Here is a 72,089-nt window from a genome sequence, read left to right as displayed (position 1 = left end):
GCCATTACATAATGGTAAAGGGATCAATTCAACAGGAAGAGCTAACTCTCCTAAATATATATGCACCCAATACAGGAGCACCCAGATTCATAAAGCAAGTCCTTAGAGACCTACAAAGAGACTTAGACTCCCATACAATAATAATGGGAGATTTCAACACTCCACTGTCAACATTAGACAGATCAACGAGACAGAAAGTTAACAAGGATATCCAGGAATTGAACTCATCTCTGCACCAAGCGGACCTAATAGACATCTATAGAACTCTCCACCCCAAATCAACAGAATATACATTCTTCTCAGCACCACATCGCACTTATTCCAAAATTGACCACATAATTGGAAGTAAAGCACTCCTCAGCAAATGTACAAGAACAGAAATTATAACAAACTGTCTCTCAGACCACAGTGCAATCAAACTAGAACTCAGGACTAAGAAACTCAATCAAAACCGCTCAACTACATGGAAACTGAATAACCTGCTCCTGAATGACTACTGGGTACATAACGAAATGAAAGCAGAAATAAAGATGTTCTTTGAAACCAATGAGAACAAAGATACAACATACCAGAATCTCTGGGACACATTTAAAGCAGTGTGTAGAGGGAAATTTATAGCACTAAATGCCCACAAGAGAAAGCAGGAAAGATCTAAAATTGACACTTTAACATCACAATTAAAAGAACTAGAGAGGCAAGAGCAAACACATTCAAAAGCTAGCAGAAGGCAAGAAATACTAAGATCAGAGCAGAACTGAAGGAGATAGAGTCACAAAAAACCCTCCAAAAAATCAATGAATCCAGGAGTTGGTTTTTTGAAAAGATCAACAAAATTGACAGACCGCTAGCAAGACTAATAAAGAAGAAAAGAGAGAGGAATCAAATAGACGCAATAAAAAATGATAAAGGGGATATCACCACCGACCCCACAGAAATACAAACAACCATCAGAGAATACTATAAATGCCTCTACGCAAATCGACTAGAAAATCTAGAAGAAATGGATAATTTCCTGGACACTTACACTCTCCCAAGACTGAACCAGGAAGAAGTTGAATCCCTGAATAGACCAATAACAGGCTCTGAAATTGAGGCAACAATTAATAGCCTACCCACGAAAAAAAGTCCAGGACCAGATGGATTCACAGCTGAATTCTACCAGAGGTACAAGGAGGAGCTGGTACCATTCCTTCTGAAACTATTCCAATCAATAGAAAAAGAGGGAATCCTCCCTAACTCTTTTTATGAGGCCAACATCATCCTGATACCAAAGCCTGGCAGAGATACAACAAAAAAAGAGAATTTTAGACCAATATCCCTGATGAACATCGATGCAAAAATTCTCAATAAAATACTGGCAAACCGGATTCAGCAGCACATCAAAAAGCTTATCCACCATGATCAAGTGGGCTTCATCCCTGGGATGCAAGGCTGGTTCAACATTCGCAAATCAATAAACGTAATCCAGCATATAAACAGAACCAAAGACAAGAACCACATGATTATCTCAATAGATGCAGAAAAGGCTTTTGACAAAATTCAACAGCCCTTTATGCTAAAAACGCTCAATAAATTCGGTATTGATGGAACGTACCTCAAAATAATAAGAGCTATTTATGACAAACCCACAGCTAATATCATACTGAATGGGCAAAAACTGGAAAAATTCCCTTTGAAAACTGGCACAAGACAGGGATGCCCTCTCTCACCACTCCTATTCAACATAGTGTTGGAAGTTCTGGCTAGGGCAATCAGGCAAGAGAAAGAAATCAAGGGTATCCAGTTAGGAAAAGAAGAAGTCAAATTGTCCCTGTTTGCAGATGACATGATTGTATATTTAGAAAAACCCATCGTCTCAGCCCAAAATCTCCTTAAGCTGATAAGCAACTTCAGCAAAGTCTCAGGATACAAAATTAATGTGCAAAAATCACAAGCATTCTTATACACCAGTAACAGACAAGCAGAGAGCCAAGTCAGGAATGAACTTCCATTCACAATTGCTTCAAAGAGAATAAAATACCTAGGAATCCAGCTTACAAGGGATGTAAAGGACCTCTTCAAGGAGAACTAAACCACTGCTCAGTGAAATCAAAGAGGACACAAACAAATGGAAGAACATACCATGCTCATGGATAGGAAGAATCAATCGTGAAAATGGCCATACTGCCCAAGGTTATTTATAGATTCAATGCCATCCCCATCAAGCTACCAATGAGTTTCTTCACAGAAGAATTGAAAAAAACTGCTTCAAAGTTCATATGGAACCAAAAAAGAGCCCGCATTGCCAAGACAATCCTAGGTCAAAAGGACAAAGCTGGAGGCGTCACGCTACCTGACTTCAAACTATACTACAAGGCTACAGTAACCAAAACAGCATGGTACTGGTACCACAACAGAGAAATAGACCAGTGGAACAGAACAGAGTCCTCAGAAATAATACCACACATCTACAGCCATCTGATCTTTGACAAACCTGACAAAAACAAGAAATGGGGAAAGGATTCCCTATTTAATAAATGGTGCTGGGAAAATTGGCTAGCCATAAGTAGAAAGCTGAAACTGGATCCTTTCCTTACCCCTTATACGAAAATTAATTCAAGATGGATTAGAGACTTAAATGTTAGACCTAATACCATAAAAACCCTAGAAGAAAATCTAGGTAGTACCATTCAGGACATAGGCATGGGCAAGGACTTCATGTCTAAAACACCAAAAGCAACGGCAGCAAAAGCCAAAATTGACAAATGGGATCTCATTAAACTAAAGAGCTTTTGCACAGCAAAAGAAACTACCATCAGAGTGAACAGGCAACCTACAGAATGGGAGAAAATTTTTGCAACCTACTCATCTGACAAAGGGCTAATATCCAGAATCTACAAAGAACTCAAACAAATATACAAGAAAAAAACAAACAACCCCATCAAAAAGTGGGGAAAGGATATGAACAGACATTTCTCAAAAGAAGACATCCATACAGCCAACAGACACATGAAAAAATGCTCGTCATCACTCGCCATCAGAGAAATGCAAATCAAAACCACAATGAGATACCATCTCACACCACTTAGAATGGCAATCATTAAGAAGTCAGGAAACAATAGATGTTGGAGAGGATGTGGAGAAATAGGAACACTTTTACACTGTTGTGGGATTGTAAACTAGTTCAACCACTATGGAAAACAGTATGGCGATTCCTCAAGGATCTAGAACTAGATGTACCATATGACCCAGCCATCCCACTACTGGGTATATACCCAAAGGATTATAAATTACTCTACTACAAAGACACATGCACACGTATGTTTATTGCGGCACTATTCACAATAGCAAAGACTTGGAATCAACCCAAATGTCCATCTGTGACAGACTGGATTAAGAAAATGTGGCACATATACACCATGGAATACTATGCAGCCATCAAAAAGGATGAGTTTGCGTCCTTTGTAGGGACATGGATGCAGCTGGAAACCATCATTCTTAGCAAACTATCACAAGAAGAGAAAACCAAACACCGCATGTTCTCACTCATAGGTGGGAACTGAACAATGAGATCACTTGGACTCGGGAAGGGGAACATCACACACTGGGGCCTATCATGGGGAGGGGGGAGGAGGGAGGGATTGCATTGGGGAGTTATACATGATATAAACGTTATGCACATGTACCCTAGAACTTAAAGTATAATAAAAAATAAAAATAAAAATAAAAAAATAAAAAAAAAAAAAAACAGTAAAAAAAAAAAAAAAAAAAAAAAAAAGAAGCAAGATGCAAAAGAATAAGTGAAGAATTTTCCATTTATAAATTTCAAACATAGGCAAAACCAAAATATATTATTTTATGGGTACACACACAGGTGATAGAAATCTAAAGAAAAGGAAGAAATCATTTTCACAAAGTCAAGATCGTGGTTACCTATAGAGCAGAGCTACCCAATGTGAAAATAATGTGAACTACAGAAGTAAGTTGTAAGTTTAATTTTAAGTTTTCTAGTAGCCACACTAAATGAAGTAAAAAGAAATAGTTGAAATTAAATACATTTTTTTTAACCTAAGCTATTCAAAATATCATCACTTAAACATATAATTAATATTAAAAAGTGGCCAGGTGTGAAGGCTCACAGCATTTTAATCCCAGCATTTTAGGAGGCAGAGACGAATGGATCACTTGAGCTCAGGAGTTCAAGACCAGCCTTGGCAACATGGTGAAACCTCATTTCTAAAAAATACAAAAATTAGCCAGACATGGTAGCATGCGCCTGTAGTCCCAGCTACTGCGGAGGCCGAGGTGGAAGACTGAGATGGAAAGATAGCTTGAACTTGGGAGGCAGAGGTTGCAGTGAGCCAAGATTGCACAACTGCACTCCAGCCTGGGTGACAGAGCCAGACTCTGTCTCAAAAAAATAAATTAATTAAATTAAATTAAATACAAGGTTTTTTTTACATTCTCTCTTTTTTTTTTCACACTTGAAAAAAAAGTCTTGAAAATCCAGGGTAAATTTTACACTTACAGAACATCTCAATTCAGACTAACCAAAATTCAAGTGCTAAGTAGTCACATGTGGCTAATGCCTACCATATTAGACAGCCCAGAGTTCTAGCAGATATGAGACTCAGGAAAGGGAGTTACTTCAAAAGGGAAAATCATAATTGGGAAGGATACGTGCAGACCTCTGGGCAACTGGCATTGTTATCTTTCTTGGCCTATGTGTTGGTTACGTGATTATTCACTTCTAACGTGAGATTCACTTCATAGCTATTCATTAAACCATACTTTAGAATCTAATAAACTTATTTAAATGTGTTTTACCTCACACAAAAAAAGTTTTTAAAATACCAAATGTTCCTTTCTGTAGGAGAATCAATAAAACAAAAAAATACATATTTTCTTGTACATTTATCATTATAAACTTGAGGAAGGTGTAACTTCTAGATCAAATAATACAAACATTAAAACATTTAGTAATACTAAATTACCTTCCAAATGCTTGTACTAGTTCTCATTCCCACCAGTAACAATGAATAAGAACTCTCATTTCTCTCCATTTGTACTAACCCTGGGTTTGATCAGTTTTAGGACATGTTTGACAATTAAGTGTAAGAAGATATTTGGAGAGTAAGGATCATTCAATGAGTATTTCAAGAAATTACAAAATGGTTCATTTATTACCTATTGCCTGTTAGAAATGGATGCTCAGTGCTGCAAAGAAGAACCAGTACTCAAGCAAAAAGTTTTCTCAACAAGGCAATTTACTTCTGCAGAAGGGTGCTGCCTGCATCTGAGGCAATCACAAGAGCACACTGAACAAAAGAGGGAAGGGGTTTTTAACCCTAACACAGTTCCTGTTTCTGTATCCTTCCCCTATTGGCTGTAGTTGGACCGCACAATCTAAGCTGACCTGATTGGCTACTGCTGTAAATTGAATAGGGCTAATTAGGAGGGAAGGGAGAGGCTGTCCAGTTACCAATTAGGCAGGAAGGCACATCTGGGCGGGAAGGCATGTCTGGGTGTGGCAAAGGCAGGAGAGGTTGTTTACAGAACAAGAAAGAACAAGGAGCTTGAAGAGGAACTTACTGTTCCTGACAGCCCTTTAACATATATAGACATTAATAATCAGGTGGTTGGTCCTTCTTACGCCTCTGAAATAGATGGGGCACCTGCATTCTTGGGCTGCCATTGCTCTGCACCAGCAACTTCACCCTGCAGGTAGACAGTATGTGAACAGCCTTCCCTTGAAAATGCCTACCTGTACCCTCATACTGACTAAGCATTTTAGCCTGCAATCCCTCACCTCAGAGCTGTTCGCACTGCCAAATCTTAGTTCAAGCAGTAGTCAAATGCGAAGACCTCAAAGCTAAAGGTGACCCTGATACCACCGAAAGTAAGTCTTTCCATGTGGGCACTAGTCCAAACCTGTCTTCTCTAACATATCATTGTAGTTCTGTTCCCTTTTATCTGACATTTTAAAGTGTTTAAAATATATGTTTGGGATGCCACTAATAAAACTGCCTTTAGAAATGGATTATCACCCACACAAGAAAAAATGGATTTCATTACTCTATTATTACAAAATATTCCTTCATTTGTTAAATTTTCTCTCTCTCTCTCTTTCCCCTGTCTTCCCTTCTTTCTTTCTTCCCTCTTTCATTTCCTAACATTGCTTAACTTCGTTTTGACCCCTTCCTCTTTTCTCTTCAACTTGAGCCCACAGCTTGAGTATCCAGAGCCTCCACAACCAAGATGCCCAGGACCTTTAGAAGGTGGGCCACAGAGGAGCAAGGGATGCTGGAGACATATTGAGACCTTAACTATAGTCGGACTTGCCCAAAGCACTAGCAAGCAGATATGTAGAAGTAAGCTTACATGTTTAATGCTGTTTGCTGGCAGAAGCAAAAACATGGGTATAAGCAACTTGGCACCCTAGGTGAAATCATCAAAAATTAAGTCAGGCCTGCTTGTACTGTTCTCTAAATTAAGAAAAGGAGGCTGATACTGTAGAACTACATGCCTCACAGTGTAATCAACCTGTGAGGGATTCCCAGGCCCCATCATAGATCTCCTGAATCAGAACCACCAAGGATGATCATTTTGTTTGGGAACCACTTACCAGGAGGAAGCATGGAGTTTTCCAGCCTAACAGCTATACACATAAATCTGCACCCACCTCATCACTTAGTATATGACCTTTGGAAAGTCTCAGTAAGCCTTGCTTTCTTTATCTGTAAAGAAAGATGACACCTACCACACAGGGCTACATTCTGTGTGTAAACCACTTGCACATAATAGTTCTCAGCAAAATGTAGTTATTACAATATTAATATGATGATTTTAACCAAGTGTAATAGGTACCATCCAATTTTTCAGAAATTTACTTTACAATAAGCTCATATTATTTTAAAATGAAGAAAAATAAAGCTACTTATATTTTTGTTATGGAATGACAGCAAATAATAAATTATGCACTAGATGCCAAAAATAAGATGTAATTTTGTTTTTGTTTTTGTTTTTTGAGACAGGGTCTGGCTCTGTTACCCAGGCTGGAGTGCAGTGGCACGATCTCAGCTCACTGTAGCCTCTGCCTCCTGGGCTCAAACCATCCTCCCACCTCAGCCTGGTTAATTTGGGGGATTATTTTGTTTGTTTTTTTGGTAGAGATGGGTTTTCACCATTTTGCTCAGGTTGGTCTCAACTGCTCGCCTCAGCCTGCCAAAATTCTGTAGCTAGAGTACTAGCATTTTCTTGTATGCTCCAAACACCGCAGCACAGCACAAAGAGACGTCTACACATGCAATGGGTTTCATTGCAGGAGAGGACCCCAAGCTTAAAGAAATCTAATCTTTTTATACTAAACAGTAAGTATGCCTGCCATTTGTTTCAGAGGTAGACATTATGTCCATCTTTTAAGTCTCTAAGCAAACCTGCTCCTTGTTCTGGAAGGAGACACTATCTGTCTTCTAAGGCTGTTCCCTATACAAGCATCCTTGAGGAGACTGTATGGAACAAAAACAATCAGTGCCACTGTTCACAAGACATGCAGAAATGCAAAAGACCCAGAGAGAATTTCCTCCCAACAACAGCCATAAGACTGTATAGTTTCTATACGGTGGTGGCTCCTGGAAAATTTTCCCATATTATACCACTCCATCAACCACTCTAATTAATTTAACAGAGGCTGTGACCAAATCCATTTGTCTCACACAGCATTTAATTAAGGCTCTTATCAACAGCACTTTGTACAGCAAGATGAGGCCATTGTGCAGTATTAACCTCAACCATGGCCAGCGGGGTCCTGGTCTCAATCAGCTTAACAAATCCCGCACACCATCATGGTTTACTTACTTTCTCTTTGTTTCTGTATTGACCTTTTCACTTGGCCTGAGGCATTAATCCTGGCACAGCAAGACAGAGCAGAGATTGCAGATACTTCACCTGAGAAGAAAGTCTGGGGCAATTATTTCATTCATAACAACCCTAGCTAGTGAGCTGAGGCTGACCTGCTTTTCCTTTCAGCATCCAGGCATGTCATTGAAAACTTCAGCAAAATTTTTACCACTTCACTTTTCTAGTTGGATGACTACTGTTATAGGGATAACTGCCAGCAGGGATACATGAATAACGAATCTGTTTGATTCTTTTTTTTTTTTTTGAGACCAAGTCTTGCTCTGTCACCCAGGCTGAAGTGCAGTGGAACAATCTCGGCACAATGAAACCTCTGCTTCCCAGGTTGAAGCGATTCTCCTGTCTCAGCCTCCTGAGTAGTTGGGATTACAGGCGCACGCCATCAAGCCAGCTGGTTTTTGTATTTTCAGTAGAGACGGTGTTTCACCATGTTGACCAGTCTGGTCTTGAACTCCTGACTTCAAGTGATCTGCCCACCTCGGCCTCCCAAAGTGCTGAGATTACAGGCATGAGCCACCACGCCCAGCCTATGAATCTGTTATCTTACTGCAGAGATCTCTCCATTACCTAAGAAAAGCCTCATTTTGAAGAGATCTCTGTAGTCATCTGAGGGCTACATGATCTGTCAGTGGTGCTTCCTTAAACACTTAAAGGGATCTTATGATTACCCCTAAGGGTGTTTTTAGGGGAGACAAAATAACTCCTGGATTCCACACAGGAAATAAAGACCTGAGGGCACACAGGATGCCCCTGGAAAGAAAGTGTTGTTGGCCTCTCTAAGTGGGACATACATCATTCAGAGGGCATAGTTTGACAGTTCCTCCAGCTTGGCCTCCTGGCAAGCTGGTAAGCCTTAGGGTTCCTGGTTCAGTTTGAATAATGGAGGCTAGTCCCTGTTTTTTCTGAAATTGCCTGAGGGCTGTCAGTCAAACTGCCCTATTTATCTATGCCATCAGACAGATGTTGCTCATTCACCCCACAGAATGACTAAGCCATAGCTATGGGAGGGAGGTGAGGAAGACATCCAGTGGTGTTAACCAATGTCTTGCATGGGAGATGTAGAAAATGGGGAAATCCTCTGCTTTATCGGATAGATTCTCGCTAAGGTGAAGGGGAATGACAATCAAAATCACAGTCAGCACCATCGTGGGGGATGGCAGATTCAGCAGTTTCACCATTTAAAGTTTTTGCTACAGTTTGGGAGAGCTGTATCTGGGCATTTTTCTTCCTGAGGAAACACCCAGGGGTGGCTCTCAAGGACATTATTAGACATCCTTCTTCCCCTTCCTGGCATCTAAGGTATTCTCCCCTCATGTATTGGAGTTGCTCTCTCTCCATCACTATAAAATCAGCTTGCCCTATTCCAATAATTATCATTCACCTTTTTCCAATCATCTCTACTCATACCCAGACCTTTCATCCAAAAAAGTCAGGTGAAAAAGGGATAAGGCAATTTTATAAAACGTACAGAGACTCATGCCACCTACTTTGGCCTGCATGAGCCACTGGGGTGACTCATGAAGAAAATGTACTCAACCAAGTGGTGATTAGCCTCATGATACAGAGTCGCAGCAACTCAACTACAGAATCTAGGGGACTGAGCCAGAATTAAGTTGAAATCCCTAGGCCCCCTTCTGGCTGGGCTACCAACGCACTGGCCTGGGACTGCCGATAGTGAACAGAAAAACAGCACAGTCAGGGAGTGTTGGATACAATGAGTTCTAAATTTCTCTTTAAAGAATCATTATATCAGTATGTTCAGTTCTTTGTCCTCTCTTTTAAAGTTTAACTTCCTCGTAGTTTCAGTAAAAAACCCTTTACACCAGTTTTAATCAGTAGTTCACATCTGTTCCCCTGGTCACCTGCTCTGTCCTGACTCATCCCAGTCACCTGCTTTGACCTGAATCACCCCTGGTCACCTGCTCTGACCTAAGTCACCTTTAGTTACCTGTCCCTAACTGTCCTTCCCACCAAACTACTCACCCCGCCACTCTGGCACATACCTCTGCTCTCTTTAAAATAGCCAATCAGAATTAGCTTAGACTGTGCAGTGCAACCCTAGCCAATAGGGGAATGAGAGAGCAGTAGGGGCTACCTGCATCAAGAATAAGAACCCCTTCCCCTCTCTTGTTCAGATGTCCTCTCACCATTAGTCCATTGGTGAGTCGCACCCTTCTATAGAAGTAAACATTGCCTTGCTGGGAAAATTAAATTTATGTTCAAGTGCTATTTCTCTGCAGCACCAAGGAACAAGCATTTTGTTTCTAACAGGGAGGAATCCAAATTTTAAAATAGCAATAGGTCATCCTGATCATTAAACAGGAAGTGGCTGAGACATTATCTCTTTCTGAGCATAGCCACATTCAGTGACCAAACTGCCTAATTAAGCTACATGGCCCAGAAGGAGAAGAGAGAGCTAGAGTAAAATTCTATTTGTATTGATTTTTGAAGAAGCCATTCCAGTATTCAATATCAGATGCCTGTGAATGGTAGGGTGTATGGAATGTCCATCAAATACCTGGACTATCAGCCCTTTGTTGAGTAGCTTTTGTGATTGAAAAACAACAACAACAAAAACCCGCTCCATTGTCAAGCTGCAAAGGCCCAGAAGGCCAAACACATGACACAGATTAGTTTCAAGGGCTGCAATATTATAGGTGGAATCTGCTGATCAGGTTAAAACAGCAATATTGTGTTGAAAGGCAGGTGAAAAGCACATTTCACATGGTGGCAGACAAGACAGGAGAGATTGTGCAGTGAAACTCCGCCCTGTATAATCATCACTGAAAAACATCAACAGCATTGCAGCACAATGGGTAGCCCTGAGAAGAGATCAGAAGTCTAATGTAGTCAATCTGCCAAGAACAAGGTGTGAGGAGATGGAGGTGATGGCTCATGTTATGTGACCTCCCTCACTGCAACACTTTCACAAGTCTGCCTTTCAGGTAGCTTATGCATCAGAAACAGGATCTTTTTCTTTATTTTATGCCAAACCTACAGTGGTAGATAGGTCACCATGTCCAGTACAATGATGGATCTAGTCAGAAATGGGAGCAATCTGGACAGTGCAGTCTTGATCAGCAACTTGATACCAGAGAACTGGCCCTTACTCTAGACATCTACATGAGTAACCCAACAGCTTAACTGTGATTTATTACCACATTTTGCAGCCCCACAGAGGGTGGCTTTAATCTACCAATCCGTAGTTTTCCAAGTGACAGACTAAACTCCTAGGCCTTTGGCTATAGCCCAGAGGTCAGTAAAAATGTAACAAGCTTTACCAAAAGGAACACTGGCCAGAGATATGAGATAGCCTTGAGTTCTGCAAAGGGAATGGAGCAACCCCACCCATGTTTGGTTCTGCAGAGCTGGCACTGAGGCTGAACAGTGGCAGCAACTCAATGAGTGCCATCAGTTTGAAGCTTAACCAAGTCTAGGGATTTGGTGCCCTGCATCCCAGCCACTCTAGCCATGGCTAAAAGGGACAAACACAGAGCTCGGGCCATGGCTTCAGAGGGTGCAAGCCCAAGCCTCAGCAGCTTCCACATGGTATTGAGCCTGTGAGTGCACAGAAGCCAAGAATTAGGGTTTAGGAACCTCCGCCTAGATTTCAGAGGATGTATGGAAACTCCTGGATGCCCGGGCAGGTTTGCTTCTGGGTCGGGGCCCTCATGGAGAATCTCTGCTAGGGCAGTGCAGAAGGGAAATGTGGGGTCGGAGCCCACATACAGAGTCCCTACTAGGGCCCTACCTAGTGGAACTGTGAGAAAAGGGCCACCATCCTTCAGACCCCAAAATGGTAGATCCACCAACGGCTTGCACCATGTGCCTGGAAAAGTTGCAGACACTCAGTGATAGCCCATGAAAGTAATCAGGGGGGAGGCTGTACCCTGCAAAGTCACAGGAATGCAGCTGCCCAAGATCATGGGAGTACCCACCTCTAGCATCAGCGTGACCTGGATGTGAGAGGTGGAGTCAAAGGAGACCATTTTGGAGCTTTAAGATTTGACTGCCCTGCTGGATTTCAGACTTGCATGGGGCCTGTAGCCCCTTTGTTTTGGCCAATTTCTCCCATTTGAAATGACTATATTTACTCAATGTCTGTACCTCCATTTTATCTAGGAAGTAACTAACTTGCTTTTGATTTTACAGGCTCATAGGCAGAAGGAACTTGCCTTGCCTCAGATGAGACTTTGGACTGTGGACTTTTGAGTTAATGCTGAAATGAGTTAAAACTTTGGGGGACTGTTGGGAAGGCACGACTGGTTTTGAAATGTGAGGACATGAGATTTGGGAGGGGCCAGCAGCAGAATGATACGGTTTGGTTCTGTCCGCATCAAAATCTCATCTTGAATTCCTACATGTAGCAGAAGGGACCCAGTGGGACGTAACTGAATCACAGGGGCAGGTCTTTCCTGTGCTGTTCTCATGATAGTGAATAAGTCTCATGAGATCTGATGATTATATGAGGGGGAGTTTCGCTGCACAAGCTTTCTTCTCTTGTCTGCCGCCATGTGAAACGTGCCTTTCACCTTCTGCCATGATTACGAGGCCTCCCCAGCCATGTGTAAGTCCAATTAAATCTCTCTTTTTTTGTAAATTTCCCAGCCTCAGGTATGTCCTTATCCGCAGCAAGAAAACAGACTAATACAACACCTCTTCCCAATCAGGAGAATCACCTCTGGCACTTATAAGCATTCAAATTACAATCATGTAAAACATTAATACCAATTATACATTCATCAGTGGAAGCTACAACAGTACACTAAACAGACCCAAAGGGCCACATGCAACAGGGTCACTTAATTTCTCTTCACTGCAAAAATTGCCCAAATCCCATCAGTTGAATTAAGGTGCCCCTTCTTCCCAAGCAGCTGCGAAGACTAGTGCCTTGAGTAGTTATATGCAACAGCACACAGTTTGAATTTTTTTCCTCCACAGTACCCCAGCATATTCAAGCAGTGCATAAGTGCATACTGGATCTTTTTTTGTTTTCTTTTTCTTTTTTTTTTTTTTGAGACAGGGTCTTGCTTTGTCACCCAGGCTGGAGTGCAGCAGTGCAAAGACTGCTCACTGCAACCTCAACCTCCTGGCTCAAGCAATCCTCCCACCTTAGCCTCCCAAGTAGCAGGGACTACATGTTTGCACCACCACGCTTGGCTAATTTTTGTATTTTTTGTAGAGATGTGATTTCATCACATTGTTCAGACTGGTTTCTCACTCTGAACTCAAGTGATCCGCCAACCTCTGCCTCCCTAAGTGTGGGGATTATAGGCATGAGCTATTGCGCCTGGCCAGGTCTCACTCTTAATTATCTTTCTCCTTAATAAAGCTGAAGTTAGGGTAGGAGGCAAAGGAAGGATCAAAGGTACAGAAGAAGAGCAGCTTTTTTTGAGAAAATTGAGGCATTGCATTCAATTTCAAGTGGCCCTCACTCATGGCTCATCTGAATGAGCTTCTGAGGTTTTGGACCATCCAAGCTTAGCTTAGTAGCCATAGCCATCATTGCACCTAGTCCAAGACCATGGCACCTGTTGTCCCATTGTCATAAGATCCCTTTTTCTATCTGCCCAGAGGAGAGTAACAACTGAGGCACCATTTAGGCAGCTGTTTTCATTCTACTTCTCACTGTACAGCCCCTAACTATTAATTAACAAGTAGGATATTGGGGAATCCTTATTCTCTTAACTCACCCAATACTTGGGCAAATGTATTTACCTCTTGATCCAAGTTGTCTCATCTTCAAACCTAGTTTGTGGGTCCATTCTCCCTCCTCTTCCAGAAGACCACATCTGCCAACATCCCATCCTCATCACCTAAACTGTCAAAAACTATGAAGAGTCTGAAATTCTACTCTACTTGGGACAGAGCAAGATGGCCGAATAGGAACAGCTCCAGTCTTCAACTCCCAGCGCGAGCGACACAGAAGACTGGTGATTTCTGCATTTTCAACTGAGGTACTGGGGTCATCTCACTAGGGAGTGCCGGACAATCGGTGCTGGTCAGTTGCTGCAGCCCGACCAGCGAGAGCTGAAGCAGGGCGAGGCATCGCCTCACCTGGGAAGCGCAAGGGGGAAGGGAATCCCTTTTCCTAGCCAGGGGAACTGAGACACACAACACCTGGAAAATCGGGTAACTCCCACCCCAATACTGCGCTTTAAGCAAACCAGCACACCAGGAGAATATATCCCACACCTGGCCGGGAGGGTCCCACGCCCACGGAGCCTCCCTCATTGCTAACACAGCAGCCTGCGATCTAACCGCAAGGCAGCAGCGAGGCTGGGGGAGGGGCGCCCGCCATTGCTGAGGCTTAAGTAGGTAAACAAAGCTGCTGGGAAGCTCGAACTGGGTGGAGCTCACAGCAGCTCAAGGAAACCTGCCTGTCTCTGTAGACTCCACCTCTGGGGACAGGGCACAGTTAACAAAAACAACAACAAAAGCGGTAGAAACCTATGCAGATGCAAATGACTCTGTCTGACAGCTTTGGAGAGAGCAGTGAATCTCCCAACACGGAGGTTGAGATCTGAGAAGGGACAAACTGCCTGCTCAAGTGGGTCCCTGACCCCTGAGTAGCCTAACTGGGAGACATCCCCCACTAGGGGCAGTCTGACACCCCATACCTCACAGAGTGGAGTACACCCCTGAGAGGAAGCTTCCAAAGTAAGAATCAGACAGGTACACTCGCTGTTCAGCAATATTCTATCTTCTGCAACCTCTGCTGCTGATACCCAGGCAAACAGGGTCTGGAGTGGACCTCAAGCAATCTCCAACAGACCTACAGCTGAGGGTCCTGACTGTTAGAAGGAAAACTATCAAACAGGAAGGAAACCTATACCAAAACCCCATCAGTATGTCACCATCATCAAAGACCAGAGGCAGATAAAACCACAAAGATGGGGAAAAAGCAGGGCAGAAAAGCTGGAAATTCAAAAAATAAGAGCGCATCTCCCCCTGCAAAGGAGCACAGCCCATCGCCAGCAACGGATCAAAGCTGGTCAGAGAATGACTTTGACGAGATGAGAGAAGAAGGCTTCAGTCCATCAAACTTCTCAGAGCTAAAGGAGGAATTACTTACCCAGCTCAAAGAAACTAAAAATCTTGAAAAAAGAGTGGAAGAATTGACAGCTAGACTAATTAATGCAGAGAAGGTCATAAACGAAATGACAGAGATGAAAACCATGACACGAGAAATACGTGACAAATGCACAAGCTTCAGTAACCGACTCGATCAACTGGAAGAAAGAGTATCAGCGATTGAGGATCAAATGAATGAAATGAAGCAAGAAGAGAAACCAAAAGAAAAAAGAAGAAAAAGAAATGAACAAAGCCTGCAAGAAATATGGGATTATGTAAAAAGACCAAATCTACGTCTGATTGGGGTGACTGAAAGTGAGGGGGAAAATGGAACCAAGTTGGAAAACACTCTTCAGGATATCATCCAGGAGAACTTCCCCAACCTAGTAGGGCAGGCCAACATTCACATTCAGGAAATACAGAGAACGCCACAAAGATACTCCTTGAGAAGAGCAACTCCAAGACACATAATTGCCAGATTCACCAAAGTTGAAATGAAGGAAAGAATCTTAAGGGCAGCCAGAGAGAAAGGTCAGATTACCCACAAAGGGAAGCCCATCAGACTAACAGCAGATCTCTCGGCAGAAACTCTACGAGCCAGAAGAGAGTGGGGGCCAATATTCAACATTCTTAAAGAAAAGAATTTTAAACCCAGAATTTCATATCCAGCCAAACTAAGTTTCATCAGTGAAGGAGAAATAAAATCCTTTACAGATAAGCAAATGCTTAGAGATTTTGTCACCACCAGGCTGCCTTACAAGAGACCCTGAAGGAAGCCCTAAACATGGAAAGGAACAACCGGTACCAGCCATTGCAAAAACATGCCAAAATGTAAAGACCATCGAGGCTAGGAAGAAACTGCATCAACTAACGAGCAAAATAACCAGTTAATATCATAATGGCTGGATCAAGGTCACACATAATAATATTAACCTTAAATGTAAATGGACTAAATGCTCCAATTAAAAGACACAGACTGGCAAACTGGATAAAGAGTCAAGACCCATCAGTCTGCTGTATTCAGGAGACCCATCTCACATGCAGAGACATACATAGGCTCAAAATAAAGGGATGGAGGAAGATCTACCAAGCAAATGGAGAACAAGAAAAAGCAGGGGTTGCAATACTAGTCTCTGATAAAACAGACTTTAAACCATCAAAGATCAAAAGAGACAAAGAAGGCCATTACATAATGGTAAAGGGATCAATGCAACAGGAAGAGCTAACTCTCCTAAATATATATGCACCCAATACAAGAGCACCCAGATTCATAAAGCAAGTCCTTAGAGACTTACAAAGAGACTCAGACTCCCATACAATAATAATGGGAGACTTCAACACTCCACTGTCAATATTAGACAGATCAACGAGACAGAAAGTTAACAAGGATATCCAGGAATTGAACTCATCTCTGCACCAAGCGGACCTAATAGACATCTATAGAACTCTCCACCCCAAACCAACAGAATATACATTCTTCTCAGCACCACATCGCACTTATTCCAAAATTGACCACATAATTGGAAGTAAAGCACTCTTCAGCAAATGTACAAGAACAGAAATTATAACAAACTGTCTCTCAGACCACAGTGCAATCAAACTAGAACTCAGGACTAAGAAACTGAATCAAAACCGCTCAATTACATGGAAACTGAACAACCTGCTCCTGAATGACTACTGGGTACATAACGAAATGAAGGCAGAAATCAAGATGTTCTTTGAAACCAATGAGAACAAAGACACAACATACCAGAATCTCTGGGACACATTTAAAGCAGTGTGTAGAGGGAAATTTATAGCACTAAATGCCCACAAGAGAAAGCTGGAAAGATCTAAAATTGACACTCTAACATCACAATTAAAAGAACTAGAGAGGTAAGAGCAAACACATTCAAAAGCTAGCAGAAGGCAAGAAATAACTAAGATCAGAGCAGAACTGAAGGAGATAGAGACACAAAAAACCCTCCAAAAAATCAATGAATCCAGGAGTTGGTTTTTTGAAAAGATCAACAAAATTGACAGACCGTTAGCAAGACTAATAAAGAAGAAAAGAGAGAGGAATCAAATAGACGCAATAAAAAATGATAAAGGGGATATCACCACCGACCCCACAGAAATACAAACTACCATCAGAGAATACTATAAACACCTCTACGCAAATCAACTAGAAAATCTAGAAGAAATGGATAATTTCCTGGACACTTACACTCTCCCAAGACTAAACCAGGAAGAAGTTGAATCCCTGAATAGACCAATAGCAGGCTCTGAAATTGAGGCAATAATTAATAGCCTACAAACCAAAAAAAGTCCAGGACCAGATGGATTCACAGCTGAACTGTACCAGAGGTACAAGGAGGAGCTGGTACCATTCCTTCTGAAACTATTCCAATCAATAGAAAAAGAGGGAATCCTCCCTAACTCATTTTATGAGGCCAACATCATCCTGATACCAAAGCCTGGCAGAGACACAACAAAAAAAAGAGAATTTTAGACCAATATCCCTGATGAACATCGATGCAAAAATCCTCAATAAAATACTGGCAAACCGGATTCAGCAGCACATCAAAAAGTTTATCCACCATGATCAAGTGGGCTTCATCCCTGGGATGCAAGACTGGCTCAACATTCGCAAATCAATAAACGTAATCCAGCATAGAAACAGAACCAAAGACAAGAACCACATGATTATCTCAATAGATGCAGAAAAGGCTTTTGACAAAATTCAACAGCCCTTCATGCTAAAAATGCTCAAGAAATTCGGTATTGAGGGAACGTACCTCAAAATAATAAGAGCTATTTATGACAAACCCACAGCTAATATCATACTGAATGGGCAAAAACTGGAAAAATTCCCTTTGAAAACTGGCACAAGACAGGGATGCCCTCTCTCACCACTCCTATTCAACATAGTGTTGGAAGTTCTGGCTAGGGCAATCAGGCAAGAGAAAGAAATCAAGGGTATTCAGTTAGGAAAAGAAGAAGTCAAATTGTCCCTGTTTGCAGATGACATGATTGTATATTTAGAAAACCCCATTGTCTCAGCCCAAAATCTCCTTAAGCTGATAAACAACTTCAGCAAAGTCTCAGGATACAAAATTAATGTGCAAAAATCACAAGCATTCTTATACACCAGTAACAGACAGAGAGCCAAATCAGAAATGAACTTCCATTCACAATTGCTTCAAAGAGAATAAAATACCTAGGAATCCAACTTACAAGGGATGTCAAGGACCTCTTCAAGGAGAACTACAAACCACTGCTCAGTGAAATCAAAGAGGACACTAACAAATGGAAGAACATACCATGCTCATGGATAGGAAGAATCAATATCGTGAAAATGGCCATACTGCCCAAGGTTATTTATAGATTCAATGCCATCCCCATCAAGCTACCAATGAGTTTCTTCACAGAATTGGAAAAAACTGCTTTAAAGTTCATATGGAACCAAAAAAGAGCCCGCATTGCCAAGACAATCCTAAGTCATAAGAACAAAGCGGGAGGCATCACGCTACCTGACTTCAAACTATACTACAAGGCTACAGTAACCAAAACAGCATGGTACTGGTACCAAAACAGAGATATAGACCAATGGAACAGAACAGAGTCCTCAGAAATAATACCACACATCTACAGCCATCTGATCTTTGACAAACCTGAGAGAAACAAGAAATGGGGGAAGGATTCCCTATTTAATAAATGGTGCTGGGAAAATTGGCTAGCCATATGTAGAAAGCTGAAACTGGATCCTTTCCTTACTCCTTATACGAAAATTAATTCAAGATGGATTAGAGACTTAAATGTTAGACCTACTACCATAAAAACCCTAGAAGAAAACCTAGGTAGTACCATTCAGGACATAGGCATGGGCAAGGACTTCATGTCTAAAACACCAAAAGCAACGGCAGCAAAAGCCAAAATTGACAAATGGGATCTAATTAAACTAAAGAGCTTCTGCACAGCAAAAGAAACTACCATCAGAGTGAACAGGCAACCTACAGAATGGGAGAAAATTTTTGCAATCTACTCATCTGACAAAGGGCTAATATCTAGAATCTACAAAGAACTCAAACAAATATACAAGAAAAAAACAAACAACCCCATCAAAAAGTGGTCAAAGGACATGAACAGACATTTCTCAAAAGAAGACATTCATACAGCCAACAGACACATGAAAAAATGCTCATCATCACTCGCCATCAGAGAAATGCAAATCAAAACCACAATGAGATACCATCTCACACCAGTTAGAATGGCAATCATTAAAAAGTCAGGAAACAACAGGTGCTGGAGAGGATGTGGAGAAATAGGAACACTTTTACACTGTTGGTGGGATTGTAAACTAGTTCAACCATTATGGAAAACAGTATGGCGATTCCTCAAGGATCTAGAACTAGATGTACCATATGACCCAGCCATCCCACTACTGGGTATATACCCAAAGGATTATAAATCATGCTGCTCTAAAGACACATGCACACGTATGTTTATTGCAGCACTATTCACAATAGCAAAGACTTGGAATCAACCCAAATGTCCATCTGTCACAGACTGGATTAAGAAAATGTGGCACATATACACCATGGAATACTATGCAGCCATTACAAAGGATGAGTTTGCGTCCTTTATAGGGACATGGATGCAGCTGGAAACCATCATTCTTAGCAAACTATCACAAGACAGAAAACCAAACACCACATGTTCTCACTCATAGGTGGGAACTGAACAATGAGATCACTTGGACTCGGGAAGGGGAACATCACACACCGGGGCCTATCATGGGGAGGGGGGAGGGGGGAGGGATTGCATTGGGAGTTATACCTGATATAAATGATGAATTGATGGGTGCTGACGAGTTGATGGGTGCAGCACACCAACATGGCACAAGTATACATATGTAACAAACCTGCACGTTATGCACATGTACCCTAGAACTTAAAGTATTAAGAAAAAAAAAAAATTCAAAACAGAAAAAAAAAAAAAAAAGAAATTCTACTCTACTTGCAAGCTAGTCTGACAGTTTTGTAGATGCTAGCAGAAGACATGAGATTCACGGTTAGAGACAAAGAACTTTATTACTCACAGAAATAGTCAAAATATCAACATTTTCTTGTTCTGGTTCCCAAACCCCAGTTCCCACAGGGCAATGCAAAGACCAGGTGATATCGGTTGCATTACAGGAAAGAAACCCTGAGTATAGGGAACCTAAAGCTTTTATAATGCCCTTTGGTCCAGAAAGAGACACCCTTTATCTTCCAAGGCTCTAAATATACCTGCCCTTCATTTTGGAGGGAGATACTATCTCTATCTTCTCTATCATATAAACATCCTTGAAAAATAATGCAGTCAGTACATCTGCTTATAAGATCTACAGAAACACTAGTGGTCCATGGAGAATTATCTAATCAGCCATACGTCCTTTTATTGCACATCACTTTGTTGTGCTTCACAGACATGGCGTTTTTTACAAGATGAAGGTTTGTAGCAACTCTTCCAATCGACCCTGCAAGTCTATGGCACCATTTTTCCAGCCTCGAGTGCTCACTGCATATCTCTGTGTCACATTTTGGTAATTCCTGCAACATTTCAAACTTTTTCACTATTATTATATCCTTTATGGTGATCTGTGATGCTACTATTTTGGGGTGCAACAAGCCATCCCTATATAACAGGTGAACTTAATTGATAAATGTTGTGTATGTTCTGCCTGCTCCACTGACCAGCAGTTCTTCTGTCTCTCTCCCTCTCCTCAGGCCTCCTCATTCCCTGAGACATAACGCTATTGAAATTAGACTAATTAATAATCCTACAATGGCCTCTAAATGTTCACGTGAAAATAAGAGTCACCCATCTATTTATCATTTTTTGAGATGGGGTCTCACTGTCGCCCAGGGAGGAGTGCAGTGGTGCGATCATAGCTGATTGAGCCTCGACCTCCCAGGCTCAGGCGATCCTCCCACCTCAGCCTCCCAACTTGCTGTCACTACAGGCACACACCACCATGCCTGGTTAATTTTTTTTTTAAGTTTTTGTAGAGATGGGGTCATGCTATGTTGCCCAGGCTGGTCTCTAACTCCTAGGCTCAAGCAATCCTCCCGCCTCAGTCTCCCAAAGTGCTGCGATTACAGACACGAGCCACTATGCCTTGCCACATTTCTCACTGTAAATCAAAAGCTAGAAATATTCCAGGCTGCTGAAAGATAGGGAAAAATAATAATAAATTGTTTTAAAGCTAGAAATGCTAATCCTGTGAACACACCAATGGTAAGAAAGTATTACAGACTTATTGCTGAAAATAAAGTTTTAATGGTCTCAATAAAACATCAAACCAGCCACAATATTCCCTTAAGCTAAAGCCTAATCCAGAGCAAGGTCCTAATTCTCTTCAATTCTATGAAGGCTGAGAGAGTTGAGGTAGCTGCAGAAGAAAAGTTTGAAGCTAGTATAAGTTGGTTCACGAGATTTAAGGAAAGAAGCCATCTTCGTAAGATAAAAGTGCAAGGTGAAGCAGCAAATACTGATTTAGAAGATGTGGCAAAAAATGCAGCTATGGCTAATATCATTGATGAAGATGGCTATACTAAATAAGATTTTCACTGTAGATAAAACAGCCTTATATTGGAAGACACCCTCTAGAATTTACATAGCTAGGGAGGAGAAGTCAATGCCTGGCTTCAAAACTCCAAAGGCTGACTCTTATTAGGGGTTAGTGCAGCTGGTAACTTTAAGTTGAAACTAATGTTTATTTACCATTCCAAAAATCCTACGGCCCTTAAGAATTATGCTAAATCAGGCCAGGTGTGATGGCTCACGCCTGTAATCCCAGCATTTTGGGAGGCCGAGGTGGGCGGCCCATGAGATCAAGAGATTGAGACCATCCTGGTCAACATGGTGAAACCCCGTCTCTACTAAAAATACAAAAATAAGCTAGGTGCAGTGGTGCGCACCTGTAGTCCCAGTTAGTCAAGAGGCTGAGGCAGAAGAATCACTTGAACCTGGGAGGCAGAGGTTGCAGTGAAATGAGATTGCACCACTGCACTCCAGCCTGGCGACAAATTCTGGCTCGGAAAAAAAAAAAAAAGACATGCTAAATCTTCTCTGCCTGTGCTCTACTAATGGAACAACAAAGACTGGTGACAGCACATCTGTTTACAACATGGTTTACTAAATATTTTAAGCCCACTGTTGAGACCTACTACTATTTTGAAGATTCTCTTCAAAATATTACTGCTCATTAATACTGCATCTAGTCACCCAAGAGCTCTGAAGGAGATGTACAAGGAGATTAATATCATTTCCATGCCTGCCAACATAACATCCATTCTGTGGCCCATGGATCAAGGATTTACTTTGACCTTGAGGTCTTTATTATTTAAGAAATACATTTTGTAAGGCTATAGCTGCCATAGGTAGTGATTACTCTGATGGACCTAGGCAGTCAACTGAAAATCTTCCAGAAATGATTCACCATTCTAGATGCCATTAAGAAGATTTATGATTCATGGGAGGAGGTCAAAATATCAACAGTAACAGGAGTTGGAAAGAAGTTGATTCCAACTTTCATGAATGACTTGGAGGGGTTCAAAACTTCAGTGAGGGAGTGAACTGTAGTTGCTAAAAATAGCAAGAGAACTATAAATGGAGCCTGACAATGTGACTGAATTACTGCAATCTCACGATAAAACTTGAACAGACAAGATTTTGCCTTTTATGGATGAGCAAGGAAAGTGGTTTCTTGAGATGGCATATACTCCTGCTGAAGATGCTATGAACATTGTTGAAATCACAACGAAGGATTTAGAATATTTTATAAACTTAGTTGATAAAGCAACAGCAGGGTTTGAAAGGATTGATTCCAATTTTGGAGGAAGTTCCATTGTAGGTAAAAGGCTATCAAATAGCATTACATGCTACAGATAAATCTTTCATGAATAAAGAGTCGATCAATGCAGCAAACTTTATTGTTGTCTTATTTTTAAAAATTGCCATAGCCACCCCAATCTTCCGCAACCCTGACCCAGATCAGTCATTGGGTCCAAATAATCATTGGCTTTTTTTAGCAATAGACAATTTTTTAATTAAGATAGGTACATATGGGTTTTGTTTTTGTTTTTGTTTTTGCCATAATGCTATTGCACACTTAATAGACTACAGGATGGTGTAAATGTAACTTTTATATGCAGGGGAAAACCAAAAAACTTCATGTGACTCACTTTATTGAGATATTCACTTTATTGCAGTGGTCTGAAACTGAACCACAATAACTACAAGGTATGCTTGTAAATACCTTATTTTAAACAAAAAGTGAAAATGATTTCCCTGTTTTTTATTTACTAACAAATAGACCAGACATTTGCATCAGACAGTGAGCATAAACTTCCCTGATCACTTCTCAAGAGACGTGCTCCCATTTCTCTTTTGACTCTCCTCAAGATTTCCTGTAGGACTAAATTTTGTCTCCCATATGTCTCACAGGTCAGTGTTCATAATAACCATCAGTTTATACAACAGCAATTTAATGAATTTCAGCAGAGTGAGGACAAATTGCAGGTTTCTGAGTAGAGGGCCAGGATAGGTCACCTGGATACCCATTGAAACTAATGATTCTCAACTTTTCCTGCCTTCAACTCACCAGAGGAATATTAGACATCCACTTGTTAGTGGTTCTCTATGGGGGATAGTAGAGGAAAGCCAAATTTGGGCATTAATAGAACAAATCTTAAATTAAATCCTCATATTTTTCTTGAGATAGTATGACTATAGCTCAGATATAACCATATCCAAGTTTTAACTACTTCAAACCAAGTAATTACATATTATTCTATTTCTAATTGTGGTATCAATTGACTCTAAAAATATTAAACATGTATATATTACTTGAGACCTCTAGACTATAAAATACTTCAAAAGTCTAGTCCTTAAAATGTTGGGCAAAAAATACCTCAATTTTGGCCGGGCACAGTGGCTCACGCCTGTAATCCCAGCACTTTGGGAGGCCAAGGCAGGTGGATCAGGAGGTCAGGAGTTCAAGACCATCCTGGCCAACATAGTGAAACCCCATCTCTACTAAAGATACAAAAAGTTAGCCAGGCATGGTGGTGCGTGCCTGTAGTCCCAGTTACTCAGGAGGCTGAGGCAGGAGAATCACTTGAACCCAGGAGGCAGAGGTTGCAGTGAGCCAAGATCATGCTATTGCACTCCAGCTTGGGCGACAGGGCGAGACTCCGTTTCAAAAAAAAAAACACACACACACACACATAATGCCTAATTTTTTTTAATTAGCAACATTTTTATGTTGCAAGACATATAGGATAAAACATACTTACTGCTTATCTGGTCCTCCACAGAAAACAATTCAGAAATATAAATACTAGATCAATATTTAACCATCAAGGAAAAGATATACTGCTACATCAGCTGATTTTTTTCTCTTTGAATTTAATGTATTTACATCAAAAACTTAGGTAGTCATTTTACATTTAAGGAATAAAAACCTTAAAAAAAACAATACAAAGAGTGAAAAGATTTTAACCAAGTTTATATTTCTTTTTGCTATAAGTTTTAACAACAATTCGTCTCATCATAACTTAATGCAATGTGCAAATGCAGCACCCATTACAATCATTAAACTAAATTTAAGGAAGTACACTGTTAATAGTGACCCTCAGAAGAAATGGATTTCTCTTCTATTAAAAACTCTATGGTATATAAGCACTACATAATAATGCTACTTAACCACCTTTGTCTCAAGAATTATCACCAAAGTTTTCTGGAAATAAGTCCACATAAGAATAAAATATTTAAAAGGTGAAACGTTCCTTATTTTAACTTTAGCAAGATCTTTTCTTTTTCATTAAGAAACAATTTAATAATTTTAAAGCAAAAGCTGTTAGAGTCTAGATAGCTAAAACTGTACTCCTGAGTTCAAGCTTACAGATAAATCTTTTGTAAGTAGTTCTCAATAAAATATCTTCCCTCCCCATACCCCTACCCGAAATCTTATATTGTTCTTACAAAACTTTGGTAAAGAGTAGAAATATATCCAGGCAGATGTATATGCCATACAATAGCAAGAACAGTAAAGCCCAACTAATGATTTTGAGTTTTAAAAATAGAAGGCAATTAAAATGTACTCAAAGTTACATTAAGAAAAGCTTTCACGGGGGTAATATTGAAACAGTCACAAAGGTTAAGAAAATACTGATATCAAAGTACAAATGACTACAATGTTAAAATAGACAAAAACTGCTATACAAGAACCTCTTTGAAAATTAAAAATAAAGAACACAACACATGAGTCAGGATGATTTTCCTGTTCTACTCATGAATTTTAGTCTTTATAAGGTTGGTTATGTTGACATCTAGAAGAGTTTCTTATCACAACTGATGGTCTCATTCCAACTTCGTAGGGTGTGTCTTCCCCAAGGAACCTCTGATCCTGCCGCATCTTGGTCATTGTACAATTTCAAAGTAGTGCAATATCGCCATGATGTGCTGGGGCATGAAGACGTATCCTGTGTATAGTGCCATCCCCACAACGGAAACCAGCATTGAATCTGAGTTGTAGTTAAGGAAACTTATTATTATTAATTTATTCAAAACTAAATCCCCACATGTTTTCAACAACTCTTTTATGATGAAGTACCCATTCACTTAGTGCTTTCTCATGTATATCAAGCACTGATAAAAAAAAAAAAAAAAAACAAGAACGATAATGCTAGCTACTAACAACCATGCCTGGCACCATTCTAAGTTGGTTTTTGTTTTGTTTTGTTTTTAGCTCATTCTATCTTTACTATCACCATATAAGGTAGGTACTGTTATTCTCCCTGTATAGTCGAAAACATCAGATTGCTTAAAATGTTTTTTTTTGTTTTCTTTTTTTTTTGTTTTTTTTTTCTTTTTGGAGATAGAGTTTTGCTCTTGTTGCCCAGGCTGGAGTGCAATGGCATGATCTCGGCTCACTGCAACCTCTGCCTCCTGGGTTCAAGCGATTCTCCTGTCTTAGCCTCCTGAGTAATTGGGACTATAGGCACCTGCCACGACGCCCAGCCAAGTTTTGTATTTTTAGTAGAGACAGGGTTTCATCATGTTGGCCAGGGTGGTCTCAAACTCCTGACCTCAGGTGATCCACCCGTCTCGGTCTCCCAAAGTGCTGGGATTATAGGCGTAAGCCACTGCACCCAGCAGGACTGCTTAAAATGAAGCACAGGATGTGACACTGTTCTACCTAAGAAATAAATATACAGGAATAAAATTCTATTTAATGACTGTAAAAGGTCTACCAACTTAACTAATAAGAATGTATGATCAAAGAATTTTAGAATTAGTTAGACTAGAATGTGGCTAAAAGTATTTTTAGAGTCACACAAAGCTAAAATCAATCATACACTAGCTTAGGGATATATAAAATGACAGCAACAGCTACTATCAAATGTTTATTTATTATTATCACTATTAAACATCATTATCACTATTGCTACTATTTGCAACAACTTCAAATAAAAGTCATCTTGATAACCTAAACAATAACCTTTCTGTGCTGTGCTCCTTTATTACAAAAGGAACTGAAACTGCATATATGGAAGTCAACAAGAGGTCTCTCTCTGGGGCCACACAAAACACTGCTAGCAAAAATTATGTCAAATCACAGTTACATAGGATGCTAAGAGGAATAACTGTTTTTGAACTGGGGTCATGCTTTATTAATTCATTCATATTCTCATTTATTCGCTCTCCTCTTCCACTTGCCTTTCCCCTTTCTCAACTCTACATACCTTTACATACTATTATTTCTAAAATAATTTACATTCTTTTATGAGAAGATAGGGTTTAAATAAGCAATGTGCTTACTACCAACTAATATTTGTATAACAGGTTAGTTGACAAATCTCTTCCACAATTACATTATCTTACTTAACCCTTATAGCTTTCCTATGAAATGTTTATTATGTTCATTATTAATCAGAAACTGAGAAAACTGAGTAGCCTGTTCAGGGCCATAAAGGAAGTTGTCTTTGGAGCCAGAGGTCAAATCAAGACTGCCTGACTGAAACCATAAACTCATTCTCTTCACCCAGCAAACAAGGGCAGAAAGTCTTTCACAATCTTTTTTTACAATTTACTTTTTAACCTCCCTTAATCCAGTTCTTCCTTAAACTGCCACCTTCTATTTACTAATTTCTTAGAAAGAAGGAAAGAGGAAAGGAAAGAAAGGAAAGAAGAAAGGAAAGGAAAGGAAAGGAAAAGAGAGAGAAAGAAAAACATTTGCTGCTTCTATATCACTGGCATATATTTGTTCATCACCAACACACCATCTGATTCTTCCTCCTCCAGACTGTAGGCATTGCCCTAAGGTCACTGGTGATCTCCACCAAATCCAAAGGCTGTTTGAATTGACACTATTTTAGTCCTTCTTCTTCAAAACCCTTTGCATTTATGCTTGTAGTCCCAGCTACTCTGGAGGCTGAAGTGGGAGAATCATTTGAGCCCAGGAGTTCAAGGCTGCAGTGAGCCAGGGCACCACTGCACTCCAGCCTGAGCAACAGAGCCAGACCTTGTCTCAAAAAACAAACAGAAAACAAAATAAAACAACCCCTTCCACTCTTCAAAACTCTACTCTGGGCTGAGGTATTTTCTAAGGCCCTCTTTTAATCTCTCTTACCATTTCCCTGTTTTTCATTGGCTCTTTCCTTTACGATGGATGATAGATGATAAGAGTGAACTTTGTGCTTTCCTTGCAAACATCCACTCTACCTCTCCTCCTAGTATAGCAGCCATGCCCTTTTGGTTGGACTAACCCATCTTCATGGATAACCCCTGACTGGTCTTAACCAATTAGAGGGATCTCTTTCTCTTGGCAACAATGCCCTACCTCAAAACCAATTAATCAGCTCAAAGCTTAGGACTTCTGCCAGGAATTCAGGAACGTAGATGCTCTCTCCTAGAATATGCAGCTTGCTGATGGAATCTTGCAATCACTAGAGTCACTTTACCTCCATGAGGAAAGCAAGATTCAGAACAAAGCTAACTCAAGAAGGTGGCAGAACAAAAATAATCACAGAAAAATGGAGTCAGAATCCTCACCAAAAAACCCTTAAGCCCACCCTACCTCTGGATTTTTACATACTAACCTAATAAATCCCCTTTACTTTTTTTGAGACAAGGTCTCATTCTGTTGTCCAGGCTGGAGTGCAGTGACACAATCAGAGTTCATGCAGCCTCGACCTCCCAGGCTCAGGCAATCCTCCTACCTCAGCCTCCCAAGTAGCTGGGACAACAAGCACACACCACCATGCCCAGTTGATTTACTATTTTTGTAGAGATGGGGTCTCCCTATGTTGCCCAGGCTGGTCTTGAACTCCTGGGGACAAGCGATCCTCCCACCTCAGCCTCCTAAAGTGCTGAGATTACAGGTGTGAGCCACCACGCCTGGCTGGCCAATCCCCTTTACTCTTAAAGCAGCTTGTTCAATTTTGTTACTTGCGGCTGAAAACGTTCCAGATCAAATGGAATTCCCATCGTTTTGTCTTGGGCCCCACACTCTCATAACTTAAACAACTACAGGATGAGTATCCCTTATCCTAAATGCCTGAGATAACAAGCATTTCAAATTTCAGGTTTTAAAAATAATTTTAGAATATCTGCATTATACTTACCAGGTGAGCATACCTAATCCAATATCAAAAATACTCCAGTGGTCATTTCATTTGACTGTCATATTGTTGCTCAAAAGTTTTGGATTTTGGAGCATTTCAGACTTTTGATTTTCAGATTAGGGATGTCCAATCTGTACCTTAATGTTGTCAACCTGACCTCACCTTCCATACTGCAGACAGATATTTCTGCCTACTTACTGTACATTTCCATCTATGGCATTCAACAAGGTAACTTAAATTCAAACTGAACTCATTAACCTTCTCCAAAACTACCTCTTCCTACGAGTCCTATTTTTCCAATTGACACAACTATTTGCCAAGTCATCCAGTCTAGAAGGCTTTTTATTCCTTCTCCCCACATTCAAATTATGACTTCTCAGTTCTTCCCCAACCCCTACAAATGACTCTTAAATCTCACCCCCCACAACCTTAATGATAAATGATTAAGGCATGACAGGTATCTCCTTACCTGTCAATCACTGGTTATAGGGTGGGATACAGAAAATCCACCTAAGCAAGAAAGCTGCTTGGCAGAGGACAATACTCTGGAGAAAGAGAGAGCTATAAGTCATTAGCAGCCAACACTCACGGAGGCTGGGGGGGTGGGGTACATCAGCCATTAAAGGGGACTTAAGCTAGGTGCAGTGGCTCATGCCTGTAATTCCAGCACTTTGGGAGGCTGAGGTGGGAGCATTACTTCAACTCAGGAGTTTGAGACTAGTCTAGGCAACATAGTAAGACAATGTCTCTACCAAGAATAAAAATAAAATTAACTTAAAAAAATAAAAAAAGAAAGGAGACCTAGGTGAGGACCAACCACAAGTACCATGCTACTTTTCCACTGTACTTCCCGACAGTTCAAACCATTCCCTAATACACACATATCCTACTTGCAGCCATATTACAAGAGTCTCAGAAAACAACATTATATATTTCCATACTGCTCTAGCTTTGCTTATTGTTTAATAATAATACAAGTAAGAATAACAGTGGCGGCGGCAGCTTTCACTTTGCGAATGTCTAGTGTGTGTCTGGTACTAGTTAAGCACTTCATCAAGTTCCAGTAACCTCCCCAACAACAAAGTAAAGGGGCCAGTTCCAAACCAAATCAGTCCAACTCCGGTGTGTCTGTGTTCTTAACTACTACACTACACACTTTCCTACATATGAAATGCCCTATTCTCCCTGGTAAAACCTAATAATTCTAGCTCAGTAGTTATCTCCTCTTCTATTAGGCCTTAGGCCTTTCCTGGCGTTCATAATTTTTCCTATTCTTACCCCAGCCCCTTGGCAGAACTAATTATTCCTTAAAGCTCATAAAGCTCCTTTAATACTTTGTATGAAAGTGAGTAACACAGCACTTACTACCTGACGTTACCTATTTGTCAATGTACTTATCTCACTAAACTTATCAACTCCTTAAACAGAGAAATAATATTATTTTTGTATCTCCAGCATCTAACAAAAAACATGCTAAATAGACATTTGATGAAGAGATGGTCATGTGACTAGATTCATTATGATGCTTTCTACATATTCCACACATTACCGTGGCTGACAAACTTGATAATGACTACGGAAAAGACAAAACCAGTTTCCAGGCAATATTGTAGTTAAGAAGAAATTTTGCTTTTTTTTTTACAGCTTTTATGGAAACCTTATAAATATATATACCAAACAAATGAAAATGGTATAGTAATAATCTTAAAGTCATTGGCTCAATTTCAACTCCAGTAAGAGTGATTACTATAAATCAGCTATCTGAATATGTATGTTACATAGTCTTTAAGGTACTAATTCTTCAATTTAGTATGGAGAATATATCACTTAAGGAACATGCATAAATTAGCCTAACAGGGATTATTCCACTATAAATCAAGAATCTGAAACTTGGCCAGGCATAGTGGCTCACGCCTGTAATCCCAGCACTTTGGGAGGCCGAGGCGGGTGGATCACCTGAGGTCGGGAATTCGAGACCAGCTTAGCCAACATGGTGAAACCCTGTCTCTACTAAAAATACAAAATTAGCCAGGTGTGGTGGCGCATGCCTGTAATCCCAGCTACTTGGGAGGCTGAGGCACGAGAATCGCTTGAACCCGGGAGGTGGAGGTTGCGGTGAGCTGAGATGGCGCCATTGCACTCAAGCCTGGGCAACAAGAACAAAAACTCTATCTCAAAAAAAAAAAAAAAAAAAGAATCTGAAACTTAAGCTCAATTTTCTGAACATTAAATTTTCAAGCTTTTAAATTTTTTACAGGCATATAAAAGCATCATTTTTAAATTCTAAGTGAAATAGTAACTTATCAAAACTTGAACAGGTTTTTTGCCTGGTTAAAACACAAGATACTAGAGTTCAAGACTGTATACACACTCCAGCATGGGTAACAGAGCGAGACCCTGTCTCTCAAAAAAAAAAAAAAATGTTGCCAGGCGAGGCAGTTCACACCTCTAATCCCACCACTTTGGGAACTTAAGACAGGTGGATCACTTGAGACCAGTGAGGCAGGAAAATAGGATCTGGAGGCAGGGAACACAAGGCCAATTCACACTTCAGCTATGACAGAAAATAGCTTCCCCATAGTGTGTAGGCCAAGCAGATGACTCTGTAACTTTACTTCACCCTCTCCATCTACATAGAGCGTACACCAGGTAACCAATGGAATCCTCTAGAGGATATTTAAACTCTCAAAAATTCTGTAACAGGGCCTTTGAGCCCCTATGCTCAAGCCCGCTCCTATACTGTGGAGTGTACTTTCATTTTCAATAAAACCCTTCATTCCTTCCTTGATTTGTTTGTGCATTTTCACCAGTTCTTTGCTCAAAACACCAAGAACCTGGACACCGTCCACAGTTAACATATTTTGGCAAGCCAGCCAGGAGGAAGAGGTAAGCCTAAAGTTTGGGAATTCTTTTTTTCCTCCTTTCTCCTTTTCTTTTCTGCTCCATACAGGGGAATATTGCTCTCTCTTTTCCTTTCCCACCCAGGACCCATGTGGGTAGCACCTAAACATGGAAGCAACTGCAGGTTTCTGACCATGGCTAGTGAAACTAAGGGGTTTCCATGTGGAGAAGTCTAACTACCACTGCCCAGTCCACTTAAGGAACCTGGGTCTTTTTTCTTTTTTTTTTTTCCTTTCTTTCTTTTTCAGTGTTTTAGTGGCTGTTTTTTCTGTTTTTTGTTTTTTTGAGACAGAGTCTTACTCTGTTGCCCAGGCTGGAGTACAGTGGCACAATCTCAGCTTACTGCAACCTCCACCTCCCAGGTTCAAGCGATTCTCCTGCCTCAGCCTCCTGAGTAGCTGGGATTACAGGCGCCCACCACCACACCCAGCTAATTTTTGTATTTTTAGTAGAGACACGGCTTCACCATGTTGGCCAGGCTGGTCTCAAACTCCTGACCTCAGGCAATCCCCCAACCTTGGCCTCCCAAAGTGCTGGGATTACAGGTGTGAGCCACCTTGTGAGGCCTCAGCACCTGTTTATAATTGCCCTGGACTCTTTTCCTTTTTTTTAAATCTTTTCCGCACATGGTCCCTGATTCCTACATGTGGTGCAGCTCGGAGCAAAGTCACCCACATTTCAGGGGACTTAAACCTTCTTTTCTTAGACTAAATTTTTCCCTTATCATATTCAACTGGCTAAGGAAAAGGCCCACCCAGCATCCGGTTCTCATTACAGTTCATGGCTATTCTTCTAAAGCTCATAGTAGGCTCTGGAGGGGAAAACCTGCATGTGGCACTGGTGCCCACCTACAGTCACAGACATCTGGCACTCTAAGACTGGACCCCACAGGAGGACGCTCCAGGGGTCCTGCAGACCTCAACCTGCCCAAAGGGGATGCTCTTGGCAGAGGTTCTGAGGTCTAATACTAGGCCCTCCTTAGAATTTACTCTCGCAGTTGCAATGAATGCTGTTTGGCCCCAACATTGTTTGGAATCTGGAGTTTACTGTTGAATGGGAAAGTGGAATGGCATTACATGCATCCAGGCTTTTGTGCTGTGGTTCTAAGCAGAGGGCCTGGTTAACAGGTGACACGCTCCTTTGCTACTGTTTGGCCCCAGTGCTCCTTGGAGTCTGGGGGAGGTTTGGCCTTTAAAAATCAAACTGCCATGGAGATTGCTTTACCCAAAATTTTGGTTCAGTCTTCCTTGGATTATCTCTTGGGGTAAAGTAAAACCGCCAAGCTTGTATTGCTATCTTGTGGTTAAGGCTCCAAGCTATTGGATCTTCCTTTGCGTATGTGTAAACATGTCTAGATATGTTTTGTTTTTTTGTTTTTTTGAGATGGAGTTTTGCTCTCGTTACCCAGCTGCAGTGCAATGGCACAGTCTTGGCTCACTGCAACCTCTGCCTCCCAGGTTCAAGTGATTCTCCTGCCTCAGCCCCCCAGGTAGCTGGGATTACAGGTGCCCACCACCACACTCGGGTATTTTTAGTAGAGATGGGGTTACACCATGTTGGTCAGGCTGGTCTCTAACTCCTGACCTCAGGTGATCCACCTGCCTGGGCCTCTCAAAGTGCTGGGATTATAGACGTGAGCCACCACTCCTGGCAAAGGATACTTTCATAAATAGAATTTGAGTCATATTTTTCTCTTTCTCTGCCTAATTTCTCCAAAATTTGCAAACTATTTGTGAATATTCTTAATTCATGGTAATGTGTCTGTTTGCATACAGTCAAACAGGGTTGCTAGGGCCGCTCAGGGATAGAGAACCCAGCAATCTGGCATGCCAGCAAAAGGGTAAGAATTTCTTACCACTCAGTTTCTGGCCCGCTTTCTCTATAAGCAAAATGGTTAATCTCCTCTGTAAAGTTTTAAATTAATTGGTTTAATAATAATAAGAGCTTAAATCAAATATTTTGTCAGAAAATAGAAAGTGTAATGCCTTTTAGTTCATGTGACTTTAGCAGTCTTTGGGAAATAAAGATGGTTTTAAAGATTATTGGTAAAAATGTATTCAAAATGTAAACATTTGGTCTAAATTATGTTCAAATACTAGGTTTGCTAAATGCTTTACAGTCATAAACTGCTTCCTTCGCTTTTGAAAATTGTTTAACTTGCCTGCCTTCCAGCTAGGTAAGGCCAGGGGACATGTGGAGTTGGCCACGCCCCTAGTTATGCTAGAAACAGTCAAATCTTATCAGAACATAACTTACCAGGTTTTACACTAAAGTTAAAATTGCTAAGAGTCAGGTCAGGTATGGTGGCTCACATCTGTAATCCCAGCACTTTGGGAGGCCGAGGTGGGTGACTCCCAAGGTCAACAGTTTGAGACCAGCCTGGCCAACATGGTGAAACCCCATCTCTACTGAAATACAAAAATTAGCTGGGCGTGGTAGCGGGCTCCTGTAACCCCAGCTACTCAGGAGGCTGAGGCAGGGGAATCGTTTGAGCCCCGGAGGCGGAGATTGTAGCGAGCCAAGATTGCGCCATTGTACTCTAGCCTGGGCCACAGGGCAAGGCTCTGTCTCAAAAAAAAAAAAAAAAAAATTGCTAAGAGTCATCATTGTAACATGCAATAAGACTACCTGAAACAGGTCAGGCGCGATGGTTCATGCCTGTAATCCCCCAACACTTTGAGAGACCAAGGAGGGCGGATTACTTGAGGTCAGGAGTTCAAGACTAGCCTGGCCAACATGGTGAAACCCCGTCTCAGCTAAAAATATAAGTTAGCCAGGTGTGGTGGTGGGTGCCTGTAATCCCAGCCACTTGGGAGGCTGAGGCACGAGAATCACTTAAACTGGGAGCAGAGGTTGCAGTGAACCAAGATCACGCCACTGCACTCCAGCCTGGGGCAACAGAATCAGGCTCCATCTAAAAGAAAAAGAAAAAAACAAAAACTGTCTCTACTAAAAAATACGAAAAACTAGCCGGGCAAGGTGGCAGGCGCCTGTAGCCCCAGCTACTTGGGAGGCTGAGGCAGGAGAATGGCATAAACCCGGGAGGTGGAGCTTGCAGTGAGCCGAGATTGCACCACTGCAGTCCAGCCTGGGTGACAGAGCGAGGCTCTGTCTCAAAAAAAAAAAAAAAAGACTACTAAAAACAGTTTTACATGCAAGCTGTGTAAAAATAGTAGAAAAAAAATATTTTTTCTTTTTAGTAAAAGGTTATAAAAGGTTCTTGCGTCTTTAAAATTTCTAGGCCAGGCACAGGGGCTCACACCTATAATCCCAACACTTCGGGAGGCCAAGGCAGGCGGATCACCTGAGGTCAGGAGTTCGAGACCAGCCTGGCCAATGTGGCCAAACCCTGTCTACGAAAACATACAAAAACTAGCTGGGTGTGATGGCATGCACCTGTAATCGCAGCTACTCAGAAGGCTGAGGCAGGAGAATTGTTTAAAACTGGGTGGCAGAGGTTGCAGTGAGCCGAGATCACACCACTGTACTGTAGCCTAGGTAACAGAGGAAGACTCTGTCTCAAAAAAAATAAATAAAATAAAATTTCTGAGTTATCATTTTGGCAAAATATATAATGTATGGTAATCTGGAATTCCAAAATCAAACTTCAGTTTCAAAATTGTCTTTCCAAATGCCTGACTTTCTGGATGGATCAGAGGATCCCTGAAAACATCCAGAAAAGAGGTAAACAGGATTATTTGACATGTTTAGGTACATGGGATTGCCAAAACGATGTTCAATCTTCTTTAGGTTATATTTTTGTTAATAATACTATGTTCCAAAATTGTATTGGATTTCTAAAATTCTAATGTCTAAATATATGCTATCAACTATAATTATGGTTATTATGTTAAGTTATTGTAAATCACAGAAATAACCAAATCAAACCAGTTGATACTAAAATTATTTAAAATAGTTTATAACTAATGCTTGGTGCCATATTACTGAGAAGACAATTAAAGCTTCATGTACATTTGGTCACCTGGTGCACCATTTAAACATTTTAAACATTTTATAAAGTGGCTTCATTCCATTGCTATCTGGTTGTATAAAGCTTTCCCATGCAAGAGGGCTGATGTTGTAACAGTAGATTACTATGCTACAGTGTATTTTCACCAGGTAAGAAAAAGCTTTTTATCATTTGAATCTTCTGAGAACATTAGAGAAAGACTGTCCTTCCCATCCACACTACAACAAAACTTTGGGACCTTGGGCTTTGGGTTCATGGTCTCGCAACTGAGAGGGGTCCCTCCACACTTTTGGAACTGCATCTGTTGGAACCTTTGAGATAAAGCTAACCAGGGAAATTTCTCCCAAGAAGATAGCATCCTTGATGTGAACAGCTTTTCCAAGTTCACAGATTAAGACTTCTACTACCATGAAACTCTTATCTTTGAATATTTTTTTTCTTGCCTACATCTCTGCGAACACTGGAAGTGGAAAAGGGGTCTGTTATGTGCATTTATGGGGTATACTTTTATTTATGAAGGAGTCTGCAGCCAGCCTTCTACCTGGATAACCTTATACTTTGATAGATAACAAATGAAGGCCCAATGTAAGTAAGAAACCTTAATGGTACATACATTGCCTCACACTCAGTCAAAAACAAAACACTGGTTCACTCCTCTTAACCCACATCATAGGTTAAAGAGAACATTGCCAGGAGGCCTTCACTCTTCTAGAAGGGCATCAGTTATTTGGCTCTTTTTCCATGGTTTAAAGTGAAAGAAGCAATGATCAGAAATGTATCCCTCGTGATAGGCTCTATAGCACATTCTACTTTAAAAGCTTTATCATACAACAGACTTTAAATTCTCTTGTGAAAGTTACACTAAATAATAGAATTGGCTAAACAGAGAAGTATCCGTGCAGCTGCTGGCACCTGTGGCCTATGGAGAAATACAGATTGCATATTATAAAAATTCAATTGCAGGGGATTAATGAAAAGACCACTTAATCAGCTGGGCACAGTGGCTCACGCCTGTAATCACAACACTTTGAGAGGCTGAGGCAGGCTGATCACCTGAGGTCAGGAGTTTGAGACCAGCCTGGCCAACATAGTGAAACCTCATCTCTACTGAAAAGACAAAAATCAGCTGGCCGTGGTGGTGGGCACCTGTAATCCCAGCTATTCGTGAGGCTGAGGCAGGAGAATCGCTTGAATCTGGGAGGTGGAGATTGCAGTGAGCCCAGATTGTGCCATGGCACTCCAGCCTGGGTGACAGAGCGAGACTCCATCTCTTTTAAAAAAAAAAAAGACCATTTGGTCAAGCAAGTAGACTCTTCATCCAGGTCATTCTTTAATCTATGTAATTCTAGGTGGTTTGTTTGGTATGGGACCCGGGTAAGGAGCATACTCCGAACTCTTGGTATTATCCTCCCAACAGTCATAATAATCGTCTCCCTGGAGTGCTGTATTGTCTCAAAGGTTTTAAATGCTTGCATGCAGCCATCTCTAGAATGTCATATTATCTCTCTTCAACTGGAATGACAAGAGCTGAAGGAAATGTGCAACCATGAGGACTTAACCTATAAATGATGTGCTGAGACTGGAAACGAAAATGGTGGTAACTGAGAGTGGTCCTACAGCCCTAAGTTTTGGTCATACTCTCACCTAAGTGAGAACCTGAACAAAAAGGGGGAATTTTTAAACAAAATCCTGGGAGGCCATTGTTTTGGACTAAGTTCATCTACTGGGCCCCAAAAGACCAAACCAAACCAAAACGGGGCTGTTTGTGCTAAGACTTTAAGGAAACACATGGGTTCTAGAACAGACAAGGTTTTGTTTTTTCTTCTGCAAATCTCTGTAACAAACATTTCTGATAGCATAGGCATCTACCTCTGAAGTTCCCATTAAATCTTTTAACCAAATTCATTCCCTCTCACCTAGAGACCATAAAGCTTCAGATGATCATGCAACAAAGGTTCCAGCCAATTCCAAGTGAAGCCACCACCCCTGGTCATCAAGAAGTTACCCTGCTGGCAGGGCACAGGGGCTCACGCATGTAATCCCAGCACTTTGGGAGGCTGAGGTGGGCGGATCACTTGAGGTCACGAGTTCAAGACCAGCCTGACCAACATGGTGAAACCCCATCACTACTAAAAATACAAAAATTAGCCAGGCATGGTGGTGGGTGCCTGTAATCCCAGCTACTTGGGAGGCTGAGGCAGGAGAATCGCTTGAACTCGGGAGGCGGAGGTTGCAGTGAGCCACGATCATGCCATTGCAGTCCAGCCTGGGCAACAAGAGCAAAAACTCCATCTCAAAAAAAAAAAAAAAAAGCTACCCTACCTTCACTAGATAGAGCAGGGCGAGAGTTCTGTGGTCCCCAATAGGTAGGGACTAGACCACAAGGCAGCATGAAGTAGTTATAGAAAAATAACATTGGTCCCTCTGCCTCCCATAAAGATTTATGGGAATCACACCTCTCAGTGGGGAGATGAGGCAGAAAAATAGTGTCTGGAGGCACAGAACATAAGGCCGATTCGCACTTCAGCTATGACAGGAAATATCCTCTCCATAGGGTGTATGCCAAGGAAATGACTTTGTAACTTTACTTCATCCTCTCCATTTACATAGGGCATACCCCAAGCAACCAATGGAATCCTCTAGAGGGTATTTAAACTCGCCAAAATTCTGTAACCAGGCCTTCGAACCCCTGGGTTCAGGCCCGCTCCCACACTATGGAGTGTACTTTCATTCTCAGTAAAACCCTTCATTCCTTCCTTGCTTTGTTTGTGCGTTTTGACCAAGTCTTTGGTCAAAGACACCAAGACACTGAGCTGAAATCACACGGCTATACTCCAGCCTGGATGACAGAGTGAGACTCTATCTAAAAAGATAAAAAGTTTTTAAAAAAATAATAAATTAGCTATACAGGGACACAGTAAGTGAACAAGCAGATAACAGGACAGTGAAGAACTTCTAATAATCAAAAAATGTGGGCTGGGTGTGGTGGTTCACACCTGTAATCCCAGCATTTTGTTCAAGACACCAAGAACCGGGATACCCTCCACCATTAACACCAAGAATATGAGACCAGCCTGGGCAACATGGTAAAACCCCATCTCTTTTACAAAAAAATACAAAAATTAGCTGGGCGTGGTGGCACACACCTGTAGTCCCAGCTACTCTGGAGACAGAGGTGGGAGGATCACTTGAGCCTGGGAGGTTGAAGCTACAGTGAGCTGAAATCACACGGCTATACTCCAGCCTGGATGACAGAGTGAGACTCTATCTAAAAAGATAAAAAGTTTTAAAAAAAATAATAAATTAGCTATACAGGGACACAGTCAGTGAACAAGCAGATAACAGGACAGTGAGGAACTTCTAATAATCAAAAAATGTGGGCTGGGTGTGGTGGTTCACACCTGTAATCCCAGCATTTTGGAAAGCCAAGGTGGGAGGATCACTTGAGGTTAAGAGTTCAAGACCAGCCTGGGCAACAACAGTGAAACCCTGTCTTTACAAAAAAAAAAAAGAAAACAATTAGCCAGGTATGGTGATGTATGCCTGTAGTCCCAGATACTCAGGAGGATGAGGCAGGAGTATTGCTTGAGTCTAGAAAGTGCAGGTTGCTGTGAGTCAAGATCACACCACTGCACTCTAGCCTGGATGACTGAGACCCTGTCTCAAAGAAAAAAAAAATTTTTTAATTTCTCGATCACCTGACCTCGTGCTCCACCCACCTCGCCCTCCCAAAGTGCTGGGATTACAGGTGTGAGCCACCGCACCTGGCCCCTCTTTTTTTTTTTTTCTTTTTTTTGTTTTTTTTTTGAGACAGTGTCTTGCTCTGTCAACCAGGCTGGAGTGCAATGGCACGATCTTGGCTCACTGCAAACTCCACCTCCCAGGTTCAAACAATTCCTCTGCTTCAGCCTCCCAAGCAGCTGGAATTACAGGCACATGCCACCATGCCCAGCTAATCTTTTTTTTTTTTTTTTTGTGGGAAACCAGCTCACATTTAATTGTGACATTTTAAAATTATACAAGTATTTTGACATCTGCCCCCCACATTTAATCTTAAAATGACAGAAAAACAACCAATCACAGGTTTAATACATTTACCCCTTCAGTTCCTATTTGCAGCACCCAATATTCCTTTGAAATATGAAACAGACCTGGCAGTAGCCAACAGTAAATTTCTGCCCACCACCTCCCACCCCCAACGGAGTTGAAAAGTTCAGGGTTAGTGTTGTTGCAGTGGCACTTGTCCATAATTGGTACCTCCCCATTGTTGGGGGACGTTAAATGTACCAGTGAAAATAGTTTTTTCCCCTTCAAGGAGAAGAAAGAAAATCACTCCTCAAAACCCAGCAGAACTGGCTGTGAGGTCTTTCCTCCTATCTCATCTCTTCAGGGTTTTTAAATTTAATTTTATTTTTTTTTTGCAGTGGAGCAAGAGACCAAAACCTAACCTGAGTTACAAGAAACAAGACAGTAATGGCTATAAAGGGAGTGACCAGGAACAACCGGGACACTCCTTTACCTCCCATGTCCAATGTATGTGCTTCACAGAAAAAAAAATAACAAATCCACAAAATACAACAGCTAGAATTACAAAATCCATTCATCCAAGGGTGGTAGAAGGCAGGATGGAAAGGTGGAAGGGTAAATGGCACAGGGAGAAAAACAAAGTATTCAAATCAGTCCAGGCACAGGGACTGGCAAACGCTAGAAAATAGCTGCAGAAAAACTTGTGGTCCTTTCAGACTCACGGTGATATTAAAAATCCACACACTGGTGTCTGGGAACATTCTGCCTTACGTGTACCAGAGACAAAAATTTCAGTTCTTCAGAGAGAAGGGAATATGCAGAGGGCCCTTGGCAGAGTGGGTCCTGCCTTCCCTGGCAGGGGGAGGTGAACAGGGAAAAGAGCTGCTACAGCTTTCTTCCAATCCCACCCATTCCGTTTGGATGGCAGGCAACTCAGTGGCCTGCAGCAGCCTTCAGTTTGGCAGGCGACAGATGCGGTGAAGGGAACTTCTCTGCAGAAGTGGAGCTGCTCGGGGCCGACTGCAGATAGACTGTCTTGTGGAAGAGTCTGTTGCTTAAGAAGACCACCAAGGAGAAGAGGCGCAACTGGAAGAGATATGCTTTGCCAGGGGTCTTTGCTTCATTGGCGCTGATAATGAATAAAGGAAAGAGGATAGAGAAAAGGCAGCCACTGATAATATATGAGGACTGCACTGCTGTGAGAAAAGCCAAGGGCAAACCAAACCCAAAGTAGTAAGGCCAATTCCTTTCTATGTTAGACAATCGCTGGTGCATTTCAATTCCTTTATTGACCAACGATATTCAAAGCAGTACAGTGAGTAGAGAAGGGACATATGCAGGAGACTAACCAGCTGACTGACAAGATGGATGGGAAAGAGACTCACAAACATTCTCTGAATGAGGAAAAGAGCCTGCAGCAGAAGGTTGAAGAGCATGTCAGCAATTATTTTGCTGACACTAGGGAATGGGTGAGGCTTCCTCCCTGATACCTCAAATGCCAGATTAGCTATATCCCGAAACCAAGTGGCAATCACCACTTTGCTAAGCACAAACAAGGGGAGCACCCAAAGAGCACTGAAAATTGACGTGAGGAAGAATTCCAGCCACGACCAAACATCTCCATGTAGTGATGGGTCCTTGATAATTCGGGCTGTTACCGACTGAAGCACAGGAATAAATACTCGATAAAACAAGAGGAGACTGAACCAGAACACTCCACCATTCCAAGTACAACACTGGAAAATTCTACTAACAATATGTGGCTCACTCTCTTGCTTCCGCTCTATACTCTGGGCTCTTCTCTGTGCCAAGACACTACTTGCCCTTCTTTGACGCTGCTCCTCTCCTCTTTTGCTGGATTCGAGCATCTAGCTTTGAGATGGTACAAATACTCCAGATGGAGTCTTTGATTCCTCTGGCAAGGTCCTGGAGAAAGGTTTTGACACTGTCAGCCATCTCTTCACCACCAAACTCAACTACACAGAGGACAGAGAAGTGTCCCCAAATCTCTCATCATGAAGGATCCGCGGCTCCGGCCCGGCCCCTCACCTACCATGGCTGGCTCTGCGGGGCGCTTTCAGGGCCGAGGCCGCTGCACCCACACTGGGCATGCCCGGGCCGCAAGGGGCTAATTTTTATATTTTTAGTAGAGACGGGGTTTCACCATGTTGGCCAGGCTGGTCTTGAACTCCTGGCCTCAGGTGATCCGCCCACCTCAGTCTCCCAAAGGGCTGGGATTACAGGCGTGAGCCACCACACCCGGCCTAGGCATTGGTTTTATGATGACATTCGGAAGTGCTCTCACAAAGCTAAACATATATATAACAAAGTATACCCGCTATAATTTGCTATCTGGTATAGATTTCTCAATCCATCTCATTCTGTAACAAGCCTCTCAAAATTTAAAGTATCCTTGACACACCGTGAATTTGAAGAAATGGGTAGTAGAAATAGTACAGCACTAGAGGAGACCCAGGTTTGAGTCATAACTCTGCCATCCCTGTTTGTGTCAAAAGCTCTCTGAACATTAGTCTCCTTATCAATAAAATGTGGACATACATCACCTATCTTTCAGGGTTGTGAGAATTCAGAATCGAACCTATTCTGCAAGAGAAGGCAATGTAATCCTCATTAAAACTGTTATTTGAGGGTTTGAGCATTTAACATCATGACTTAGACCTATGTTTGCCCAAGTTCATCCTGCTACTAATTTGTTATTAATTTATAGTGTAATCCTGGGATGTCACAACCTCTCTGGACCTGAGTTTCTTCATAAAATGAGGTCCTTTCTTTCATTAACATGGGATTCCACTTGTCTGAAGAGGACATTTAGGTACCACCTGTCAATCGTCCATAAGGCAATCTTCTGTTTCACATGTACACAAAGAAAAAATGTAAAAATTAATCAGTTTTATGCAATATACACATATTGGAAGATAATATACAAAGTAATAGAGTAATCTTTTTATTTACCGAACTCTTCTTGTTGTTTGTATAAGTGCCAGTAGCTATACACAAATTAATCAGGTCTATATTCTAGAGGGGGTTCCATGACTCAAGCAATAGAGAACAAAGTGCAATCTAGAATACAACCTCAAAAACTAAAAAACGGGCTGTTTTGTTTTGTGTTTATGACTTGTCTGTAAACACTGACTTAAGTGTTTGACAGAGCACCTCTACTGAGCCTTTGCTTCCAGCTATAGTGCATCGCTTGGTAAAGCAGGTGCTTCATGAACCATCCCAGAACTGAGCAAATAATGTGCCAGGATACTGTGCAGGTGCTGAAGATAAATGTTTGTTCAAGGGCTGAATGAACAATCACAGGTTCTTTATAACCTGGGCATAACATAAATATTTTATGGGTTCCATGGACATAAAAGCAAGTAGATGTGAAGCCATATATAGAATCTGTATGTTGTTTTCTCTTCTTTAAGAGGAATCTCCTAAACATAAGCTAAGTTTCCAGCAAGCTAGGAAAGAAATAAAGAATTTTTTTTTTTTTTTTTTTTTTGGCCCATAAAAAGGCCATTATCGGCCGGGCGCCGTGGCTCAAGCCTGTAATCCCAGCACTTTGGGAGGCCGAGACAGGCGGATCACGAGGTCAGAAGATCGAGACCATCCTGGCTAACACGGTGAAACCCCACCTCTACTAAAAAATACAAAAAAACTAGCCGGGCGAGGTGGCGGGCGCCTGTAGTCCCAGCTACTCGGGAGGCTGAGGCAGGAGAATGGCGTAAACCCAGGAGGCCGAGCTTGCAGTGAGCTGAGATCCGGCCACTGCACTCCAGCCCGGGTGACAGAGTGAGACTCCGTCTCAAAAAAAAAAAAAAAATCAATCTAAAATGCTATTTAACCTTAGAAATACTCAAAAGTTGTGATCTAAGAAATCATCTTAATGAAAAGAGAAAACAAAGCATTTGACGAAGTATTATCACATGCTGTTTACTGAAAAGCAATCAAAGCCCTAAGTGAAAGCAGCTGCAGGCTACTGAATGAGGCCCCACACAGGAAATCTTCCTTATTACTGTAGTTTTCTTTTCCCTTGACCTTAAAAAACTGCAGATCACCACCAACAGAAATGTAAAGGAAGTGGTGGCTCACGCCTGTAATTCCATCCCAGCACTTTGGGAGGCCGGGGCGGGCATTATCACCTGAGGTCAGGAGTTTGAGACTAGCCTGTCCAACATGGTGAAACCCCATCTCTACTAAAACTACAAAAATTAGCCTGACACGGTAGTGCACACCTGTAATCCCAGCTACTCGGGAGGCTGAGACATGAGAATCACTTGAACCCAGGAGGTGGAGATGGCAGTGAGCCGAGATCGTGCAACTGCACTGGAGCCTGGGCAACAGACTGAGACTCTATCCCCCACAAAAAAAAAGAAAGTTAATTTTTCCTAGATATATTGACTATCTCTTGATACTTTTCTAGTTTCCTTACATTGAAGCAAGTGGAAAATATTATACTGTCACAATTATTATACTGTCACAGTCCTCTGTATGTTAACCAATTTGATATTCATGGGTCATGTTAAAGGATAGCACATCACCATCAGAAGTTAGTATTTAGCAAGCAAAATCCATTCTCTAAGCTTTCTGTAGTGTGCTGATTATACAAACTTAAGTATGAAAATTGTTTTTTAAGCCGGGCGCGGTGGCTCACGCCTGTAATCCCAGCACTTTGGGAGGCCCAGGTGGGCGGATCACAAGGTCAGGAGATCAAGAACATGGTGAAACCCCATCTCTACTAAAAATACAAAAAATTAGCCGGGCGTGGTGGCGGGCGCCTGTAGTCTCAGCTACTCAGGAGGCTGAGGCAGGAGAATGGCGTAAACCCGGGAGGCGGAGCTTGCAGTGAGCTGAGATCCGGCCACTGCACTCCAGCCTGGGCGACAGAGCCAGACTCCGTCTCAAAAAAAAACAAAAAGAAAATTGTTTTTAGAAATTACAACTTGACGACAAGCTCTTTTAAAACTAAACAACCAACAAAGCATGCTGCTGAAATCAGTAATGATCACAAACTGAATATTTTTCACTATGGACTAAAATCCTGGAAATGGTTTGTAGCTCTACTCCCAGGGACACTAAGGCTATGGTGTCTCTGGCACACCTTTATTGATTTGAGTTTCTATTACCCTCAGGAAGATTTGAAGTCCCATTGTTATGGGAAAAAAAAATTCTCAGTCTGCTCTGAAATATAATCTGTTCTGCTACAGCACATGTTTCTGTAACATCAGATAATTCACATATGACTAGTAGAGTATAGGAGCTGTATTCCTTCATATGGGATATTTCATCAGTTAGGGGAGCAGATTAGCGGGAAAATAATTAGGTGACCCTTGAAAACAAGGGTTTGAGCTGTGCAGGTCTACTTACACTTACACATGGAATTTTTTCTGCCTCTGCCACCCGTGAAACAGCAAGACCAACCCCTCCTCCTCCTCATGACTTTCTTTCCTCTAGCTTATGTTACTGTAAGAATACAGTATATAATACATATACAAAATATGTGTTAATCGACTGTTAATGATATCAGTAAGGCTCTGGTCAAAAGTAGACTATTAATAAAGTTTCTGGGGAGTCAAAAGTTATACACAGATTTTCAACTGCCTGTGGGGTGAGGATGAAGGCCTGGGGGCAGCACTCCTAACCCCCAAGTGGATCAAGGGCCAACTGTATCACCTCGAGCAGGAAACATCTCTCAACTCAGCTATACAGACAGAAGTCCTTTTAACTCTGTTTTAAGAAAATCAGAAATTCGCGTTTGCACCCAGTCTCCCTCTTCAGAGAAAGGCACCTCCAGAGTAGCACAGCTCTCAGCTAGTTTGGCAGGTGGCACTGCCCCTACACTGCCTCAATGGCAGCCCACACTATCTGCATTACATCAGCACCTACTGCTGACATTTCCATTCAACTTTGTCCATGCTTTGGTCATGTCTCCTCGGGCAGCTTCCAGTGAAGCTGAGCTGCCTGCCTGTCTGGGATATCCAAGTTATTCCCTCAAGATGCCAAGTATTGCGTTTGTTAGTGCTTGCATACTAAATTGCATACATTTTGAGTGGTCTGCCTCAATACTATTTTCCCATAAACCCTATTATTTTGCAATTTTTCAGAAACATATATAATACATGCTGACCCAAATCCTTGTATTAGTAAAACTTCTATTTCTCATAACTATTGATCATAAATACTATCTTTCTACCATTCCATAACTACTATTTTTTCAACATTCCAATTTATAAAAATTGTATATCCTCTATCAAGTACATCTTCTGGAACACATAGCTTAAATTATTTATTTTTTGTTTGTTTGTTTGAGACGGAGTCTCGCTTTGAGGCCCAGGCCAGAGTGTAGTGGCGAGATCTCGGCTCACTGCAAACTCCGCCTCCCAGGTTCACACCATTCTCCTGCCTCAGACTCCCAAGTAGCTGGACTACAGGCGCCTGCCAATACACCCGGCTAATTTTTTGTATTTTTTAGTGGAGATGGGGTTTCACCGTGTTAGCCAGGATGGTCTCGATCTCCTGACCTCGTGATCCGCCACCTCAGCCTCCCAGAGTGCTGGGATTACAGGCATGAAAAACTGTGCCTGGCCAGCATAAATTATTAAATTTGAGCATTTGGAGTTTGTTCTTTAAAAAAAAAAAAAGAGGCCAGTTCCAATGGTTCACACCTACAATCCCAGCACTTTGGAAAGCTGACGCAGGAGGACTGCTTGAGGCCAGGAGTTCAAGACTAACCTAGGCAATATAGTGAGACCCTGTCTCTACTAAAAATTTAAAAATGAGGCATGGTGGTGTGTGCCTGTAGTCCCCACTACTTGGGAAGCTGAGGCGGGAAGATCGCTTGAGCCCAAGAGTTCAAGGGTACAGTGAACTAAAGATTATGCCAGCCACTGAACTCCAGCCTGGGCAACAGGGCAAGACCCTGTTTTAGGGGGAAAAAAAAAAACCTATCTTAGCTCCCATGTACCATAAATGTTACAACACTCATAGTCTGGAGGAATCATAAAGTCTTTAAGAAAATGGAGACAGGGCCTATAGTGATCACTACTCACAAATCACTAGAATCACATGCTGAAACACTGCTGCGGAATATCAATGTGTGGCTCCCGCTGCCATTAACCCAACCATGATGTTCTCTGCCTGTCCCGGTACGACCATTTAGTTCTTGTTAAGCACAGGCTTCATTATTTTCTACCTTTACCAACCAAAAACTACTAAAGAAAAAGTCAATATTCTAAGGAGTACAGTTAAGAGATATCCTAACATTCTCACTGAATCAGCCAAATATAAAGGCTAACATGTAAAAGAGGCTAGAGCAGTTTTCTTCAAACTAAAGCAGTGGTGCCCTGGAGGTAACAAGACAACTTTTCAGGAGGTTAGGATACTTTAAGGAGAAACCAGTTAAAAGTGGTCTGCTTCCACTGTACTCCCAGAGCTTGATCCGTCTGAGAATTCTTGTGGTTTGCTGGTTGTCCTTCCCACCCTCCCTTATAAATGTATTCACTTCTCCCACATTACTTCCTAATCTTACGATTGTGCATTTCCCAGCCAGGTACAGTGGCTCATGCCTGTAATCCCAGAACTTTGGGGGGCCAAGGTGGGTTGGTCACTTGAGGTCAGGAGTTCAAGACCAGGCTGGCCAACATAGTGAAACCCCATCTCTACTAAAAATACAAAAATTAGCCAGGTATGGTGGTGGGCGCCTGTAATCCCAGCTACTCAGGAGGCTGAGGCAGAATTGCTTGAACTGCACTCCAGCCTAAGCAAAAGAGCGAAACTCTGTCTCAAAAAAAAAAAGAGTATATTTTTTATACATTCACAGAATATCTCTGGAGAGATGCACAGGAAACTGCTGACACTGGTTGTCACAGGGTGGCTCGGGCAGGGGTGGAAGGGAGACTGTCACCAGCTACCTTTTTGTGTCTTTTGTGTTTCAACCATAAGGATGTATAATCTATTTTATTTACAACTTAAAAATTCACATTTTCCAAACTCCCAAATACTTTAATTAGTATATTGAGATGCAAAAAAAGTCCTTTTTGGCCAGGTGCGGTGGCTCACGTCTGTAATCCCAGTACTTTGGGAAGCCGAGGGGGGAGGATCATGTGAGAATTAAAAAATGGTAAGTTGTAAGCGTCTGAGGATAAAGCAAAAATCTAAGAAAATAATTTAGTTGCTACTGAAAATAACATATAGCTTAAAATTTGTAATGCTCTTTTTTCATTATCATTCAAAGACTACCCTCAAATCAAAACACTGACTTTTGCCTCTACCACTGCCTCCTCTCACAGACCTTTGCCTATTCCAAACCCCATAACCAGAGTTAACCTTTAAAAACTTAAATAAAAGGGGCCAGGTGCCATGGCTCACGCCTGTAATCCCAGCACTTTGGGAGGTCGAGGTGGGCAGATCACCTGAGGTCAGGAGTTCAAGACCAGCCTGACCAACATGGCGAAACCCTGTCTCTACTAAAAATACAAAATTAGCCGGCTGTAGTGGTACATGCCTGTAATCCCAGCTACTTGGGAGGCTGAGGCAGGTGAATCACTTGAACCTGGGAAGTGGAAGTTCTGGTGAATCGAGTTCACACCATTGCACTCCCACCTGGGCAACAAGAGTGAAACTCCGTCTCAAAAAAAAAAAAAAAAACTTAAATAAAGGTAAATTGGATCACTCCTCACTCAAGGCCTATTCTTCCTCTGGCCCTTACAGGCCTTCCATTGACTCTCTGGCCTCACTACCCACCACTTTGGCCCAGGCTCACTCTGCTCCAGCCACACCTGCCTCAGTGACCCTCCTCACACATGCCAGGCAGGCTACTGACTCAGGGACTTTGCACTGGCTGTTCCAGCTCTGCTCTTCCCCCACATTAACTCCTTTACCACCTTTATATTTTGCTCAAATACCCCTCCCTCCTCCATGAAGCCTCTCCTGATATTCTCTTTAAAAACCAGGAAGTCTATTGGGCGCAGAGGCTCATGCATATAATCCCAGTACTTTGGGAGGCCAAAGCAGGCAGATCACCTGAGGTTAGAAGTTCAAGACCAGTCTGGTCAACATGGCGAAACCCCATCTCTACTAAAAACACAAAAATTAGCCAGGCATGGCGGTAGATGCCTGTAATCCCAGCTACTTGGGAGGCTGAGGCAAGAGAATCACTTGAACCCAGGAGGCAGAGGTTGCAGTGGGCCAACATCGTGCCACTGCCCTCCAGCCTGGGTGAAAGAGTGAGACCGTCTCAAAAAACAAAAAAACGAAAACAAAAACCAACAACTCCATCACACCCCCACATTTCTGACACCTGGGCCATGATCTACTTTTCTATTACTTCGTTACTATGAAAGTTCCATGAGGGCAGGAATCTTTGTCTCTTCTGCTCACTGATGTATCACAAGCACCAAAGCCAGCATCTGGTATAAGGAATGCACACAGTATTTGTTGAATTAATGGATGACCCCAGCCTACTTTTTCAACTTTATTTCCCACCTATTCTTCCCGAAAGAATGCCTGCTCCAGCCAGTCTGACTGGAATACTCACCATCCCAGTACACCTCTGTACCCTGGTCTGTACCTTCTTACCCATGTTGGGGAAGAGAAACAAACCCACTCAAATGCCTCCCTGAAAGTTCTCTGAGCACTCCCAATCCATCATGCTCTTCCTGCTCTACATCCCAAAGCATCTGCTGCCTAGCTCCCTCAGCTGAAATAACACCAGAAGGCTCTATCTGATAACATGTGTAAATTCTTATTTTTCCTGACACTACTCCCTAGTTTCCCTAAAGGAAGAAATGAAATCCATCTTCTTGGAAACTCAGACAGAACTCAGGACAATACATTAAAAATGAAAAAAAAAAAATGCTTTTGGGTTCTATTTTTTTCCATCCAAAATGAAAATAGCTTGGAATCCCAGGGAGGAAAAACATGTGTGTGTGTATATATACATATAATATGTATATATATACACACACACACACACACACACATATATATATATTTTTTTGAGACAGAGTCTCCCCCTGTCACCCAGGCTGGAGTGCAGTGGCGCGATCTCAGCTCACTGCAAGCTTTGCCTCTCGGGTTCATGCCATTCTCCTGCCTCAGCCTCCCGAGTAGCTGGGACTACAGGCGCCCACCACCACGCACAGCTAATTTTTTTGTATTTTTAGTAGAGGCGGCGTGTTAGCCAGGATGGTCTCAATCTCTTGACATCGTGATCCGCCCGCCTCGGCCTCCCAAAGTGCTGGGATTACAGGCGTGAGCCACTGCACCTGGCCCCAAAAATGTATATTTTTTTATCATTTTATTTTTTTTTTAGAGACAGGTCTTGCTATGTTTAGTCTGGTCTCAAACTCCTAGGCTCAAGTGATCCTCTCACCTCAGCCAACCAAGTAGCTGGTATTACAGGTGCAAGCCACTGTACTCAGCACTTATTATTTTTTTAATTGACACATAATAAGTAATTGTACCTATTGGCTGGAAATGGTGGCTCATGCCTGTAATCCCAGAACTTTGGAAGGCCAAGGCAGGAGGATTACTTAAGGCCAGGAGTTCAAGATCAGCCTGGCCAACATGGCAAAACCCCATCTCTACTAAAAATACAAAAATTAGCCAGGTATGGTGGCAGGCGCCTGTAATCCCAGCTACTTGGGAAGAGGTGGCAGAATTGCTTGAACCTGGGATGTGGAAGTTGCAGTGAGCTGAGAGCATGCCACTGTACTCCAGCCTGGGTGACAAGAGTGAAACTCCATCTAAAAAAAAAAAAAAATTATTATTATTATACCTATTTACGGAGTATAGTGTGATATTTTGATACATGTATACAGTGCATAATGTTCAAATCAAGGTAATTAGCACATCTATCACCTCAAATATTTATCTTTATTTGTGTTGGCAACATTCAACATCTGCTCTCCTAGCTATTTGAAAATATACAATAAATTATTAATTAGAGTCACCCTATAGTACTAGAACTTACTCCTCTTATCTAGCTGTAATTTCGTATTTGTCAACCAACCTCTGGCTACCCTCTTCCCAACAAAATGGGAAGGGGACTTCCCTTACCCTTCCCAACAAAAATGTATATTCTTATGGTTCACTTGCCTACTTTATTAAATTTTAAAATGTCAATGAAAAAAAGTATTACTGGATTTTAACCAGTGAAAGTATTCAAAAGATATGAGCACCTGCCTTCATCTCCTCAAATCTTAGCTTGAGAAGCCCTTCATCATCTGACCTTTCCTGCTATTCACACCCCACTTCACTGGGCTCCAGCCAAACTGGCCTCTCTGCTAGTCCTGAAACATACCAGGCTTCCTCATGCCTCAGGCCATTTGCATATCCTGTGCCTTTTGCCTGGAATGCTCATTCCTCTAGAATTATCTCCCTGCTTAAATATTTCCAAATGTCCTCTCCTGGCCACTCTGGTTAAAACTGGGGAGCAGGGGAAAAAAATAAAAATAAAAAAACTCAGCTGGGCATGGTGGGTGGTTCACACTTGTCCTAGCACTCTGGGAGCCCAAGGCTGGCAGATCACTTGAGCCCAGTAGTTGGAGACCAGCCTGGGCAACATAGCAAAATCCTGTTTCTACCAAAAAAAAAAAAAAAAATTAGCCAGGTGTGGTGGAGCATGCCTGTATTCCCAGCTACTCAGGAGGCTGAGGTAGCAAAAAAGCTTGAGCCAAGATCATGCCACTGCACCCTAGACTGGGTGACAGAGCAAGACTCTGTCAAAACAAGAAAGCAGGAAAGTAAAGGAAAGAAAGAAGGAAGACAGGGAGGGAAGAGGAGAAAAAGAAAAACGTCCTTCTGCCTTACTTTCCATCCTGTTCTGCTTTATTTTTATCCATAACAGTTGTAACAATCTAATAATCTATATATTTCATTTCTTTATCTAGTGGCATTAGAAGAAAAAATTTATGTTTTATTACAGTTATAGCCCCAATTTCTAGAATAGTATCTGGCAAATAGAAGGTACATAATACTTGTGGAGTAGAATTCAACAAACATACACATTTTACAAATGAGTAAACAAAGCAATGTAAATTTTGTTAACAGCTCCAAGATAAGTCAAAGAAGTTCTCCCACGCTTTGGGAGGCCGAGGTGGGAGGATCACTTGAGGCCAAGAGTTTGAGACCGCCTGGGCAACATAGCAAGACCCTGTCTCTACTAAAAATAAAAAATAAAAAAAAAATTAGCCCAGCTATTCAGGTGGCTAAGAGGCTGAGGCGAGAGGATCACTTGAGCCCAAGAGTTCAAGTTTACAGTGAGCTATGATTGCACCACAACACTCCAGCCTGGGTGACAGAGAAAGACTCTGTCTCTTAAAAAAATAAAATAATAAAGAAAAAAAGTTCACCTAATCTCTTTAAATTTAAGTTCTCTCTGAGAACTGCATTCTGTTCATCAGAAGCAGCCAAGCTCCAAAACCACTCTAAAAGTGGTTTAAAACCAGGTTTCTTGACCGGGCGCGGTGGCTCGTGCCTGTAATCCCAGCACTTTGGGAGGCCGAGGCAGGTGGATCACCTGAGGTCAGGAGTTCAAGACCAGGCTGGCCAACATGGTGAAACCTCGTCTCTACTAAAAATACAAAAATTAGCTGGGCATGGTGGCAGATGCCTATAATCCCGGCTACTCGGGAGGCTGAGGCAGGAGTATCAGTTGAACCCAGGAGGCGGAGCCTACAGTGAGCCAATATCGTGTTACTACACTCCAGCCTAGGCAACAGTGAGATTCCATCTAAAAAAAAAAAAAAAAAAAAAAAAAATCAGGTCTCTTTTCCCACTCTCAAATACTTCTGCAATTGCTTTAAAATAACGAATCAGCTGGCCGCAATGGCTCACGTCTGTAATCCCAGCACTTTGGGAGGCCGAGGTGGGTGAATCACCTGAGGTCAGGAGTTTGAGGTCAGCCTGGCCAACATGACAAACCCCATCTCTACTAAAACCACAAGAAATTAGCCAGGCGTGGTGGCGCATGCCTGTTATCCCAGTTACATAGGAGGCTGAAACAGGAGTATCACTTGAACCCGGGAGGCGGAGGTTGCAGTGAGCCGAGTTTACACCATTGCACTCCAGCCTGGGCAACAAGTGCAAAACCCTGTCTCAAAAAATTAATTAATTAATTAAATAACAAATCAATATATAAACAACTGTTTTTTAAGCATTATTTGTGTGCCCAGCACTGTGGTTTAAAACTGGAAAAAACAAGTTTTCAAGACACATGAACTGTCTTTCAGGGGGAATCTAATTCCTAACATAAACCAAAAAACTGCCCACATTTTGCTTAAAATAAAATGCCATGGAAACATCAGCAGCAGCAGAGAGATGGGCAAATATAGCCGTGATTATAGACTAATATGACTCTATTTTTTAATCAATAAAACAAGATTATAGGCCGGGCACGGTAGCTCATGCCTGTAATCCCAGCACTTTGGGAGGCCGAGGCAGGCAGATCACCTGAGGACAGTTCAAGACCAGCCTGGCTAACATGGCGAAATCTTGTCTCTACTAAAAAATACAAAAATCAGCCAGGTGTGGTGGCACACACCTGTACTCTTGGCCGGGCACAGTGGCACATGCCTGTAATCCCAGCACTTTGGGAGACCGAGGCAGGTGGATCACTCGGGAGGGCGAGGCGGGACAGTCGCTTGAACCCAGGAGGTAGAGGTTGCAGTAAGCCAAGATGGCGCCACTGCACTCCAGCCTGGGTAACAGAGCGAGACTCCATCTCAAAAAAAAAAAAAAGAAAAACGATTAAAATAGCATACTTCTGATTCAAATTTTTTTTTTTTTTTTTTTTTTTTGAGGCGGAGTCTCGCTCTGTCTCCGGGACTGGAGTGCAGTGGCCGGATCTCAGCTCACTGCAAGCTCCGCCTCCCGGTTTACGCCATTCTCCTGCCTCAGCCTCCGGAGTAGCTGGGACTACAGGCGCCCGCCACCTCGCCCAGCTAGTTTTTGTATTTTTAGTAGAGACGGGGTTTCACCATGTTAGCCAGGATGGTCTCGATCTCCTGACCTCGTGATCCACCCGTCTCGGCCTCCCAAAGTGCTGGGATTACAGGCTTGAGCCACCGCGCCCGGCCTCAAATTATTATTATTATTTTGAGACAGAGTATTTGCTCTGTTGCCCAGGCTGGTGTATAAGGGCGCCATCTTGGCTCACTGCAACCTCCGCCTCCCAGGTTCAAGCAATTCTCCTGCCTCAGCCTCCTGTGTAGCTGGGACTACAGGCACCAGCCACCATGCCCCACTAATTTTTGTATTTTTAGTAGCGACAAGAAGTCACCATGCTGGCCAAGGTGGCCTTGAACTCTTGACCACAGGTGATCCATCCACCTCAGCCTCCCAAAGTTGATTCAAATTATTTTAACAAACTATTCTTAGTTTTTTCACCTCTCAACAGGCATGGTTACAATGTTATCCAGTCAGGTACTTCAGGGCCAGTCTCACTGTTACAAAAGCCTCTCTTGGTTACAAAACCTGGTCTTTTCTTTTCTTTTTTTTTATTGAGAGGGAGTCTCGCTCTGTCCCCAGGCTGGAGTGCAGTGGCGCAATCTCAGCTCACTGCAAGCTCCGCCTCCCGGGTTCACGCCATTCTCCTGTCTCAGCCTCCCGAGTAGCTGGGACTACAGGCGCCCACCACCTCGCCCGGCTAGTTTTTTGTATTTTTAGTAGAGACAGGGTTTCACTGTGTTAGCCAGGATGGTCTCGATCTCCTGACCTTGTGACCCGCATGCCTCGGCCTCCCAAAGTGCTGGGATTACAGGTGTGAGCCACCACGCCCGGCCAAAATCTGGTCTTTTCTTTCCCACCTTTGGATGCCAGTAGGGAAAGGAAACTTTTGAAACGTATGTTAAAAATGTCTCCTCCTGAGATGAGATAAGTGGTTCTCAGTCTATGGTAGGTCTCCTTTTATAGTACATACTGTAATACTAATTAGCACTTACCAGATTCTTTTTTTATTGTTATCTTTTGTCTTTTTTTTTTTTTTTTTTTTTTTTTGAGACGGAGTCTCGCTCTGTCGCCCGGACTGGAGTGCAGTGGCCAGATCTCAGCTCACTTCAAGCTCCGCCTCCCGGGTTTACGCCATTCTCCTGCCTCAGCCTCCCCAGTAGCTGGGACTACAGGCGCCCCGCCACCTCGCCCGGCTAGTTTTTTGTATTTTTTTAGTAGAGACGGGGTTTCACCGTGGTCTCGATCTCCTGACCTCGTGATCCGCCCATCTCGGCCTCCCAAAGTGCTGGGATTACAGGCTTGAGCCACCGCGCCCAGCCTGTTATCTTTTGTCTTAATGCAGGTGTCATGTCCCATTTCTCTGTAAGATAGAAACATGTCTGCACACGAAGAAGTTCAAATATTCCTTGACAAACCAAACGCTAATGTATCACTTCAAATGTCTTATCAGAAGACAGATGGTAGCCCAGGTATCTGGGCTCATGCTTGTAATCAATCCCAGCACTTCGGGAAGCTGAAGTGGGTGGATCACTTGAGGTCAGGAGTTCAAGACCAGCCTGGCTAACATGGTGAAACCCCACCTTAACTAAAAATACAAAAATTTAGCCAGGCATGGTGGCACGGCCTGTAGTCCTAACTACTCGGGAGGCTGAGGCAGGAGAATCGCCTGAGTCCCAGAGGCAGAGGCTGCAGTGAACCGAGATCGCACCACTGCACTCCAGCCTGGGTGACAGAGCAAGACTGTCTCGAAAAAAAAATACAAAAAAGAAAAGACAAGACAGATGGTAAAAGAAAACTTAGCATATAGGCCCTAGTGAGGAAGAATTTACAAAACTTATTCCTAAATCTCACTGTTTCAAGAACTATTTACAATGTGTCTGACTTGACCCAATAGAGGCTTTTCCTTAAAAACACATTTTAAAATATTTTTTATAAATTGCAATTTCCTTACATGGGTAAGTTCAAAAATACTTATATTCAATTGAGATTCTTCTTTTTTGTTTTGTTTTTTGTTTTTTGAGACGGAATCTTGCTCTGTCACCAAGGCTGGAGTGTAGTGGCATGATCTCGGCTCACTGCAACCTCCACCTCTCGGGTTCAAGCGATTCTCCTGCCTCAGCCTCCCAAGTAGTTGGGATTTCAGGCACCCACCACCACACTAGGCCCACAACTTCAAATTTTTAAAAAGGCATTATATAGCAAGGAAATGTAAACTAATGCATCTATCCTCTTTAAGAAATTAATCTGGGCCAGGCGCGTTGGCTCACGCCTGTAATCCCAACACTCTGGGAGGCCGAGGTGGGCAGATCACTTGAGGTCAGAGTTTGAGACCAGACTGGCCAACATGGTAAAACCACTCCCTCACCCCACCCCCAACCCTGGCTCTACTAAAAATACAAAAATTAGATGGGCGTGTTGGTAGGCACCTGTAATCCCAGCTACCTCCGGAGGCTGAAGCAGGAGCATTGCTTGAATCCCGGATGCAAAGGTTGCAGTGAGCCAAGATTGCACCACCACACTCCAGCCTGGGGGACAGAGACTCCATTTCAAAAAAAAAAAGAAAAGAAAAAAAAGAAAATTAATCTGGCCAGGCATGGTGGCTTATGCCTGTAATCCCAGCATTTTGGGAGGCTGTGGCGGGCAGATCACTTGAAGTCAGGAGCTGGAGACCAGCCTGGCCAACGTGGTGAAACCCCATCTCCACTAAAAATACAAATATTAGCCGGGCATGGCGGCAGGCGCCTGTAATCCTGGCTATTCTGGAGGCTGAGGCAGGAGAAACACTTGAAACTGGGAGGCGGAGGTTGCAGTGCGCCGAAATCGTGCCATTGCACTCCAGCCTGGTAACAAGAGCAAAACTCCATCTCACACACACACACACACACACACAAAGAAAAGAAATCAATCTAAAGTCTTCCTCTGTTCAGGACTTCTAACTCAGAGACCAATTTTCAGACCGGCAGAGGCAAATTTCTCTAAATTGTAGGTTTCTAGGATTGATGATTAAGTTGAATGTAATGTTTAAGCTGTAGAAAGTATGCCTCTTTCCTTTAACACCATGTAGCTGGCCACAAATCAGTTCTGGGTGAAGCTTACTAATCGTTAATGGATTTATGAAATTCAAAGTACTTCACAGTAGGCCTTCTGACAAGTTGGGGGAAAAAAAAATACAGCTTTCTCATTCAGTTCTTCCGCCAAGCTAAAACGAGGATTCAATCTCCAATTGATGTTCCAAACTACCAGATAGTTTTAAATGATTCTAGAAGTTGAAGTGGAAAAATATAAATACAACAGCTGATAGTAATTCAAGACTGGCTTATGTCAAATGATTGCATTTCTAACCTAAGTTAATTCAATAACATGAAATTTGAAATAAGACTTTTTTTAATCTTAAGTTTAAAATCATAAGGTTCTGTAATACTGGATGTCAGTTGGTTGCAGTTGTCACCTATTTGAAAAACAAAATTGAAACTACTTGGTCGCTAAACCAATGGTAACTCAAAAACATTAAAGGCAAATATCTACTAAGGCACTGAATTTCATTTCATAATTTATTTCTCCATCCCCCAAAAAAGCCATCACCTAGTTCTTTATAGGATACTATCACTATTGCAACATAACAGAAAAATCTTAACATCATTGATAACTGTAGCATTTTAGTGTGTAAAATCTATATTAGATTTTAGGTGTAAAAGCTTTTAGGTGTAAAATCTATACTATATTCTAATAGTGCACTCTACATTCAACCTCTGATTTAAAGAGCTTCAATTTAACCCAGCATTGTTTAAATTAATTTTAGGATGTGTTATGTGAGTCAAGATACCCTTGCTTCTACTGAGAGACTTCTATTAAATACGCATTTAAGTATGTATTTTACAAGGCATGGCCCTGTGAGCCCTAAAGAGTGAGACTAAAGTGCAGCTACAAATAAATGGTGAAGGAAATCAAAGCAAGCTATCTTCAGTGTCTAAATCCAAAATATGCATTCTGGTTCTTAAATTCCTAATAAATAAACTGCTTTGAAAGCATCTCAAATTCTTCAAAAGTGCTGAAACAAAAGACTCAGCTTTGAGTACAACCTTAAGCTATTTCAAAACAAACACACTTGATAAGGCTTGGAATGAAATTACCTCAGTCACTCACTGGAATGCAACAATGCATTCCCAAAGTTGTTCTGAAGTAAGCTACTCCAACTAAATCACACTGAAAAGGAGAGAACGTGGATAAACTAAACATGTTTTGTGAAATATCTGTTTCGTATTGGCCTGAGTTTGTAAAAACTTACATCTACTTCATTATCAGTATTTAATCTGCAAGAATATCATCAAAGGATGTCAATATGGACAAGCAGAGACAAGAAACATCAGACTTTCAGGGAGCCTATCTTCACAATCCTGAGTTATTAATTGAAGTTCTCAAAGTTAGATGAGTTAAGGTACAGACAACGTGCTTTGCACAAATGCTTTGCTTATAGTAACCACTCAACAGTCATTAACAATAATTTACTAACTATCCACCAAAACAGAGTTTCAAACCCTACCGACAACTAACCACAAATTACACCACTTTTCAGGCCGACTTCTACGGACGGTGCAAAGAAGCAATAAACACACTTTTAAAACTCCCCACCTTGAAGACCAAAAAGATACAATAACTTAAACTGCTTTCAAAAACTACTGGAGTGTCATGCCTACAAATTCAGAACCTGGCTTAAAAGCTGGTTAACTGGTTAGAATTCTTGGTAGACCCAAAGCCAACTAAATCAGGAACACTTAAAGGTCAACGGCGTCCAAGCCGGGAGCGACGTACTGTTACATGATCCCCGCCTCCTACAGGAACAGGGGACTGAACCAAAGGCAGGCGCGGCTGAAGTGCAGGCGACACACTGGGTTACACATCACCCTCGGAGATTTCCTCCAGGAATCAAGACGCTTCCTCCTTGGGTCCAGCGACTCACGGGTGACTCCGGATCTCAAGAGTTCTCGCCTCCCCCACCTCCCACTTAACCCTGCAAGCGCGGCCCTAGGCCCCCAGACCTCCCCCTGCCCCCCTACTCCTCGGCTTCCGCGCACAGGACCAGCGGGGCCGCTGCTCCAACCTCCACCCCAGGCCCGGGGCCTGGGAGCTGCGGCCCCGCGGCCCGCGCCCGCGACCCGGACAGGATACTGAACACCGTCCGCTCCCAGGGCTCCAGCATGTAGAGCGCCGTGACCAGCAGGTACTGGTAGTAGAACCAGGACATCTGCTTCCAGGCCCGCGCCAGCGCCATCCCCGCCATACGCCTCCCGCGATGCAGCTCACACGTAAGTCTGTCCGGCCAGCCGCCCGCTCACGTCCTAAAGCCCCCGGCAGCCAGGCCCGCCCGCCCGCCACCCAGCGCCCATTGGCCCGCCCGGCCCCGCCGTCACCCGCGGCACGCCCAGCCCCGCGCGCTCCCCGGCCGCCGGCCCAGAGCCCCGCCCGACCCGCGCTCATTGGCCAGGCCGCTACCTCGCGTCCCGTCGTCCCCTCCCGCTTCCCCGCCTGGGCATCGCCCACGCGAGCCGGAGAACGGTCCCCGCGAGAGCAACCGGCCGCGCCGCGCCCCGCCCGGGCCGGCCGGTGGTGGGCGGGGCGTCAGTGCCTGCCAGGGGCCCCGGTCCCCGCAGCCCAGCGGGCGCTGGGTCCATCCAGACTGGCCCAGAGCGGTTGCGGAATAAATATTTCTGGTACACTTGTTATGCCTCAGGCATCCTTCTGAGGAGGGGGATTGCCAGGGAGAACCGGAATGCCTTCGGTTCCTTACCTCGTGCAGCTGGCGGCCTAGCTGGGAGACAGGCATTAATCAAGTCGTGATCGGTGTAAGAGGAGAGTAAGGGGCTGAGAGAGGGTGAGGAGGTGAACGCCATCTAATAAGGAGGTCTGGAAAGGCGTCCCTGTAGAAGGGATGCACATTCGGCCTCCTTCCTCCCTTCCCCCGCCCATGCACACACACAAAAACACACCCATCTAGACGGACATAACCCATGCACTCCCTAACCCAAAGACCACTTACCAAAAATAAATATCTGCCCACCTCTTAGTGGCTGTAGTTAACCACCAAGTGGGTCAAGGCCAGAAACGCGCTGATCTAGTGGGTTCTGCAGATGACAGGCAGTTTGAGATTGGTGTGAGGGCTGGAGATACCTCTTAGAAATGCACTCCTGGATGCCCGGATTTTCCCACTGCCAAATGGATCAGCAACATTGCACTGGCCACCAGGAGCTCCATACACTGGTGTAGTATGTGAAATGCCACAATTAAATGGCCTGCTGTTTAAATGTTAAAAGTCTTCCAGGTTGAACAGCCTATTGCTTAAACTTTAAAAGTTTCATGGTTAATAACTATTTATTTAAAACTATCAAGTGCCAGCCAAGCGCAGTGGCTCATGACTGTAATCCAAGCACTTTGGGAGGCTGAGGCTCGCGGATCTCTTGAGTACAGGAGGTCGAGACCAGCCTGAGCAACATGGTGAAACCCCATCTCTACAAAAAAAAAAGTTAGCCAGGGGTGGTGGCGTGCACCTGTAGTCCAGCTACTCAGGAGGTTGAGGCGGGAGGACTGCTCGAGCACGGGAGGTCGAGGTTGCAGTGAGCCAGGATGGCACCACTGCACTCCATCTTAGGTGACAGAGCAAAAGAAAGGAAGGAAAGAAAGGAAAGAGAGAGAGAGAAAGAAAGAGAAGGGAAGGAAGGAAGGAAGGAAGGAAGGAAGGAAGGGAAGAAAAAAAAAGAAAAGAGTAAGTAATATCAAGTGCCAGACATTGGGGATAGCAAACAAGATAGACTGAGACCTGACTTCATAAAGTACCCAGTCTACTGGGGAAGAGAGGCAACTTAATGGATTACAGTGAGGTGTGGCAAATGATATTTTTGTGGATCCTATCCTTTAGGATACCAAGATAGCCCAGACAAAATCAGATCGGGCTTGTGAAAGGCTTCTAGGAGATGGTGCTTGAACTGAGTGTTGAAGGACAAGCAGAAATGGAAGAATGAATGAGCCTGGGGAAGAGTGGGTGAGACAGACACTCTAAGGATGAAGTTGTGATGTTTTTAGAAGACTGGAAGAACGTCCATGTGGCTGGAGCAAAAATAATGTGTATGCAGTAGCAAGAGATGGGCGTAGATAGCAAACAGGGACTATATTCTGAGGGACCTTGTTTGAGAAACTAAGAAATTTTTAACTTGATGTCCAAAAGTTACTAGAGCCAACAGCTTAAATAAGATTTTCTTTCAGGGCTGGGCATGGTGGCTCACACCTGTAATCCCAGCACTTTGGGAGTCCAAGACGGGTGGATCACCTGAGGTCAAGAGTTCCAGACCAGCCTGGCCAACATGGTAAAACCTCGTCTCTACTAAAAATACAAAAAAAGTAGCCAGGTGTGTGGTGGGTGCCTGTAATCTCAACTATTTGGGAGGCTGAGGCAGGAGAATTGCTTGAACCCAGGAGGCGCAGGTTGTAGTAAACCAAGATCGCGCCATTGCACTTCAGCCTGGGCAACAAGAGCTAGACTCTGTTTAAAAAAAAAAAAAAAAAAAGTTGCTTTCGGAACAAGACTTGGGGGGGTAGTAGCCTGGAGGCTACTGAGGAAAAAAACAGGTTGGGAAGACATCACAAAGGTAGTCTTCCTTACCCCTCACTTGGAACCTCCTTACACCTCAGAGATCCAGGTACACATGCCCTCCTACTTTCAAACTTAACTGTTTTGGACTTCTTTCTGTCCCTATTCCTGTTTGGGCACAGGCAAGCTCTGTTCCTTTTTCCTCGAGAACTCCAACTACCCTCAGCATCTGGTGATGCTATGTAAAATTTACCCAAGATTGGAAGCATCACTCACCCATAGCCACCCTTCCTTTACTGGGCCCTCTCCCTAGCAGCATTTCTGCCAGGTGGTTGTCCTCACTGTTAGTAGCTCCCAATCCACTGCGTGTCTCTTGGAAACCAGCCCTACCACCTCATCTCACTAAAGTTGGTGACTGACTAGAAATGAGGAAAAGAGGCTGAGATCCTGGATGATGACAATACAGAGAATCCGAGGGAAGACGTTTGGCTGAAAAGATGAAAATACCAGGGCAGAATGAGAAAGCAGAACATTGGTACCTTAAGCATTGATTTTGTTAGGATGAAGCTATGTCTGAGGTACCTGAGGGATATTTAAGTGGAGGTATCCAGGGGACAACTAAGCACATGGTTTGGAACTCAGAAGTGAAGCCTGAACAGAACTAGAGGCATATGAATTTTCAATATGTCCCTGGTCATTGAAGCCAGAAGAGCAGATGAGGTCACCCAAGGAAAGCACATAGAACGGGAAGAGCAGGGTACAGAATAAACCCAGAGATTCTGGCATTTGACCAATGAGAGTCCAAAGGAAGCCAATACAGGAAAGGAGCTACTTAAGATTTGACAGCAATGAGGAGAGACACACAGGAGAAGCTAACGGAGGAAGGGACAGCCAGCAGAGCAAATGGCTCAGGGAGGATAAGCAAAATGAAGAAGGGAAGCGCCAATTTGTTTTGTCCACATGGAGCTAGATTAATGACTCGGCATTTCATTGTGGAATGATGATAGGGCAGAAGCCAGGTTATAGAAGGCTGAGGAGAGAACGGGAAGTAAAACCATGAAGACAGTTCATTCAGGCTTAGTTTTGCAGGAGGCGTGCCTGTGAAGGGAAGGAGATAGAATGGTGGCAAGGGTTTCAGTTTGGTTTCATTTTCAGATGGGAAAGGGGTAAGCACATTTATGGGCTTAGAGTAAAGATATGGATAAAGATGGTGGGCTGGGGGACCAGATCCAAACCCTTAATAAACAGGAACTGGTAGCTCTTTCCCCAAGAGGAGGAGGATGGAAAGATGAGAGCCAGATGGACACAAACACAAATGAGTAAGTTAAGGAACTCCCTACCTTACAACCTCAGTTTTCTTAGTGAAAAAATAAAGGCCTCTTGTTGAGAGTGAGCAAGATGTTGAAGTGTGGAGGGTATGAAAAAGAAAAAGGGAGATGGGAGAAGCTTCCTAAAGCTGCCTAAAGATTGTCAGGCAGAAAAACCATACAGTTTTTACCAACAATACACAAGTACCGCGTATATATAGAACTAGAGAAGTTGAGTTAGGAGACTTCCTCCAAGGCAGGGTTTGCTGGATGGATACAAGGGAGAAATAAGCAAAAAGGTTGATGGAGAGAGAATAATTGAAATAATGACTTCAAGAATTAAGTCACAGAGGGAAGTAAATGATAAAAAGATAAAATGGGGTAGTCCAGAGCTGTGTGAGGTTGGAAACTGTAGGAGTAGGTGCATGGGAGAGAGTCTGTGTTGGAGGAGGAAGGCCACAGCTGTGCTTCTGAAGCTTAGGAGTACAGAAATAGGCCAGTCTTAGACAAAGATCAGGCACAGGTTGTGACCATGGGATAGGCAGCTAAAGTGGAGTGGAAGGGATAGTAAAGACCACAGGAAAGATAAAGTTGTCCAGGATAATGGCAGGACTAAGTGTCGAGAGGGAAAGTCTATAAAGCAAATGTCAAAGTCTGCAGTGAGTGTAGAGAAAAGCTCAGGACACAGGCGGATGAAGGGGGCAAAGCCCAGTGGCACATGGTTTTGGTTAGGAGGCAGTACTGGAGAGCAAGCAGAAAGCCAATCCCACCCCACCCCCAGTCCCACCCCCAGCTCTGTGGTAGGAGGACTTAGGTCATATCCTCAGGGGAAAAGAAAGAGATAGAGTGTTCCCAAAGAGGGTGACAGTAGAGGAGTCTTTGTTTATACAGGAAAGTGAAGTCGGGGGCAAGAGAGAGAGGGTTGGCAAGAAGGGTTCAGTTGCAGTGATGTTCCTGGAAAATGAAAATACCAGGGCAGAATGAGAAGGCAGAACATTGGTACCTTAAGCAACGTAATGCTGATGGCAAAGTGGGCCAGGCTGACCTCAACATCTGACTCAAAGCAGCATCAGGACAGACACCAGCAGAACCCAAGTGGTTTCCAGGACTGTGGGGAAACCACTGATTGCTGTCCAATCAGCAAACCAGGACCTTGACTCACTTTTAGTCTTTCAAATACATGTTACTAAGAAGTCATTTTGTGCATTAGCAAAGCTCAGCCCTGAGGTAGCAGGTGAGGCAGGTGATGGAAGCAACCAATAGCCCATGAAGACTGCCCAACCTCAGGCCCTCTGCCCAGAGAGGAGAAGGCGCATAGGAAAGCATGTCAGCACAGAGCTGCCAGCCTCTTCAAAGCAGAGCCCTGGGTCAAAGCTACTGGCACAATTAGGTCTGAGTTGGGTATGCAAAAAATAAGAAAAAAAAAACAGAATGCCAACTGCAGCAACTTAAAAGAAACACACACAGACACACACACAGCCACATCGTTGTATTCATAAATGAGGTCAGTGCCTAGCTGAAATCTAATAAATAGACCTTAATTCAACCAGTGTTTATTAAGGATCTAGTTACTATATATTTTCAGAGTTGTGTGAAAATTAACAGTTTTTAGATGGGTATGAACAATGAATATTTGAGACGGGCATGGTGGCTCACACCTATAATCCCAGCACTTTGGGAGACCAAGGCAGGCAGATCACTTAAAGTCAGGAGTTTGAGACCAGCCTGGCCAACATGGCAAAACCTCATCTCTATTAATAATACAAAAACTAGCTGGGAATGGTGGCATGCACTTGTAGTCCCAGCTACTCTGGAGGCTGAGGCACAAGAATCGCTTGAACCTGGGAGGCAGAGGTTGCAGTAAGCCAAGATTGGGCCACTGCACTCCGGCCTGGGCAACAAAGTGAAACTGTGTCTCAAAAAAAAAAGAATATATTTTCCTTTTTTTGTATGCTCTTTATACTACAAGAAACATTTGCTAAATATCTAGCATTTTTTTTTCAGTACGGTTTCACAGCTTCTCTTCTTAAACTGCCCAATTCTATCCAATTCTCTCTTACTCTGCACTCAGTGGGCAGCCTCCCTCCTGCTCTGCCTCTCTTGTGCTCTCCCAATGCTCTGAGATCCTCCAAACATCCTTTACAAGCCCTCCCCTTCCTCACAACCATCACCACCCTACACTTACCACCCCACATTTTCTCCCAGCCTCATGAGAGTTGTCTCTAATCTGTAAAGCTATGCCCTCCTCTTGAACTTTGTCACTTTCTGTCACAGATCAAGAGTCTCCTCTCTCTCCTCTCCCACTTTCCTGCACCTTCCAAACATTCTCAGCTAATCTTTCTGCCCTTTTTGAACTACTTCTCCCCACTTTGCAGGTCCAAATCCTTTTTTTGGAATGAGAGTTACAAAATTACATTAAGCTATCGTCTTTTGGCTGCGAAGTACCTGCAGCTGTGGTGATACCTAAAGCCACCATTCCTCTCGTTGGATACCTTAAGACCTAGCCCAACCACCCCTCCAAAATATACAAAATCTGGGTTCTCTCTCTACCCTTTAGTGAAACCATTTCCTCAAGTTCACCAAAACTTCCTTCAAGCCAAATTCAATGAAGTTTAATCATCTTCTTACTGAACCTCTCTGCAGCATTTCACACTACTGAACTTTTTTTTTTTCTTTTCTTTTTTTTTTTTTTTTTGAGACAGAGTCTCACTCTGTCACCCAGACTGGAGTGCAATGGCACAATCTCGACTCACTGCAACCTCTGCCTCCTGGGTTCAGGCAATTCTCCTGCCTCAGCCTCCCTAGCAGCTGGGACTACAGGTGCGCACCACCACACCTGGCTAATTTTATATTTTTAGTAGAGACAGGGTTTCACCATGTTAGCCAGGCTGGTCTCAAACTCCCGACCTCAGGTGATCTGCCCACCTCAGCCTCCCTAAGTGCTGGGATTACAGGCATGAGCCACCGTGCCCAGCCACTACTGAACATTTCTACCTTCTAAAAACTCCCCACGGCCTTGGTTTCTACCACACTGCACTATCCAAACTTCTCCTGGAGTTCTCACTGCTCCTTGGATTCCTTTTTAAAAAACTATTTTCTTCTGCATTCCTAAAGATCTGTTGTCTCCTCTGCCTCTCCCCATTCATGCCTGCTTCCTCAGGTGGCTCGGCCCTCCCTTTGGATCCCAAACAGCACTTCAAGTCTTTATTCTACCTGCTGACAGGATGTATTTAAATATAATCAAAATGATAACAATTATCACTAACACATTACAATCATCTGGTCCTTCCTAGTTTACAAAGTGCTTCATTATCTCATTTCCTCAGAGCAAGTACGGCTCCTATTTAATAATTATGGACACTGAAGTTCAAGGACACAAACTAATCTTGCACCGAAAACTAACTTTTCTTTCCACCTTTCTCATTCCTGTTTATGGCAGAAAGAACCTTGATTTTCAGGCCAGAAATGGCATACCAGTTTTACATCCCTTCTCCTCCCCCGACCCCTTGTTTCTGTTCCTGGGTGACGACGAGTCATTCCTCCAAGTGTCTCAGGTCTGCCTCCTTTGTTAGGACATGTCCCCATACAACCTTACTCTCATCAAGTGCGTGAGCTGACCATTGTCACCCAAACGTGGCTTACCTGCTGTCGCTGCCTATCCCTGTTTATTAACCATGGCTCATCTCGTACTTTCAGATTGAAGAAAACTTTTATACTAAAAATACTTCCAACCTATGAGAAAAAAATGACAGGTTTTCAGAAAACTATTCCATGTTGTCTGTATCCGGAAAGTTTTCACTTAAGTTGTCTTTTCAGTTCCAATTACCCAGTAGTTCCACCAACCCCTTCACTTACTGCCCATTACAATGTCACCACAATACAGCAGCTGAGCCAGTGCCAAGTTACAGAAAGATCAATGTCACATGACCTCTGCTCTCAGAGAGTCTATGGTCTAAAAAGAAATACGTTCATATGGCCTATGGAAACGATAGTGTAATTAAGTTTAAGACTGTACATGGTGGCTCACGCCTGTAATCCCAGCACTTTGGGAGGCTGAGGCAGGCAGATCACCTAAGGTCAGGAGTTTGAGACCAACCTGGCCAACATGGTGTAAACCCGGTCTCTACTCAAAATACAAAAATTAGGCCGGGCATGGTGGCTCACACCTGTAATCCCAGCACTTTGGGAGGCCGAGGTGGGCGGATCACCTGAGATTGGGAGTTTGAGACCAACCTGACCAACATGAAGAAACCCTGTCTCTACTAAAAAGAAATACAAAATTAGCCGGGCATCATGGCGCAAGCCTGTAATCCCTGCTACTCGGGAGTCTGAGGCAGGAGAATTACTTGAACCTGGGAGGCAAAGGTTGCAGTGAGCCAAGATCGCGCCATTGCACTCCAGCCTGGGCAACAAGAGCGAAACTCCATCTCTAAATAAATAAATAAATAAATAATACAAAAATTAGCCAGGCATGGTGGTGGGCACCTGTAATCCCAACTACTTCAGAGGCCGAGACAGGAGAATCGCTTGAACCCAGGAGACTGAGGTAGAAGTGAGTAGAGATTGTGCCATTGCACTCCAGCCTGGGCAACAAGAGTGAAACTCCATCTTAAAAAAAAAAAAAAAAGACTGTTTTAAGGGCCTACCTTTGCCAGGGGCTGTGGGAGTGGTAGGGCAGGTAGCATAGAGCCAGCACTTGAGGAGTTCATGGCCCAGTGTAGGAGACATGTGCACACAGGAAGGCCACAAAATATGGGATTTCTCCTGCCTTCTAGGTTTTTATGATATTCCTAGACTGACAGCCACAGTAACCTCTGGGTTCTAGGTCTGAGTCCCTCCTGCCGGGACTCTGCTGAGCTATTCCAGGAGCAGTGATGGAACTGTTTGTGAGGGAATGAGAAAGAAAAGCAGGAGATGAAAAGCTGGAAGGCTCCGGGGCCAGCAGATGGAAAAGCAGGGGTGACATTTGGTTCCCAGGGCAGAAAAAGTGCTGATCTGGTCACTTGATATAGAGAAGAAAAAGATCAAGCAAGTCTAGTAAATTCAAGTATAAATGAAAGAAAACCCTCAAGATGTATTACACAATGTCTCAAAACACAGTAAAAGGTTGCTAAAAACTTTTATGTATTTTTTATTATATTACATATTGAAAGGCATAAATAAAGAAAATAAACAGAACTACAATCAACATTTCATCCATATGTACTTTATTCAAATAGACTCTCATTGTGGAATAAGAGAGTTCAGCAAATGCATGTGCCTCAAAATGGAACAGAATCAGCCAGGTTCGGTCTCATGTCTGTAATCCCAGCACTTTGGGAGGCCGAGGCAGGTGGATCACTTGAGGTCAGGAGTCCAAGACCAGCCTGGCCAACATGGTGAAACCCCGTCTCTACTAAAAATACAAAAATTAGTGGTGGTGTGCACCTGTAGTCCTAGCTAGTCAGGAGACTGAGGCAAGAATATCGCTTGAACCTGGGAGGTGGAGGTTGCAGTGAGCCGAGATCATGCCACTGCACTCCACCCTGGGCAACAGAGCAAGACTCCATCTCAAAAAAAAAAAAAAAAACCCCGTCTCTACTAAAAAAATACAAAAAAAACTAGCTGGGCGAGGTGGTGGGCGCCTGTAGTCCCAGCTACTCGGGAGGCTGAGGCAGGAGAATGACCTAAACCCGGGAGACGGAGCTTGCAGTGAGCTGAGATCCGGCCACTGCACTCCAACCCGGGCAACAGAGCGAGACTCCCTCTCAAAAAAAAAAAAAAAAAAAGGCAAGCGCAGTGGCTCACACTTGAACCGGGAGCCGGAGGTTGCAGTGAGCCAAGATCACACCTCTGCACTGCAGCCCAGGCAACGGTGTAAGACTCTGTCTCAAAAAAAAAAAAAAAAAAAAAAAAACAGGTGGGGGTGACGGCGGGCAGGCGCGGTGGCTCACGCCTGTAATCCTAGAACTTTGGGAAGCCAAAATGGGCAGATCACTTGAGGTCAGGAGTTCAAAACCAGCCTGACCAACATGGTGAAACCCCATGTCTACTAAAAATACAAAAATGAGTTGGTTGTAGTGTGGGGCCCTGTAATCCCAGCTACTTGGGAGGCTGAAGCAAGAGAATTGCATGAACCCAGGAGGTGGTGGTTGCAGTGAGCTGAGATCACGCCACTGCACTCCAGCCTGGGCGACAGAGCAAGACTCCATCTCAAAAAAAAACCAAGGCAGCAGGGGGGTGCAGAATCAAATTTGGAGTTTCTCTCAGCAATGTTATGTGTAAAGGTAAACACATTGACCCATGGCTAAATATGGTAATTTCATTCAAGATAAAGGAGTTCTAAGGTTTATCTAACCACCATACATATAGTAGCTAATCACTTAGCTACTGCATGCCAGGCCCCAAGGCCTGATTTCTTTTTTTATTTTTGAGACCGAGTCTCCCTCTGTCGCCCAGGCTTTAGTGCAGTGGAGCGATCTTGGCTCACTGCAACCTCTGCCACCCGGGTTCCAGCGATTCTCCTGCCTCAGCCTCATGAGTAGCTGGGACTACAGACGCGTGCCACCACACCCAGCTGAGGCTGCACCTGGCCTCCAAGGCCTGATGACTAACACTCTTGTTTGGCACCAGCCTACTCACTAGTCACTTATGAGAAACCAAGGAGCAGTTGAGGATGTCCTGGTAAACAAGGACCCCTGATGTCAGCTAACAGTCTAGATGCCAGTCTTTTAGGTGGTTTTCTAGATGGGCAGCTGGCAGTGAAGGCTTTTATCCCACCACACAGGGGCTTTACTGTCAGCACCATCAGTCCCTACTCTGACCTCAAATCTTCAGGAAAATGAAAACTAGATTTTCCTTGCAAAATGCATATCTACAGACCTGTGGGAGGAGAAGGGTGGCAGGATCTTGTCCTCTTCCCGCCAGAAATAAATGCAAAGAGTTCATTCAAATACCCAGATAAATCAAAGAGGAGGCTGAGGGAGGGAGGTCCAGACTGCAAAAGCCAATGAGAACGGAGGAGGCCAAGGAGCCAAGGCTCGAGAAGTCAGGGGCTGAGGATACAAGAAGACGAAGAGGCTGAGACTCCAAGGATGCAAAAAAGGTTGTGGAGGCTGGGGAAGCAGAGAAAGCTGAGGAAGCTGAAGAAGTTGAAGAAGCTAGTAGTTGAAGAAGAGGCTGAGGAGGCTGAGGCGCTGAGGCTGCCATGAGAAGGCGAAGGCCTGGAGGCGCAGTATTTGGCTGGAAGGGTGGGGCTCTGCTGTTTGGAGGAAGGAAAGCCCAAAAGCAAGAGCCAAGTGTGCCCTGTCAGATGCCATCAGTCTCGAACCGGCCTGTCTCTTTAGCAAATGAATGTAAACTAGAGGCTCTATTTAAACAAGTTTCACATAACATCTCCTACTTCTTCTGACTCATTCTAATTTCCCAGTCCAAATACAGTAGTGATTTCACGGTTAGCCTCCTCTATGTTGCAAATAAATATCAGTCCATGCCCATTGTGTCATTCTTTGTATCCTTTATAATAACCTCTGGGGATACAGATAGAATAGAATGTAAAATAATTTGCCGTGGAAACTTGCTGTGAAAAGTGAATCACTTTGACAGGTGACCAGCAATTTTAGGGTGCTTACCTAAAGTATAAAATTCATATGTAGGTGATTTGGCTATTTTAGAGAGAGATGATTCGATTAGCAGTTCACTATGAGGCAGAATTCTATAAAATAATAATTTGATAAAGTAAAATAACTTCCCTTCTATAACTCTGAAAATTATATCAAATAGTTTTTAGACTGTGCTATTTGAGCTGGACATAACTGAATCAATTTAAGGTCCTGAAACAGTTTGTGCAAATTTAAAGTGGAGGTAGTTTCCAGCTATTTGCTTAAATTGCACATCTGGTCATTAAAGCAAATTAAGTGTTTTATGTCATTGACGCTAGAATGCTGAGCTTCCTACTGCTTAACTTCAGTCCCATCTGGAATGTGTATTATATACGCCAGGAACTTAGGAGCAGCTGTCCCATATCATTCTATCACATTATATATTATCTAATTATAAGTTTAGAAATTATATGTACAATAAAAGCTGGATTATCTGATATTGCCCTAACTGATGTTTTTTGTTTTTTGTTTTTGAGATGGAATCTTGCTCTTCTCGCCCAGACTGGAGTGCAATGGCATTATCTCTGCTCACTGCAACCTCCGCCTCCCAGGCTCAAGCAATTCTCCTGCCTCAGCCTCCCGAGTAGCTGGGATTATAGGTGCCAGCGACCACACCCAGCTATGTTTTGTAGTTTTAGTAGAGGCGGGGTTTGGCCATGTTGGCCAGGCTGGTCTCGAACTCCTGATCTTGTGATCCGCCTGCTTCAGCCTCCCAAAGTGCTGAGATCACAGCCATGAGCCACCATGCCCGGCCCTAACTCATTATAATTTTATAAATTGTGCATACAATAAAGTTGGATTATCTGTCATTGATCTAATGAGTTCTAGGAATTAGAATCTCTGACACCCTCCCAAAATAAATCTTCATGCTAGTTGGCTACTGATATGGCTTGGCTGTGTCTCCACTCAAATGTCACCTTGAATTGTAATAATCTCCATGTGTCAAGGGTAGGGCCCAGTGGGAGATGATAATTGAATCATGGGAACAGTTTTTTCCATACTGTTCTCCTGGTAGTGAATAAGTCTCATGAGACCAGATGATTTTTTTATAAGGGGCTTGCCCTTTCACTTGGTACTCATTCTCTCTTCCCTGCTGCCATGTAAGACGTGACTTTGCTCTTCATTCGCCTTCAACCATGATTGGGAGACCTCCCCAGTCACGTGGAAATGTGAGTCAATTAAACCTCTTTCCTTTATAAATTACCTACTCTCAGGTAGGTCTTTATCAGCAGTGTGAGAACAGACTAATACAGCTATTAATGCTGAAATTCAACAAATGTCAACACATTTTGAAGATGTCAGAGTTGTTTCAAAGTCTTTAGATAAGTAGAGTAAGCCAGGGAAAAAAACCTTTCTCCCAAAATTCAAACAATAAGAAAAACTTCAGAGATTCATTAGAAATTTCTCTTTTAGGCTGTGCATGATGGTTTATACCCATAATTCCAGTGCTTTAGGAAAAATGCTCAAGGCCAGGAGTTCAAAACCAGCCTGGGCAACATAGCAAGACCCCTATCCCTACGAAAACTAAAAAAAAAAAAAAATAGCCAGGCATGGTAGCACACATCTGTAGTCCTAGCTACTGGGAGGCTGAGGCAGGAGGATCACGTGAGCTCAGGAGTTCAAGGCTGCAGTAAGCTACACTACTACACTCCAGCCTGGGTAACAGAGTGAGAACCTGTCTCCACAAAAACAAAAAACTAAAATCAAAACTGAAATAATTGAAAAATATATTAAATATGATTACACAACATAGGAAACTGAAGAAAATTACAGAAAAGGGAAATCAACTGCAGAATATTCATTAAAATAATCTGGCTTCCACACAGACCAATGGAACTGAAAGAACCCAGAAATAACGCTAAATATGTAAGGCCAACTGATCTTCAACAAAGCATACAAAAACATAAATTGTGGCATTGATACCCTGTTTAATAAATGGTGCTGGGAAAACTGGCAAGCCAACATGTAGAAGACCGAAACTGTACCCCCTATCTCTCACCTTATATAAAAATCAACTCAAGATGATCAAAGACTTGAATCTAAGACCTGAAACCATAAAAATTCTAGAAGACAACATTGGAA

At 42.8% G+C, this 72,089-nt stretch overlaps 2 protein-coding genes across 2 annotated transcripts; both read right to left on the bottom strand.

Annotated features, from left to right (window-relative positions):
* Positions 1-24,225: 24,225 nt before the first annotated feature.
* Positions 24,226-58,840, bottom strand: SPTSSA (serine palmitoyltransferase small subunit A). Its single transcript, XM_033188306.1, has 2 exons — positions 58,648-58,840; positions 24,226-25,523 (listed from the first exon to the last, which is right to left on the bottom strand). The coding sequence occupies exons 1-2, from the start codon at positions 58,757-58,759 to the stop codon at positions 25,420-25,422; spliced, it is 216 nt and encodes a 71-aa protein (XP_033044197.1). The 5' UTR covers positions 58,760-58,840; the 3' UTR covers positions 24,226-25,419.
* Positions 39,455-41,717, bottom strand: LOC117069832 (etoposide-induced protein 2.4 homolog). Its single transcript, XM_033188305.1, is given in 3 exon segments — positions 39,455-40,814; positions 40,817-41,366; positions 41,368-41,717. Coding segments are annotated over 3 exon segments (1,020 nt in total). The 5' UTR covers positions 41,479-41,717; the 3' UTR covers positions 39,455-40,455.
* Positions 58,841-72,089: the final 13,249 nt, after the last annotated feature.

This window comes from Trachypithecus francoisi, unplaced genomic scaffold, assembly GCF_009764315.1.
Source record: "Trachypithecus francoisi isolate TF-2019V2 unplaced genomic scaffold, Tfra_2.0 Lachesis_group3, whole genome shotgun sequence".
In the NCBI taxonomy this organism is placed as follows: Eukaryota; Metazoa; Chordata; class Mammalia; order Primates; family Cercopithecidae; genus Trachypithecus; species Trachypithecus francoisi.
This window is presented reverse-complemented; position numbering and strand designations above follow the sequence as displayed.

Bases quoted from the DNA above. Each gene is read 5' to 3' on its own strand.
- SPTSSA (XM_033188306.1), bottom strand. From the start codon at position 58,759: ATGGCGGGGATGGCGCTGGCGCGGGCCTGGAAGCAGATGTCCTGGTTC. The intron at 25,524-58,647 runs GTATCCTGTCCG...ACTACAACTCAG, and splicing joins CTGGGAGCGGACGGTGTTCA to ATTCAATGCTGGTTTCCGTT.